General features: G+C 42.7%; 1 long non-coding RNA gene across 1 annotated transcript; it reads left to right on the top strand.

Annotated features, from left to right (window-relative positions):
• The first annotated feature begins 33,850 nt into the window (after positions 1-33,850).
• LOC117088751 lies at positions 33,851-56,850 on the top strand. The gene is made up of 5 exons (XR_004439298.1): positions 33,851-34,205; positions 35,402-35,467; positions 41,055-41,245; positions 44,184-44,265; positions 56,759-56,850. It is a non-coding gene; the product is annotated as an uncharacterized LOC117088751 (long non-coding RNA).
• Positions 56,851-72,089: the final 15,239 nt, after the last annotated feature.

Genomic DNA, 72,089 nt, shown 5'->3' with positions numbered 1-72,089 from the left:
AGTGACATGGTGCAAGCTAAGGAGAGCACTGGACAGGGTGTCTGGAGCCTGCATCCTACTCCTGGCTTATCCATTTGTGATCTCATATAAGCCCTTTACTTTTCCAGGCTTCCACTCTCCTTATCTGATTCAGAAGGGCCACCAAGCCCCAGTTTTCCTACCTCCTCAGAATGAAATACAATGAGACAATGGAGGTGGAGCAAAAGCCACTCAGGGTGTGATAGCACCCTGCCAAGTGTGTGTTACTAGTCTGCAGGAGGATGATTGCAGAAAGTAAGAGTAAGTGTTTAGAAACTTCTGTAGCAATTTAATATTGTGGTGACATCTAAGCGTGTGATCCAGGGACATGCTTCATTCAATAGATCATGAGGCAGTTTGGGTATTGCCAAATTAACAGGATACATCATACCTGGCCTGAGCTGCATGCCAGTGGTCCATGATGGGTGAGAAATAAAACCAACAAAATAACAACAGAAACTTGCTCTCCTTCACAAATACTTTGAGAAACACTAATGAAGATTCCTGCTTTCAGAAGTCCCCAAACATCGGGAATTGAGTGAGGTGTGTTGTGATGTAGCTGATAAAGGAAAAGAAATGACAGAAGGGAGTGCTGGTCCTGGCCGTGCTGCTTCCTTGCTGTGTGACTTTGGGAAAGTCACTCTCCTCTCTAGGCCCATTCGTGATCTCCTTTTGAGGGTTTCTCTTTTTACCAAAAATGTCAGTATAAGATCAAGGAGAACAGAATTCCTGTTAAATGGAAGGGAATCCCAAATTGGCTGATGAATTAGCCGTGGGATTGGGAGATGTGGTTGATTGCAAAAATAGCCTCCATCCCTCATTACTCCCCATATCCACATCCTTTGCAATATGACTTTATCTAGCTCGTTCTATCAAGAGGTGTATTATTTTTTAGATAGAGTCTCCTGCTGTCACCCAGGCTACAGTATAGAGGCACAGTCATAGCTCACTGCAGCCTCAAATTTTTGGACTCAAACAATCCTTCCACCTCAGCCTCCTGAGGAGCTGGGACTACAGGCACTTGTTACGACACCCAGCTAATCTATTTTTATTTTTGTGTAGACAGAGTCTTGTTTTGTTGCCCAGGCTGGTTTTGAACTCCTGATCTTAAGTGATCCTCCTGCCATGGCCTCCCAAATTGCTGGGATTGAATCAATTCCTCTTTCCCTTGAATACGGAATAGCCTGTGACAGTGCCACAGAAGTGATGGTGTGCCATTTCTGAGCCTAGGCCCCAGAAGCTTTCTCCTGCTATCGTAGATTCCTGCCCAGCTATCCAGTGAACAAGCAATGAGCTACCCCACTTGAGGCCAGCCCAGATCAATCAGCCCACAGACAACTTGGCAGTTAACTGTAGATTCACTAGTGAGCCCAGCTGGGACCAAAGAATCACTCAGTGTAGTCTAGTCCAAATTGCTGACCCATAGAATCATACAGTAAATAAATGCTATTGTTTAATCCATTAGGTTCTGGGATGTTTTGTTATGCAGCAGGAGCAAATTAATCCAGGGATAAAATACAAAGCTGGTCGTACTAGGTGTATTGGTTGAGTAGTTGGGCACCAGGCAAAATGATGGCAGATTCAGTTTGATTTGATCATCCTTCCAGCTCTTCTGCACCCCTCCCTCCAAACTAACCCCAAAGTTGCTCCTGGCTTCCTGATCCCATGCAGGGAGTTATGCTCTTGCATGACTCCCACCACCACAGGTCAATGCCTCATCAGCATCCTAAACAATGGAACTACTTGAGAAACTGAGGAAAGCAAAGACTTTGTCCCTCAGGGAAAATGCACAACTCTACATTTATGTATGCTTTGTGTACAATTTTAAGACTCTGGGATCCAGTTGTGAACTCCTTTGCCCAGGTTGAGTGTTCTAGGTACAGAACTCATAGCCTCTTTCCAACTCCTCTTGAATCTCTCTTCTCATGGTCCCCTGTTGAAACTTCCCAGTCCTCCACCTTACCTCCTAAGGGACTTGTAACCTTATCAATTAATTCACATGAGACAATGTTAGAACAATAATTCATTAAAATGTAGAACCCTTGGAAATGATTTCAAAACACCCTCATCCATAGTATCCCAGTTAATCCTTTCGACAGCTCTGTAAAGGATGTGGGCAGGACCCATCCTCTTTATTTTTCCAGTGAGGAGAATGAGTCTTAGTCCAAGGATGTCAGGATGTCATTGTCTGAGACCACTCAATCAGTAATGGAAAGCATCAGGATTCCTAGTGTCCTTAGCTTTTCAGAGACATTGCATGTTGGTGGTAGCAAGTACAGATGGGGAAGGTGTATCCTGTGTGAGGAGCATCTGTAAGGCCTCTGTGGCTGTATGAAGAGCAGAAAAAGAGTGGTAGGAGCTGACATCAAGTTAGAATGTCTAACAAATGTAGGATTTTCCCTTTGGAAGCCTACACACCTTGAGTATGAGCAGGGGAGGTTGTCTGTAATAAGTTTACCCTCGCTTTGGAAAATTCCATCATTAATTGTGTCTGTCTATATATATCCTCCCCTTCTTCTTCTTCTTCTTCTGAAAAAAGAAGGAATCTCAAGAGTCTTTAACACAGTCCAAACTTAGAATGATTTACACTTCAACTTAAACATGCCAGTCTATACCTTTCACAGCAAAGCACAACTTGTTGAATTTTATTTTTAAAACAAGCAAGTCTGACTTTGAGACTTCATGTCCTTTGAGCCAGTTTAAGAAACATTGCACCTACTGTGTGCAATGTCCTCTCCCAGGACCTGATATTGGTGAGCATGAAAGAGAATTCAAAGTTGACTTGAATGTTTAAAATCTTCATGAAGTATCTGGGGAAATAAGAAGCATCTCACTCACCTTGTAGACTTTTTCAACCTTCAGGGATGGATTTAGTGTTCTATTCTTCCATGCCCTTTCCTACTCCAGAAGGAAACATTCTATCATTTGGATCTGTTCTCCATTGCCATAGGACTGGAAAATATATCAGTGGGAACCCACAGGATATTATTATTTGGCTATTAGTGTTTCTTTTCTTCTTTTGTTTTTGATCTTTTCCATTCAGCTGTGAGCTCCCTGAGGGCAGGCACATGTCTAATTACTCTTCTGTGCCATTCCCCAATTTTAGTTTCCCAAAATCCACACAACACCACAGCTAGTAAAGAGATGATTGATTGAGCCAGAAAACCACAAAACCCACAGAACATGCTACATGTCCAAAAAGAAGTGCAAACAAGGGCCTTTAAAAGTGTATCTATGGGAGAATCTAGTTATAGTACATGACTATTGTTCTTCTCAAGGGCATAAATGACCAATGCATTAACAGAAATGACTAATCTTAATCACTTAATCTTAAGCATTTAATACAGAGCTAGAAATGTAGAAACTACTTGAAGCAGTTGAGCTCTTGTTAGTACTCATGTTGCTACTGTTATATTAATATTACACTTTCAAGTAGGAACATTTCTAAGGAAAAAGACTTGGAAGTTTTTACACACACCCTACCCAATTTATGTGGTTCAGGCTGCTGCCCCAACCCATTCCCTCACTTAAACAGAGAATTTCCTTTTCTTTCTTAATCCAGGGAAAATGGACTGCAGAATATCCTTGCTCTAAAATTATCTTTGACTGGCTCTGCAGCACTGGGATTCAGTGAGTATATCTCTCTGTAGGATTCAAGGTAACGGAGCACACATCTGCACGGTTACCATGGCTCCATGGGCTCGTTTGGCTTGCTACGAGAGCATTTCCAATCTTAGACTCCTTGTTGTATTTAAAAATTATTCTATTATCCACTCAGGAACTGGAGAAGAGGGCGTGGATTGACATAAAGAGTCTCTGTGAATGGAAATGAACCGACTAGAGACACTGAACTAAGGCCAACACACACAGCTCACTTGGTGCACACCAACTCTAATCTTACAGGTTACTAATTTCTTATGGGCTACCCAATTGACACTTGGGTCTGTTTCAAGGGAGGGCCAAGGTTGAGGTTAATTTCTTGTAGAAATGGATGAGTGGAGTCTTGGTTAATAAATGTTTGATTGAAAGTACCATAAACCAACTTGTGTCAGCTTAAACAGAAAAAGGAATTTGCTGGAAGGAGAGTGGGGCCTCTCATGGAATCCCAGAAAGACAGAAAAATCACATCTCTAGGAAAGGCTGGAGCAGGACATCTTTGAGTACTGTTATTTTAGGCTACCCAACATTGATTCCTCTTTTTAACATCATCCCAAACGTCCTTTTGAAAAAGTATTATTTCCCTTTCGAACACAGCCTGGTGGAATTATAAAAAGAGGCCCTGGTTAAGAAAAAGCCATATCACACAAGAGAGTCTAATTGGCTGCTTAATCCCGAAAGTTGAACCCTAATCAGAAATTTAAGAGACTCAAAACAGTTGGGATTTATCTCTTTTGGCTGTAGTGCCTGGAACAGCTTGTTCTTACCGTGAAACTATTCCCAAAGTTACCACTTATTAAAGGATCACCTGGGTTCTGTGCCTTATCAAATTTTTTAGCTTTTCCAACAATTATATGAGATACCTATATTATCATAAATACCCATTGCAATAAACAACCAAAGTCAGTCTCTTCTGCTGGCAACAAAGGAACCCTGATCAATACATAGGCCATCCCTCTAGAAAGTTGCCACTGACTTGAGTCTGCTTACCACCCTTATTCTATATCTCGCAATCAGAATGTTTCAGGAGAGAGAATTTGGCACATTTGGCATCCACTTGATCCTAATATCTGTACCTCATGGGGGCGAGGTCATATAATTAGGAACATACCTGCCAGATGCTAATCCCTGGCAGGGGTAGGGTGGGCAGTTCTCAGAGAGGAGGATGGGTCTAGCAGACTGGACCAACACCTTTTACAAGGACAATGGACACAGAGAGAAAAGCTCTGCTGACCAAGCAGCATGTTGTTTTGCAGAAGCAAACCTCTTACTGGGAACCAGGTGTGAGCAAGTAACATCAGAAGCCAGATATTGATGAGATCTAAAGAAGGACAGTTGATCACAAACCCCACATATTCTTACGACAATAAAACTACATTTATTCCAGGTGAACTATTACAAAGAACTTAGCTAAACACTGGATATAATGATGTGAATAAACTTTTTATTGAATTTACAATCCATTTTTCAATACATTTCCAAACCAGTGGAGGAACTTACACTCTATTGGGTACGATTAACTCATTATCAAATGTTATTACTAAACTCCTACGTAGGGTGCACTATTAAATTGAAAAGAGAATTCCATAAAATCAAGATGTTTACAATCTTCTTAGGACCACATAATAAAAAATGACATAATTAATCTTGGAGAATTAAAAACTATTTAATCTAATATTACGGTTCGATAGATGATTACATCCTTTAGCAACCTCTTTTTAGAACTTACTGGGTTCCCCTAAAATGGCCTTTCCTCTTCTGAGTCTTCCCCATGGGGTTTTCTATTTAGTGTGCTTCTAAATCACCTTTCATCGAATTTCTATCTATCCTCCATTTCTCGTTCATGACTAATCATTTCATAAAGTTTTCTCCTACTTCTCAGTTTGAAATAGTACTTTTCTCATACATTCACACCACTCTGCTCATGCTTTGTTTACAGGTGTTTATGTATTCTACATTATATAGCATTCGTATGTAGATTTCACTTATCTCTACCCCTTTATTAAGGGCTACCTGGGAACAACATCTGCTTTGTTCATCTATCTATTCTCAACAGTATTTCGCAGAGTTTGCAATAACAAATAGATGTGCATTAAATGATTGTTGAATCGAACTCTGCATTTTGAGTGACAATCGAGGCTTGGATTAAAGCAGACCAGACACTCTAGTTTGAGCTGTAGTTTTCAGTGGAAAGCACATCTATATGCTGTTTATCAATAGTAGCTCTAGCCTGTGAGAGTCTAGTGCATAAACATTTGTCAGATAAAAGACATGATTTTCCAGTATTAGATTTCATAACTTTGGTGTCTTTGTCCCTAAAGCTATGTTTCTTTCCCACTCTCATCTACCAATCCAGTCCTGTGATAGCAGATATGAATTATCTATTTGGTGTAATTCTCTACTTCACTTAGACCAAAATAGTCACTGGTTATTTTCTTCCAGTGGCACTTATTTTTTCCATCATTGATTAGATCATTAGAGGAAGGAGTCTTGCAAAAATTCAAAATCCCAAATATGTTTGCCTTCTTTGGTCTGTTTTACCCAAATATTTGTTCTCACTGTCTAACGAGCGAACTTTCCCTGTATGCTTGACGTATACACACTTCTTTAAGAAGCGGAGCCTCTGATGCCTTTGGAATCAAAGGCCACAGAATAAGCTAATCGTAAGTAGAAGCAACATTTGTCCTTGAAGGAAATGTCCTGGGCATCCATTTTCAGCTTGGTTGGACTGCAATTTCCAACTTCTCCTGTTTTGTCAGCAAAACACAGACAATATGCAAATATACAATCTTGAGGTCATTTTTGACTCTTCTCACTTTTTCCAAACGATGCTAAGTCAACTTGAGCTCACATGATGGGCTGGTGGCTATAGGTTGTCTATATCATAGGAACCCAAAATCCCTGTACTCCTAGTATTCATGGATAAAAACCAGTGCTTCTTTCCTTTTTGTGCATGACCTGCATGGTAACATGTACAAAATCTTTAAAATCAACATTTCTCAGTTAAAAATCTCTGTGTTTAAAAAAATGAATAAAGAAACTGATGTTGGACGGTAATCCGAAGATGGCCGAATAGGAACAGCTCCAGTCTCCAACTCCCAGTGCGAGCGACACAGAAGACCGGTGATTTCTGCATTTTCAACTGAGGTACTGGGGTCATCTCTCTAGGGAGTGCCGGACAATCGGTGCTGGTCAGCTGCTGCAGCCTGACCAGCGTGAGCTGAAGCAGGGCGAGGCATCGCCTCACCTGGAAGCGCAAGGGGCAAGGAAATCCCTTTTCCTAGCCAGGGGAACTGAGACACACAACACCTGGAAAATCGGGTAACTCCCACCCCAATACTGCGCTTTAAGGAAACAGGCACACCAGGAGAATATATCCCACACCTGGCCGGAGGGTCCCACGCCCACGGAGCCTCCCTCACTGCTAACACAGCCGTCTGCGGCGATCTATCCGCAAGGCAGCAGCGAGGCTGGGGGAGGGGTGCCCGCCATTGCTGAGGCTTAAGTAGGTAAACAAAGCCTCTGGGAAGCTCGAACTGGGTGGAGCTCACAGCAGCTCAAGGAAGCCTGCCTGTCTCTGTAGACTCTACCGCTGCGGACAGCGCACAGCTGCAGTCCATTAGGGGAAAGAGCGGGGCCGCTGCAGACCCGAACGACTCTGTCTGACAGCTTTGGGGAGAGCCCTGGATCTCCTAACGCGGAGGTTGAGATCTGAGAACGGACAGACTGCCTGCTCAGGTGGGTCCCTGACCCCTGAGTAGCCTAGCTGGGAGACATCCCCCACTAGGGGCAGTCTGATACCCCACACCTCACAGGGTGGCGTCACCCCTGAGAGGAAACTTCCAAAGAAAGAATCAGACAGGTACACTCGCTGTTCAGCAATATTCTATCTTCGGCAACCTCTGCTGCTGATACCCAGGCAAACAGGGTCTGGAGTGGACCTCAAGCAATCTCTAAGAGACCAACAGACAGTCCTTCTGACTGTCAGACGGAAAACTATCAAACAGGAAGGACACCTATACCAAAACCCCATCAGTACGTCACCATCATCAAAGTCCAGAGACAGATAAAACCACAAAGATGGGGAAGAAGCAGGGCAGAAAAGCTGGAAATTCAAAAAATAAGAGCGCATCTCCCCCTGCAAAGGAGCGCAGCCCATCGCCAGCAACGGATCAAAGCTGGTCAGAGAATGACTTTGACGAGATGAGAGAAGAAGGCTTCAGTCCATCAAACCTCTCAGAGCTAAAGGAGGAATTACGTACCCAGCGCAAAGAAACTAAAAATCTTGAAAAAAAGTGGAAGAATTGACAGCTAGACTAATTAATGCAGAGAAGATCATAAACGAAATGACAGAGATGAAAACCATGACACGAGAAATACGTGACAAATGCACAAGCTTCGGTAACCGACTCGATCAACTGGAGGAAAGAGTATCAGCGATTGAGGATCAAATGAATGAAATGAAGCGAGAAGAGAAACCAAAAGAAAAAAGAAGAAAAAGGAATGAACAAAGCCTGCAAGAAGTATGGGATTATGTCAAAAGACCAAATCTACGTCTGATTGGGGTGCCTGAAAGTGAGGGGGAAAATGGAACCAAGTTGGAAAACACTCTTCAGGATATCATCCAGGAGAACTTCCCCAACCTAGTAGGGCAGGCCAACATTCAAATTCAGGAAATACAGAGAACGCCACAAAGATACTCCTCCAGAAGAGCAACTCCAAGACACATAATTGCCAGATTCACCAAAGTTGAAATGAAGGAAAAAATCTTAAGGGCAGCCAGAGAGAAAGGTCGGGTTACCCACAAAGGGAAGCCCATCAGAATAACAGCAGACCTCTCGGCAGAAACTCTACAAGCCAGAAGAGAGTGGGGGCCAATATTCAACGTTCTTAAAGAAAAGAATTTTCAACCGAGAATTTCATATCCAGCCAAACTAAGCTTCATCAGTGAAGGAGAAATAAAATCCTTTACAGATAAGCAAATGCTTAGAGATTTTGTCACCACCAGGCCTGCCTTACAAGGGACCCTCAAGGAAGCCCTAAACATGGAAAGGAACAACCGGTACCAGCCATTGCAAAAACATGCCAAAATGTAAAGACCATCGAGGCTAGGAAGAAACTGCATCAACTAACGAGCAAAATAACCAGTTAATATCATAATGGCAGGATCAAGTTCACACATAACAATATTAACCTTAAATGTAAATGGACTAAATGCTCCAATTAAAAGACACAGACTGGCAAACTGGATAAAGAGTCAAGACCCATCAGTCTGCTGTATTCAGGAGACCCATCTCACATGCAGAGACATACATAGGCTCAAAATAAAGGGATGGAGGAAGATCTACCAAGCAAATGGAGAACAAAAAAAAGCAGGGGTTGCAATCCTAGTCTCTGATAAAACAGACTTTAAACCATCAAAGATCAAAAGAGACAAAGAAGGCCATTACATAATGGTAAAGGGATCAATTCAACAGGAAGAGCTAACTCTCCTAAATATCTATGCACCCAATACAGGAGCACCCAGATTCATAAAGCAAGTCCTTAGAGACCTACAAAGAGACTTAGACTCCCATACAATAATAATGGGAGATTTCAACACTCCACTGTCAACATTAGACAGATCAACGAGACAGAAAGTTAACAAGGATATCCAGGAATTGAACTCATCTCTGCACCAAGCGGACCTAATAGACATCTATAGAACTCTCCACCCCAAATCAACAGAATATACATTCTTCTCAGCACCACATCGCACTTATTCCAAAATTGACCACATAATTGGAAGTAAAGCACTCCTCAGCAAATGTAAAAGAACTGAAATTATAACAAACTGTCTCTCAGACCACAGTGCAATCAAACTAGAACTCAGGACTCAGAAACTCAATCAAAACCGCTCAACTACATGGAAACTGAACAACCTGCTCCTGAATGACTACTGGGTACATAATGAAATGAAAGCAGAAATAAAGATGTTCTTTGAAACCAATGAGAACAAAGATACAACATACCAGAATCTCTGGGACACATTTAAAGCAGTGTGTAGAGGGAAATTTATAGCACTAAATGCCCACAAGAGAAAGCAGGAGAGATCTAAAATTGACACTCTAACATCACAATTAAAAGAACTAGAGAGGCAAGAGCAAACACATTCAAAAGCTAGCAGAAGGCAAGAAATAACTAAGATCAGAGCAGAACTGAAGGAGATAGAGACACAAAAACCCTCCAAAAAATCAATGAATCCAAGAGTTGGTTTTTTGAAAAGATCAACAAAATTGACAGACCGCTAGCTAGACTAATAAGAAGAAAAGAGAGAAGAATCAAATAGACGCAATAAAAAATGATAAAGGGGATATCACCACTGACCCCACAGAAATACAAACAACCATCAGAGAATACTATAAATGCCTCTACGCAAATCAACTAGAAAATCTAGAAGAAATGGATAATTTCCTGGACACTTACACTCTCCCAAGACTAAACCAGGAAGAAGTTGAATCCCTGAATAGACCAATAGCAGGCTCTGAAATTGAGGCAACAATTAATAGCCTACCCACCAAAAAAAGTCCAGGACCAGATGGATTCACAGCTGAATTCTACCAGAGGTACAAGGAGGAGCTGGTACCATTCCTTCTGAAACTATTTCAATCAATAGAAAAAGAGGGAATCCTCCCTAACTCTTTTTATGAGGCCAACATCATCCTGATACCAAAGCCTGGCAGAGACACAACAAAAAAGAGAATTTTAGACCAATATCCCTGATGAACATCGATGCAAAAATCCTCAATAAAATACTGGCAAACCGGATTCAGCAGCACATCAAAAAGCTTATCCACCATGATCAAGTGGGCTTCATCCCTGGGATGCAAGGCTGGTTCAACATTCGCAAATCAATAAACGTAATCCAGCATATAAACAGAACCAAAGACAAGAACCACATAATTATCTCAATAGATGCAGAAAAGGCTTTTGACAAAATTCAACAGCCCTTTATGCTAAAAACGCTCAATAAATTTGGTATTGATGGAACGTACCTCAAAATAATAAGAGCTATTTATGACAAACCCACAGCTAATATCATACTGAATGGGCAAAAACTGGAAAAATTCCCTTTGAAAACTGGCACAAGACAGGGATGCCCTCTCTCACCACTCCTATTCAACATAGTGTTGGAAGTTCTGGCCAGGGCAATCAGGCAAGAGAAAGAAATCAAGGGTATCCAGTTAGGAAAAGAAGAAGTCAAATTGTCCCTGTTTGCAGATGACATGATTGTATATTTAGAAAACCCCATCGTCTCAGCCCAAAATCTCCTTAAGCTGATAAGCAACTTCAGCAAAGTCTCAGGATACAAAATTAATGTGCAAAAATCACAAGCATTCTTATACACCAGTAACAGACAAGCAGAGAGCCAAATCAGGAATGAACTTCCATTCACAATTGCTTCAAAGAGAATAAAATACCTAGGAATCCAGCTTACAAGGGATGTAAAGGACCTCTTCAAGGAGAACTACAAACCACTGCTCAGTGAAATCAAAGAGGACACAAACAAATGGAAGAACATACCATGCTCATGGATAGGAAGAATCAATATCGTGAAAATGGCCATACTGCCCAAGGTGATTTATAGATTCAATGCCATCCCCATCAAGCTACCAATGAGTTTCTTCACAGAATTGGAAAAAACTGCTTTAAAGTTCATATGGAACCAAAAAAGAGCCCGCATTGCCAAGACAATCCTAAGTCAAAAGGACAAAGCTGGAGGCGTCACGCTACCTGACTTCAAACTATACTACAAGGCTACAGTAACCAAAACAGCATGGTACTGGTACCACAACAGAGATATAGACCAATGGAACAGAACAGAGTCCTCAGAAATAATACCACACATCTACAGCCATCTGATCTTTGACAAACCTGAGAGAAACAAGAAATGGGGAAAGGATTCCCTATTTAATAAATGGTGCTGGGAAAATTGGCTAGCCATAAGTAGAAAGCTGAAACTGGATCCTTTCCTTACCCCTTATACGAAAATTAATTCAAGATGGATTAGAGACTTAAATGTTAGACCTAATACCATAAAAACCCTAGAAGAAAATCTAGGTAGTACCATTCAGGACATAGGCATGGGCAAGGACTTCATGTCTAAAACACCAAAAGCAACGGCAGCAAAAGCAAAATTGACACATGGGATCTAATTAAACTAAAGAGCTTTTGCACAGCTAAAGAAACTACCATCAGAGTGAACAGGCAACCTACAGAATGGGAAAAAATTTTTGCAACCTACTCATCTGACAAAGGGCTAATATCCAGAATCTACAAAGAACTCAAACAAATTTACAAGAAAAAAACAAACAACCCCATCAAAAAGTGGGCAAGGATATGAACAGACATTTCTCAAAAGAAGACATCCATACAGCCAACAGACACATGAAAAAATGCTCATCATCACTCGCCATCAGAGAAATGCAAATCAAAACCACAATGAGATACCATCTCACACCAGTTAGAATGGCAATCATTAAGAAGTCAGGAAACAACAGGTGTTGGAGAGGATGTGGAGAAATAGGAACACTTTTACACTGTTGGTGGGATTGTAAACTAGTTCAACCATTATGGAAAAGAGTATGGCGATTCCTCAAGGATCTAGAACTAGATGTACCATATGACCCAGCCATCCCACTACTGGGTATATACCCAAAGGATTATAAATTACTCTACTACAAAGACACATGCACACGTATGTTTATTGCGGCACTATTCACAATAGCAAAGACTTGGAATCAACCCAAATGTCCATCTGTGACAGACTGGATTAAGAAAATGTGGCACATATACACCATGGAATACTATGCAGCCATCAAAAAGGATGAGTTTGCATCCTTTGTAGGGACATGGATGCAGCTGGAAACCATCATTCTTAGCAAACTATCACAAGAAGAGAAACCAAACACCGCATGTTCTCACTCATAGGTGGTAACTGAACAATGAGATCACTTGGACTGGGGAAGGGGAACATCACACACTGGGGCCTATCATGGGGAGGGGGGAGGAGGGAGGGATTGCATTGGGGAGTTATACATGATATAAACGTCATGCACATGTACCCTAGAACTTAAAGTATAATAAAAAAAAAATAAATAAATAAAAAAAAAATAAAAAAGAAACTGATGTTACCTTTTGCCTAGTCATGTGCATTGTGGGGGAGATGAAGGAGATTCAGTTCTTGGACTCAAAGAGCAACAATTTGGGCAGCATTTTCTATAGTCAGGCCCGGTGCTTCAACTTTTATGCCAGCACTGTGGCTAGACACTACAATGATCCCCATTTTATTGGTGAGGTAACTGAGGCTTAGATACATCCATGTGACTACTGAGTAATAGAGCTGGGATTAATAGATGAAGAGAGCTCAAACCCAGGACTGTCTGAAGGCAAACTCCATGCTTCTCAGTAAGCACATGAACAACCTGATCAAGACAGGATGTTGTGGGTAACTAGGGCGGGTCAGACACAGAGCACTGGGGTGGGAGGGAGGATGGGAAGGATAAGGAAGAGAGAAAGACAGTGTGGGATAAAGGAAAAGAAGATGACTTTCTGGAGGAGGCAGAGGATTTCTGGATCTTTTGTGTGTGTTTTGAAAAAGAAATAACTCAATCAACATTTATGAAAAGGCTTTACCAAGAAAAATGGATTTATGGTCTTTGTCTTAGTCCGTTCAGGCAGTTACAACAAAATACTTTACACTGGGTAACTTACAAGCAACAGAAGTTTATTTTTCACAGTTCTGGGTGCTGGGAAGCCCAAGACCAAGGCACTGGTGCTGCCTAGTGGGCATTTGCTTCCTGACACTGTTCTTCTAACTTTGTCCTCACATGATGGAAGGTTACAAGACAGCTCTCTGGGATCCCTTTTATAAGGCACTAATCTTATTCATGAGGGATCTGCCTCTGTGGCCTAAGCACCTCTCAAAGGACCACCTCCTAATACCATCACTTAGAATTTTGACATAAAATGTTAGGAAGAAGCAGACATTCTGATCATAGCAGTCTTTTTTTAATCACATCTGGGAACCCAGAACCCCACTTCTGCACCATGAGAAGTGGTTGCACTGAGTTGGGGTTCCTTCCTTTAAATGGGGTACACACTTTCCAGTTTGCCACTCAGTATCTATGCACTGGGGCTGCTTCATACATTGGCAATTCCTACCTGGTCCCTTTAGGTTTTAGAATTTGAGATCCTCTAAAGCCTATGGTGGTTCTCAGGGTTTTCTTTATATTGTCTCCTCCCCACCCCTCAGTTTCATGCCAGAAAAGAGAGTTAATTAATTATGGCTCAAGGCTGAAGGACAACATTTGATCAGAGCATCTGGATGTGTATGGTTTGTGTCCTTTTAAAATTCATATGTTGGAACTTCAACCCCAAGATCATGGTATTAAGAGCTAGGGCCGAGGCGGAGCAAGATGGCCGAATAGGAACAGCTCCAGTCTCCAACTCCTGGCCCGAGCGACACAGAACACCGGTGATTTCTGCATTTTCAACTGAGGTACTGGGGTCATCTCACTGGGGAGTGCCAGACAATTGGTGCTGGTCAGTTCCTGCAGCCCGAACAGCGAGAGCTGAAGCAGGGCAAGGCATTGCCTCACCTGGGAAGCACAAGGGGGAAGGGAATCCCTTTTCCTAGACAGGCGAACTGAGACACACAACACCTGGAAAATCGGGTGATTCCCACCCCAATACTGTGCTTTAAGCACACGGGCACACCAGGAGATTATACCCACACCTGGCCAGGAGGGTCCCACGGCCACAGAGCCTCCCTCATTGCTAGCATAGCAGTCTGCGATCTAACCACAAGGCAGCAGCAAGCCTGTGGGAGGGGCGCCCGCCATTGCTGAGGCTTAAGTAGGTAAACAAAGCCGCTGGGAAGCTCGAACTGGGTGGAGCTCACAGCAGCTCAAGGAAACCTGCCTGTCTCTGTAGACTCCACCTCTGGGGACAGGGAACAGCTAAAAAACAACAGGGGAAGCAGCAGAGGCCTGTGCAGACCCGAATGACTCTGTCTGACAGCTTTGAAGAGAGCAGTGGATCACCCAACACGGAGGTTGAGATCTGAGAACGGACAGACTGCCTGCTCAAGTGGGTCCCTGACCCCTGAGTAGCCTAACTGGGAGACATCCCCCACTAGGGGCAGTCTGACACCCCACACCTCACAGGGTGGAGTACACCCCTGAGAGGAAGCTTCCAAAGTAAGAATCAGACAGGTACACTCGCTGTTCAGCAATATTCTATCTTCTGCAACCTCTGCTGCTGATACCCAGGCAAACAGGGTCTGGAGTGGACCTCAAGCAATCTCCAACAGACCTACAGCTGAGGGTCCTGATTATTAGAAGGAAAACTATCAAACAGGAAGAACACCTATACCAAAACCTCATCAGTACGTCACCATCATCAAAGACCAGAGGCAGATAAAACCACGAAGATGGGGAAGAAGCAGGGCAGAAAAGCTGGAAATTCAAAAAATAAGAGCGCATCTCCCCCTCCAAAGGAGCACAGCTCATCGCCAGCAACGGATCAAAGCTGGTCAGAGAATGACTTTGTCAAGATGAGAGAAGAAGGCTTCAGTCCATCAAACTTCTCAGAGCTAAAGGAGGAAATACGTATCCAGCACAAAGAAACTAAAAATCTTGAAAAAAGAGTGGAAGAATTGATAGCTAGAATAATTAATGCAGAGAAGGTCATAAATGAAATGACAGAGATGAAAACCATGACACGAGAAATACGTGACAAATGCACAAGCTTCAGTAACCGACTCAATCAACTGGAAGAAAGAGTATCAGCGATTGAGGATCAAAAGAATGAAATGAAGCAAGAAGAGAAACCAAAAGAAAAAAGAAGGAAAAGAAATGAACAAAGCCTGCAAGAAGTATGGGATTATGTAAAAAGACCAAATCTATGTCTGATTGGGGTGCCTGAAAGTGAGGGGGAAAATGGAACCAAGTTGGAAAACACTCTTCAGGATATCATCCAGGAGAACTTCCCCAACCTAGTAGGGCAGGCCAACATTCAAATTCAGGAAATACAGAGAACGCCACAAAGATACTCCTCCAGAAGAGCAACTCCAAGACACATAATTGCCAGATTCACCAAAGTTGAAATGAAGGAAAAAATCTTAAGGGCAGCCAGAGAGAAAGGTCAGGTTACCCACAAAGGGAAGCCCATCAGACTAACAGCAGACCTCTCGGCAGAAACTCTACAAGCCAGGAGAGAGTGGGGGCCAATATTCAACATTCTTAAAGAAAAGAATTTTCAATCCAGAATTTCATATCCAGCCAAACTAAGCTTCATCAGTGAAGGAGAAATAAAATTCTTTACAGATAAGCAGATGCTTAGAGATTTTGTCACCACCAGGCCTGTCTTACAAGAGACCCTGAAGGAAGCCCTAAACATGGAAAGGAACAACCGGTACCAGCCATTGCAAAAACATGCCAAAATGTAAAGACCATCGAGGCTAGGAAGAAACTGCATCAACTAATGAGCAAAAAAACCAGCTAATATCATAATGGCAGGATCAAGTTCACACATAACAATATTAACCTTAAATGTTAATGGACTAAATGCTCCAATTGAAAGACACAGACTGGCAAACTGGATAAAGAGTCAAGACCCATCAGTCTGCTGTATTCAGGAGACCCATCTCACATGCAGAGACATACATAGGCTCATAATAAAGGGATGGAGGAAGATCTACCAAGCAAATGGAGAACAAAAAAAAACAGGGGTTGCAATCCTAGTCTCTGATAAAATAGACTTTAAACCATCAAAGATCAAAAGAGACAAAGAAGGCCATTACATAATGGTAAAGGGATCAGTTCAACAGGAAGAGCTAACTATCCTAAATATATATGCACCCAATACAGGAGCACCCAAATTCATAAAGCAAGTCCTTAGAGACTTACAAAGAGACTTAGACTCCCATACAATAATAATGGGAGACTTCAACACTCCACTGTCAATATTAGACAGATCAACAAGACAGAAAGTTAACAAGGATATCCAGGAATTGAACTCATCTCTGCACCAAGCAGACCTAATAGACATCTATAGAACTCTCCACCCAAATCAACAGAATATACATTCTTCTCAGCACCACATTGCACATATTCCAAAATTGACCACATAATTGGAAGTAAAGCACTCCTCGGCAAATGTAAAAGAAAAGAAATTATAACAAACTGTCTCTCAGACAACAGTGCAATCAAACTAGAACTCAGGACTAAGAAACTCAATCAAAACCGCTCAACTACATGGAAACTGAACAACCTGCTCCTAAATGACTACTGGGTACATAACGAAATGAAGGCAGAAATAAAGATGTTCTTTGAAACCAATGAGAACAAAGATACAACATACCAGAATCTCTGGGACACATTTAAAGCAGTGTGTAGAGGGAAATTTATAGCACTAAATGCCCACAAGAGAAAGCAGGAGAGATCTAAAATTGACACTCTAACATCACAATTAAAAGAACTGGAGAAGCAAGAGCAAACACATTCAAAAGCTAGCAGAAGGCAAGAAATAACTAAGATCAGAGCAGAACTGAAGGAGATAGAGACACAAAAAACCCTCCAAAAAATCAATGAATCCAGGAGCTGGTTTTTTGAAAAGATCAACAAAATTGACAGACCGCTAGCAAGACTAATAAAGATGAAAAGAGAGAGGAATCAAACAGATGCAATAAAAAATGATAAAGGGGATATCACCACCGACCCCACAGAAATACAAACTACCATCAGGGAATACTATAAACACCTCTATGCAAATCAACTAGAAAATCTAGAAGAAATGGATAATTTCCTGGACACTTACAGTCTTCCAAGACTAAACCAGGAAGAAGTGGAATCCCTGAACAGACCAATAGCAGGCTCTGAAATTGAGGCAATAATTAATAGCCTACCAACCAAAAAAAGTCCAGGACCAGATGGATTCACAGCTGAATTCTACCAGAGGTACAAAGAGGAGCTGGTACCATTCCTTCTGAAACTATTCCAATCAATAGAAAAAGAGGGAATCCTCCCTAACTCATTTGATGAGGCCAACATCATCCTGATACCAAAGCCTGGCAGAGACACAACAAAAAAAGAAAATTTTAGACCAATATCCCTGATGAACATTGATGCAAAAATCCTCAATAAAATACAAAGCTGGAGGCATCACACTACCTGACTTCAAACTATACTACAAGACTACAGTAACCAAAACAGCATGGTACTGGTACCAAAACAGAGATATAGACCAATGGAACAGAACAGAGTCCTCAGAAATAATACCACACATCTACAGCCATCTGATCTTTGACAAACCTGAGAGAAACAAGAAATGGGGAAAGGATTCCCTATTTAATAAATGGTGCTGGGACAATTGGCTAGCCATAAGTAGAAAGCTGAAACTGGATCCTTTCCTTACTCCTTATACGAAAATTAATTCAAGATGGATTAGAGACTTAAATGTTAGACCTAATACCATAAAAACCCTAGAAGAAAACCTAGGTAGTACCATTCAGGACATAGGCATGGGCAAGGACTTCATGTCTAAAACACCAAAAGCAACAGCAGCAAAAGCCAAAATTGACAAATGGGATATGACTAAACTAAAGAGCTTCTGCACAGCAAAAGAAACTACCATCAGAGTGAACCGGCAACCTACAGAATGGGAGAAAATTTTTGCAATCTACTCATCTGACAAAGGGCTAATATCCAGAACCTACAAAGAACTCAAACAAATTTACAAGAAAAAAACAAACAACCCCATCAAAAAGTGGGCAAAGGATATGAACAGACATTTCTCAAAAGAGGACATTCATACAGCCAACAGACACATGAAAAAATGCTCATCATCACTCGCCATCAGAGAAATGCAAATCAAAACCATAATGAGATACCATCTCACACCAGTTAGAATGGCAATCATTAAAAAGTCAGGAAACAACAGGTGCTGGAGAGGATGTGGAGAAATAGGAACACTTTTACACTGTTGGTGGGATTGTAAACTAGTTCAACCATTATGGAAAACAGTATGGTGATTCCTCAAGGATCTAGAACTAGATGTACCATATGACCCAGCCATCCCACTACTGGGTATATACCCAAAGGATTATAAATCATGCTGCTATAAAGACACATGCACACGTATGTTTATTGCGGCACTATTCACAATAGCAAAGACTTGGAATCAACCCAAATGTCCATCTGTGACAGACTGGATTCAGAAAATGTGGCACATATACACCATGGAATATTATGCAGCCATAAAAAAAGGATGAGTTTGCATCCTTTGTAGGGACATGGATGCAGCTGGAAACCATCATTCTTAGCAAACTATCACAAGAAGAGAAACCAAACACCGCATGTTCTCACTCATAGGTGGGAACTGAACAATGAGATCACTTGGACTCGGGAAGGGGAACATCACACATCGGGGCCTATCATGGGGAGGGGGGAGTGGGGAGGGATTGCATTGGGAGTTATACCTGATATAAATGACGAATTGATGGGTGCTGACGAGTTGATGGGTGCAGCACACCAACATGGCACAAGTATACATATGTAACAAACTTGTATGTTATGCACATGTACCCTAGAACTTAAAGTATAATTAAAAAAAAAAAAAAAGAGCTAGGGCCATTGGGAGGTAACTAAGGCATAAAGGCTTGGCCCTTGTGAATGGGATTAATGATCTTACAAAAGAGGCTAGCCTGGCCCTCCCATCTTTTCTGCCATGTGAGAACATGATGTTCATCATTTTTGCCTTTCTACTTTTCCCCCATGTGAAGAGGGTGCAGCAAGAAGGCATCATCTTGGAAGCAGAGAACAGCCCTCACCAGGCACCAAATCTGCTGACACTTTGATCTTGGACTTCCCAGCCTCTGTGGGAAAACAATCTTCTGTTCTTTATAAATACCCAGACTCAGGTATTTATAAATCTCTGTTATGACCACACAAATGGACTAATGCAGAGGGTGAGTAGGCACAACTGCTGATGAAAGTGGTGAAGAGCTTTTACCTTTGGCTGGTGGAATTCCTTACCTTAAACCAGAATGTGTGGCCACTTTCAGGAACAACTAGTAATGAGGTTACAAAGATAAAAGTGAATGATCTTAAAGTATTACACATGAAATTTAAACATCAGTAAGCACTCTTTTTGTTGATAAAAATGAATATGGGCTGCTGTGGAATTATTGTTCTTGGAGTAAATCTTCATACTAATTCTCCTAGCTGAACTGTTCACTACAGAAGCCCCTCCGATATTATAATTATGACAATAATGATAATAGCATCAACTACTATTTACTGACTGTTTATAACATGCTAGATCTGACTAAGTGCTTTACACACATTAGCTCATTTAATTTCCTCAACACTGTAAGGCAGGTATGGTCATCCCTATCCGACAACATGAAGAAACTGAGGTTCGGAAAGATTCAGCAACCAGGCTAGGGCACATAGCTGGAAGGCAACAGAAGTAGACCCAGCTTTCTGAGTCCAAAGCTCGTGTCTTTAACAGTAATACCAGTTTCACTCAGTGTGTGTTGGCCACAGGTTCCCAGCATCTGAATTACCTGCAGTAGCCAAACTGTAAAAATGCAGATTTTTAGACTCCACCCTGGGTCAGAATCTCTGCAGATTCATTGGGCATTCCTTGATGTTCACTAAAGTTTGAGCACTCCCAGCCTCCTGGGCTTCCTTTCTCCAAGGTACTACTTCTGCCCAGACAGCATCTTCTCGTACTTGAAAGGATCAGCCTGGCTCTCTGCTCCACTCCAGTCCAGTTCTGCAAGCTGATGAATTACTGAAGTCATTTCATGGGAGCAAAAGGAATCTTCAAAAACATCACCTTCACCTGCTTATATTTTAGATGAGGAAACTGAGGCTCGGGGAAGATGATTGACTTGATCTAGATCACAGAACAGCCCAAGTACTTTGCTTCTCCATCCAATGTGGTCTCCCTTATGCTGAGGGTCCCTTCGCTTCCTCTGGCCCTTCTTTTCCCTCCTTTTCAGGCAGATGCGTCTTTTCTCATTCAAGCAAGATGGACTGAGCCTAAGTTTTTCTTTGGGGCTGGCATTTACAGAGACAGAAAAGAGTACCCACAACTGGATCACATCAGTAGAGTTCAGGAAGGCACGAGGCCTTTCTTGCACTTACAGCAAAAAGTTCTCACCTTGTGAGCATGCAGCCACAACATTTGCATTTGGGCTGCGGAACACAAACAGACTCCTCCTCCATCTGAAAATTTAGAACTTCACCCAACTTGTCTCCTACCATGTCCCCGTGTGAGCCTTGTCGAGTGCCCTTTGCTCTCAGCAGCCCCTACCTTAGACTTTTAAACACTAAGAAAAACCTTTAAGTGCCACAGTCTCCTGGCTTTGTGGTTGTTTTTTCCTCCTCCCCCTCTCTCGCTTTTTCAGCTGCCTTCAAAACAGAGAGGAGAAGCCTCTATTTGGTTCTGACAACAAGATCTCCCGGTGCATATTTCGCCTCGTGTTTTCCTTCTGTCATTGATCAATAGACTCAAATGCCAGGCCTCCATCACAGCTGCAGACTTTGATAGCCCAAACTGTCTTGGCCCAGCGGAGCTTGTCTGCTTGAGTTCTGATGCTGAGAAATGTCACAGCAGGGAGAGGCCAGGAGTCCCTGTCAGCATGCAAGGGAGGAGGGTGGTGACAGCTCATTCAGGTATCCCCTGTGGGCTGGAACTCATTCCTGTCTGGGGCTGTTTGCAGCCACAGGTAGAGTCTGTCACTGTGCAAGCACTAGGTGAGTAAGGCATCCCCAGGGCTCATGGTAACCAAGCCTTGTTAATTATTTTGCCATGAAATCCTCAAGGAAAAAGGACGTCCACAAGGAGTTTCTTGAATCCAGGTCTCTGCTGGGATGCTTACCATCAGTGTGCTCTTTGGGCTCCCACTGAGCTTATCTGGGCCTCAGTTTCCCCAGCTCTGTAAAAGCTCCCCATCCTTGCCAGCTGTCTGAGAAATAAACAAAGCAGATGTGAAAATGATTTGGAAGATGCAAGCGCTCTATGAATGAGGAGTGGGCCATGATAGAAACTAGCTAAGCAAGTGCTTTTTCAAATCTCTGTTTCTTCATTGTCTGTCTCTACAAAAATGAATCTGGAGCTGTGCTGTTTGCAGAGCAATTCTCACTTACAAATGTACTGCGAAAGTTAAAATTATAGGTAGATGTGGAAGAAAGGGGAACTAGGCAGTTGCTAAATTATTCACAAATGCTCCTGTTCAACAATTACCTTTTACTAATCTTCACCTCCCTCTGCCTCAGGTCCTAAACTCCCCTCCCCACAAAAAACCCACTCTCAGGAAGATGTAGGACTAGAAGGGAAGGCAAGAGATGGGTGGTGGGAGCCACCTACCTCCTTTGCCTGGTTGGGATATGAGTGTGCTCTTGTCAGTTTTCTCTGCCAAGCAGGGGGCATCACTTCTTGGCCAGTTGGAAGTGAAATTTCTGCTCAAATTTCATTAGAAGAAAACTTCACAACCAAGAACACTGATGTCTTCTTCAGGAAATGGCCCGGTATTTTATTGGGGGCAGACTTCAAAGCAGATATATCCAGAACAACTTTTTTTTCCCCCACATGCTCACTAACTTTCTGCCATCAAGATTGCTGGTAGTGTCCCCTTCACCTGGCCATCAGAGACAGGCTGATAATGAAAACAAGTCTATCTGGATGGGTGGGATTTTCTCTAAATCAGAGTGATCTCCCTACTTCCCCAGGCCATCTCTCTGATTGCAGCAGAAACTACTCACACTCCTTCTTACAGCAGGACCCTTGACTAGAATATCTGTGCCTAGCAGTTGCCCCCTACACTGTCACTGGATACAGGCACAGCCCCCACCATGAATGTTAAATGCAACACAGAAACTCACATTATAAATCATGCTGGTGGTTGCGGGAAGTGGTATTGCCGTAATTTTCAGCAGCTTCCCAGCCATTTATACCCAGTTCAGTGGAGCTGCATTCCACATGCATCCCCTCTATGGTAAGGAAACTATCTACACTTTATATAGAAAAAATTACTAAAGAAGAAAAGAGCAATTTGAATGGTTTCTGTGATTTTGCTCAGGAGTGAATGAGCATGAAACGAGGGGCATGCCTGGGGTGCTCCTCAGCCGCCAGCATTTCAAAATGCCCCTTGCCACTAGGAGTGGGATTCCACCTCCAAACTACAGGTTGTCTGAAACACCAACTGAGAAGTGCCACTCTCTATTTTGTGCCTATTCCCATATGACGTTGAACCTTGGGCTTAATGGATGATTTAAACTGTATTCGAGAGTTATTTGGACTTAACTTGATTTTTACCTTAGTCTCTAGAACCCAACATCTGGTGAGAGAACCCAATCCTGTCTAAGCTCAATAGAAGGTAAGTTTAGATTTAGAGCTGATGCAAACATACCTGTAGCACCCCTGCATCTTGCATCCCTTGTGACAGCAAAGACATGCTTGAGTCAGAATGGAGGGAACAGAGGTTCCATTAGGACACTGGGAGCTGATAATTCATTTACCAGGCCATGAGGTTGGCTGTGGGATTACAGAGTTGTGCTTCAGTTTTCTATTTTGTCAGGGTTTACCAAAATCAGGGGTGTGGAAATTACCCATCAAGTGTCTCAGGGAGAGAATAAAATGCGAAGTTCAGGGTCACGTCACCTCTCTGACCCTTTTACTTGTTATCTTCTGTCTCCTGGGAAATAAATTGGCATAGATGCAACCAAGGGCCCTTTCCTTTGCTGCCTTCCTACCAGTGTCCCCTTCCTCTCCAGAGGCACTTTTTGGTGACGTTGTTCTGTGCTTCTCCCTTGCATAGTTTTATACTTCACTCATTAATGCTGACATAGATTACTGTTTTATGTATGCTTGGGTTTGTATAATGATACCAGACATCACATGCTTCTTTGTGGCTGGCTTTATTGCTACTTTTCTTTGCTCTACTGTAAAGAAATCTGTCCCAATTTCTCTGAGCCCGTTTGGAGTCTGCAGTCTTTCAGGAGGTCCCATGGGTGCCCCAGCTCTTACCGACTCCCCTCTTGTCTGGACCTACTCAGTACTGGCTGTCCTGCCTTGCCCACCACTGGGCTCATTTGTCTTTGAGGGCAGCCACTGAGACTCATCTGTCTTTGCAACTCCTCTCTCCTACCCCACCTCACAGCACAATACCGGATTTGAGTGGGAGTTGCTAAGTAATCTCATTCAGTGGGTTGTGGGCAGTGAAGGCATGAGGGGGTAAAATGTCTCCCTCACCCAGTCTTGGGTAATTTGTACTGTAAGTTCTAGGCCTTAGGAGGGCCCAAGGGGAAGCAAAAGACACCGACTTGCAACAGCCAGCAACAAACATGCGCGAAGAGGACTGTGGACTCACTGGTGCATTCTCTCCCCTAACTTAGGGCTTACTCACACACTTGGAGGAATTTTAGGAACATGACTAGCCAGAGTTGGGCTGAGATTTTCTCTCTTGGGGCAGATGTTTCCAAAACTGATGATTCTCACAACTTCCTGTACTTCATAGCCATGCAAGGAGTTTGTTCAACCTGAGGTTCCTGGTGCCACACCTGAGTCCGATCTGTATGTAAAGTTGTTCCCACTGTCAGCATTCACCGAGTTGTATTTCTTCCTTCCATCCAACATCAGTTTCTCTGGGGGCAATTTAATGTAACCCAGTGTTTCCAGATCTTCGTCATCTTCGGATTCCATGGGGAAGGCTCAGTAAAAACGCATATAGCCTGCCCCAGCTCTACTGAACCTGAGTCTGCAAGGAGAGGTGCTAGAATTTGTATTTTTAAAAAGCAAATATTGCAGGAGATTCTAATCGGCAAAGCTTGGGAAGTACTCATCTAATAAATGTAATATTTTCTCTCAATATCTTATTATGAAAAATTTCAAACATACAGAAAAAGGCAAAACGTTTAAAGTGAACTTGAGTATTTCCACAGCCTAGATTCTACCACTGACATTTGAAGGTACTTGTTCATTACATATCTATCCATCTATCCATTTCTCTCTGTATCCACCGGGCTGTCTTTGTTTTGGGGCATTTTAGTGTAAATTGTAGGCATCTGTACACTTTCCCCTAAATACTACAGCATGCCTATTATTAACTAGAGTTCAGTCTTTGGGTTCACAGTTATTTTTCTTTTCAGATTAAATTTATATAGAGTAAAATGCATCAATTTTAAGTGTACCATTGTACCATTGAACTAATTTTGACAAATGCATATACCCAAACCCTCTTAAGCTTTAGCGCATTTATTCACTCCCGAAGGTTCTCTCATACCCCTTCCTGGAATATCTCTGCCTCTACTCCTCAGATACAATTGTCTCATGTATTCTACCATAGTTGAGTTTTGCCTTAATAAAAACAACCCTTAAAAAGCAGTAAAACAAAAAGTGGTTTTCTAGCAAACTCATATCCAGATTATCAGTATTTCCAATGACTAATGTGGAGATGCTACAGTTACAGCTGTGTGTGAATTCAGAGTCCTGGGCCCTGGGTTTCCATGTTGTTCCCCAAATCCCTCGAGCTGTCTGTTTTATCCTATAGTGCTCCAAGGAACTCCACGTGAAACTGCGGCCCTGGGGGCTACTGCAGCAAAGATGGTCTTATATTCTTTGGTCCTTAGAGTGTTGCTTTATTCTTGGGAAACTTGCTTTCTCTCTCTCTTTTATTTTTTATTTTTATTTTTATTTTTATTTTTTGAGGCAGAGTCTCACTCTCTCTGCCATACTGGAGTGCTGTGGTGCGATCTCTGCTCACTGCAACCTCCGCCTCCCAGGTTCAAGCAATTCTCCTGCCTCAGCCTCCCATGTAGCTGGGCACCCGCCACCACACCCAGCTACTTTTTGGATTTTTAGTAGAGATGGGATTTCACCATTTTAGCCAGGATGGTCTCGATCTCCTGAACTCGTGATCCACCTGCCTTGGCCTCCCAAAGTGCTGGGATTACAGGCATGAGCCACCGTGCCCAGCTGCTTTCTCTTTAAGTGGGAAAAAGATCTTGGGCTCCTGGCTATAGCTTGCTACAATAATTCTACAAAGAAGAAGAAGAAAAAAAACATAGCTTCAGTTATTGTTTTTGTTTGTTTGTTTGTTTTTTGTGGGATGGGGAGTTTTCTCGTTCAAATTTGGGCACATGGGTAATGTAGTTTCATTTCACAATCTCAGTAAAGCTACCTGAACTCTGATTGTTTCAGGAACCTCTGGCTACTTCCTTATCATACACCCTGTAATATCAGCCTATAATTTTCACTGTGGAGCAGGGGCAGGCTTTATGGGCTCGGGGACGCAGCAGAGTTTCATCTTGCTGCCTGGTTGCCACAGGCTAGCAGTGTGGAACAGAGCTCATGCTCAAAACGTCAGAGAGAACGTGAGAACAGCCCCCACTCCTGCCCAACTGGAGCTTAGGATGAGGAAAGCGAGGGGTCTCCAAGCCCTTCTTTCCATGAGCCAACAACCAGGTTCTCCTGGCTGGGCTGCTCAGCAATCCTTTCAACCACCCAGGCTCCCTGGACAAATAATTGCTCACCCACAGTATCCTGGGGAGTGTTACTGACCTCAGCCCTGCTTCTTAGTCACATTTTTCTGCTTCAAAGTTGTTTCTCCAAAGCAAACTGTTAAGTCACAAAAGACAACCAAAGAGCAGGGGTTAGCTCCAACGAGGAGTCCTGTCCCAATCTGGGTCCAAGTTAGGATGACCATAGAATTCAGAGTACAAACAAAAACAGCTTTCAGAATGCGAAGGGACACTATATTATGCTGATGTAACATGCAAAATTGGGAAGGAGTGTCACCCTAACTGGGAGCCCAAAGATGTGGTCAGATTTGTCCTGAGTTAGACCAGGCTCCAGAACCTGTTTTCATCTTGTTGGCTCTTCCCTTTATTTAATTGGCCAGCCAGTCTCCAACTTTTGGCTCTGGTAATATGAGCAGCTTTGTCTGCCAAGAGGCAGGCTGCCACAGTTTTGCCTAAACCTACATACTTTGGCTTAGCACGGTTCCCAGTCACTTAGGAAGCTGAGGTGGAAGGATTTGAGGTCCAGAGTTCAAGACCAGCCTTGGCAATGTAGCAAGACCCTGTCTCTAATTTTTGTTTTTTTAATTAGCTGGGCATGGTAGCACGCGCCTGTATTCTCAGCTACTCAGGAGGCTGAGGTGGGAGGACTGCTTGAGCCCAGGAGCTCTAGGCTGCAGTAAGCTATGATCATGCCACTGCTCTCCACCCTGGGTGACACAGCAAGACCTTGTCTCTAAAAAAAAAAAAAAAAAAAAAAAAAAGTCGGGGGGGAATGCTTTGAAGTAAAAAAAAACCTTGGATTCCAGTCCCAGTTTTGTCTTTTATTAACCACAACACCCTAGGAAAGTCACTTTTGCCTCTCTGACTCTCAGTTTCCTCACTTCTAATGTAGAGATAATTATATGCTTATTCCACAGAATTGTAATGAGGACTAAATGAGATAATATGTGGCAGTGCCTGACAGAGTGTTCAATAAATGTTGAATACTGCCTTGTGAGGCTAACCCCTAGTGCCTATCTCTGTGTCTCTCCCTGTCATTCTGTCTCTGTCTCTTGTCCTCCTGAGCTGTGTGTTTCTATTATTAATGCACAAAGCATATTTGCAATGATTCTTTGCTGAATTATTACAGAAGAAATTGGATACATGGCACTTGCATCTACATATAGTCTCCATTCTGTGGCCCTATGCCAGATCACTTTCATTCATTTTAGGCAGTCAATTACTGCTTTTAGAGCTGAAGCAGGGACTCTCTTGACCCTAAAGAGTGTGGTTTTAATCAGTTCAAAAGGAGACGACTATCCCAAGCCTCTTGCCTGTTCATTTTTGGACCTTGGTGCTACCAGTAAACAAAGACACATGGGAAGAACAATGAATAGAACAAGACTCATTCTTCTGCTATGAAGAATGACCTTTTGTTAGCTTATAGCACAGGCTGCACTTGATTATAATTATTCATTTGTGGAGTGTTGACTAAGCCTGAATCCCTGGTATGAAATTCAAATGCATTTGTTACAATTCAGACATTTAGCAGGGGTAAACCTCAGTCCACAGAAGCCTGAAACCAGAAATTATGTTTATCCTTTATTTGCTTTGAACTCTGAGCTCCTGTCTTACCAGGTCAGTGGGGAATTCAGTCTTGGTCAGGATAGGAGATATCCCCACATTCCAGAGTTGGCTGATCTGCTGGTGCTTTACTCATTGAGATAGTTGTCAGTACTGATTGTCAACTATTCTGCTCCCTTTTCTCTTTCTGGACTATGGCATGACTTCACTTTCTGAGTCCATTGTGCTTGGGTGTGGCTTGATGGCTCATTCAGACCAATGAGCTGTAAGTGGAAGTGATGAAACTGGGGTAAGGATACTGAGAAACTGATCCTTTATGAGCCTTGGCCCAATGAGACAAAACTGGCAACCTGTTTGTATCCACACTCTTCAGATGGTGCAGGAAACTGACATGATGTGGAAGCTGGGGCTTGAAGCAAATCCTGGCTCTAACTAACCTGTTGTGGGGCATTGGACAAGTCACTTAACATCCCAGAGTTACCATTTTTATGGCTACAAAAAGATACCCAGGATTAAGTTGGATATTCTAAATAAAGCTCCTACTAGAGCACCTGGAATGTAGTAGCGGCTTAACAAGTACAAGTTACCCTTTGCTAGCCAGTTGTAACCTCACTGCTGTCTCTCAGATGTCTTGATGAAGTGTGGGTGGCACTTAGCTCTAGATAACAAATGTTTTTCCCTCTAAGTCTGCCAGATTCTGTGGCAGAGTTATGTCAGACACAGAACCAAGACATTTACTGGAAAGGAAGCAGGCAGCTGCCAAAAATGCACTGGTTCTCTACATCAGGTTTGCTATTTCAATGAACTGTTAAATGTCAAGTGAATGTTTTCCTCCTGCTTTCAGACCTCACCAAGATCATCTCTCTGTGACCCTAGAGAGAAGGGCTTGGCAGTCTTGATTCACTTGCAGACTGCATGCTAGGAGTTGGAGGAGGGGAGTTTAATCAGGTTCATGTGTTAACACAAACTCACATTTTCAGCTTGGAGATTTGTATAGCTTATTTTATTTAAAGTATGTATGCATGTATATTATACATTCATTCAAAAATATTTATCAAGACCTTACAATTCATCAAACACTATTCAAGAATCTAAGGATACAAGGAAAAACAAAAGATAAACATTCCAGTTCTCAGGAAGCTTACATGAGCTTACATTCTATGAGGTATATAGACAACAAGCAAGATATGTAAAATAAATAGGAAGGTAGATATCAATAAATGCTAAGGAGAAAGACTAAAGCAGGGAAGAAGAATAAGAAATAAAGTGAAGGTGCAATTTTAGATAGGGTGATTTGGGAAGTCCCTATGAAAATAGAACTTTTGAACATATCCAGGTATCAGCATCTCCAGACTTTGAAAATGCCCCTGCCCTGGCCCATCTCATGCCATCCTTTCTGATAAACTCAAAACAATGGCCAGGATGTGCACATGACTGATACCAAGAATAGCAATAGAAAGGGTGAGCAGAGAAAAAACCCACTGAAGAATGGAGTGGTAGGAGTGCGGGGTGCAGGGATGACCCTGAAAACGTGGAGCTGTTTTATTCATTCATCAATCCAATTTTCAACAAATATCCATTTCTACCAATAATATACATTTATCTTATAGTTAGATTTTAAAAATGTTCTTAGAAATATGACTAAGAGGGAATTAACAAAAAGAATGAAGACCTTTATGAGGTGTTGGCCCTGTCCATGGTCCTGAAGTCCTCAAAGCATGGAGTCCCTGCCATGAGTGAGCTTACTACCTAGTGGAGGAAAGAGGTCCAGATGTACATTATTAATAGCAAACACTCACAATAAAGTGTGCTTTCTGCCAAGTTCTAGTGTAAGACTTTAACTATATTGTCATGTAATTCTTACTACAACTCTATGAGGTAAGAACTATTATTACCCTAGTTTGCAGATAAGGAAACAGAGGAACAGAGAGGCTAACTGCTTGGCTCAAGTCACACACCTAACACGTGGCAGAGCCAGAAATTTGAGCTCATGCAATCTTGCTCCAAAACCTATACCCTTAGTCACTACACTGCCTTTCTACAAACAAATAAAATGAATGATTATAATATAGGATGATACGTACTGAGATAAAACTTGTACTTTTTATGCCACTGATATTGAAAGACACTAGAGTAATCAAACTGTGACAAAGGTCCAAGGATTCAGATGTGGGAAGAGGCACCTCCCTTGTGCTCAGCTTTCTGGGTCTGGGGCAGACCTGACTTGCCCGTGGAGAAAGGACTTTGAAATTCATAGCCTAGCAGAAGCAGGAGGGTCCTTGTTCACACATCAATTCTGTCACCCTGTGGGAACCTGAAGTGTGTCTAGGAGGAGCTGTTAACAGTATTTGTTTCTGGTAAGCACCTTTGTTCCTTGTGTTGACTATTTTTAAAGTTTTCAAGCTGAGCTAACTTCAGGTGTGACATTTCAAAGCAGCTGCCCAGTTTTCTATTAGATGAGAGAGGGGGAAGGGATAAATGAGTGAAGAAAAGAACCTGAGAAAATATATTTACATTGCACAAAATGGCAAAATAGAATGTAGGAGTGATGTTTCAGCCATCTGGTATACCTCTGGAGACATTTTGGTGTGGCAGAGCAGGAGGTGAGAAAGGTGGAAAGGAGCATCTTTGATACCTTCTTTCCCCAATTTAACAAAGGTTGATATGATACTCTTCACTCAGGTTTGTGGTGGCTTCCTCCCTCCAAGATGCTTATGGTTACACTACCAGATTGTAGTTTTTGATGTGTATTCATTACCCGAACATCTTATTTTCCTAGTCAGTTTTGAATCTCAAAGTTGACTTTTTAAGACCACAGTTAGGTTGAGTTCCAAGAGCTGCTTTATTTATAAATCAATAACCAGGTCTAGCTACTTTGGACCCTACAGCTTCATTAGTAGCCACAGGTAGAGAAAATTCAGCAGCTAAAATAAAGAGTGTTCATCAGGAAGGAAGAGAAAGAGATCTTCTTGGGAGAAAAAAATGGTGGAAGGAAGGCAAGAGATCACAAGTTGGGGTTCTGGATACCCCCTTGAGGGGAGGAGTTGTGGAGACCTAGACAAAGTTAGAAAAGCTCCCATAGGTTTGAAGAACTTCTGGATTAGAGAATTTGCTTCTTACTTCATGGGGGTCAAACTGAAAAATATCGCAAGCCTCTGAGAAAAATCCTCATGTTTAACATGGAGCTGGAATAGTGTGATCTCACACAGGCTATAGTTGGGACCAGCTGCAGTGATGATGTAGGAAGTGAGAGGGTTGACACTGGTGTCTCTCAATCACCCCGACTCTATTGAACCATGAAAGAAGCACCAAGATCTCATAGCCTTTCAAAGGGAGTGATGCTGACAGTTGAGTTGCACTGCAGGGATCCCTACAGCTTTGGAGGGACTGTGTCAGCTGGGACCAAGGAAGGCTTGGTTCTTCAGGGCACTATACATTTTACTACCATGACTTTAGTGGTATGTGTCAGAACATGGCCACCCCAGAAACAAATGGTTCAGAGTTCCCTCCCCACAAACAAAACAGCAGCACTTGGTTCTGCAGCTACTACCTCATCATCACTACGTTGCCACACAAAACTCCCTGGAATTTAGCTTCATTAAAACACAAAGCCAGAAAAGATGTAGCAGAGACAGCCCTGACTAAACCTGAATTTCCTAAATGTTTACTCAACAATGTTAGCAACCATTTGATACTGAGATGTTGATTGGAAAGCCTAAATTCTGTATGCTCCATTACCAGTCAGTAGTAAGGGATTCATAGGAAATTTAACTCAGCTACAGAATGTAAAAAATGCCACATGTTTGAACATCTGAGGATAGCGTTTGAATTGTTGTTCTCACACTTTAACCTAATTGAGGGGATCAGACAAGCAAGGCAGAGAAGGGGTGGTGGGTGTGAAAGGAATGGGGCAGACAACGGCGAGTGTGATGGGGTCTAGGTGAATTGAGGGGAGAGCGCGCTGCTGGGTAGGTGGGAGAGTGGGCAAGTCACCTCTGGCCTCTGGGCCTTGTGACTGCAAGCTGGTCTGTTTCTCTCTATCCCAGCTGGCCCATAGTTTATTGTGAGAATCAAATGATATTACAAATACCAAAAAGCCAGAAAGACTGTAAATAATGTTGATGTTTGTGCTTCTTCATTCATACTTTGGTTTTCTATTCTCACTTTGCTGTTTTTATATACTTTCCACAGAACTGCTTACCAAAAATATTGTTTAAGACATGTAATAGGTGGACTCTGACTAGATTTTTGGGAGAGAATAAGTGTAAAGACGAAAAGACATGTTCTCCATCCTCAAAAATTAAAAATAAATACAAATAAAATCTTAAAAATCTAAAAGAGCTTCCGGTGCCCTCTAAGTGGCTGGCACACCTCCTGGTGAGTTTTCTGCTTGCACGAAGTTGGTAGATCACCCTTCCTGGCTGGTTTCTGTGCTTGGCATGAAACAGACCTGGACACAAGCTGCTCCACTGCTCTCTTATGAGGTCACCATGGGGCTCCTTCTTCCCATGGAAGCTGGTAAACACTTCATAGGCACTTGGTGCCGTTGGAGAAGAAGATGGCAGAGGTGGGAGCTCTGGGGAACAATGAGGAGGTTGCTGTACAAGGAAACTGAACAGGCTATGGAGAACCCTCACTCCTCCTACTGGGATAGGGGCAGGCTCCATCCTGTGGTTTTTATGCTTCTATCTCAGAGGCTTCCAGGGTCATGTCCTGAGGACCCTGGGCAGGGCCGTTAGTGCTGAGAGCCTTTTTCCTGAAGCATGCACATTCTCATCTCTCGAGGCCCTCCCACCTACCCTAAGAGGTCGAATGATTCAATCCCATCACTCCCCAGAGTATCAGAAAAGCCAGGGAGACCCAGGGTTTCCTTGATGATCCCTGGCCTCTTTTCTCCATTGTCCAAATCATGGAAAATGTCAGAAACAGAGAAGAATACAGAGTATTCTACGTAACACATATGCAATCGCCTCCAGATGGAACAAGTACTGATGGCTTGCTATACATGCCCCAGCTTAAAAAATGCATGATAGACACAGCAAAGTTTACCCTTTGAAATCTTCACAATTCCATCTTTCTTTTCTTCCTCAGAAGGAACTATTGTGAAAGTCGTGTTTATCCTTCCTGTCCAAGTATCTATCATTTATGAATTAATAGAAAAATGTAGGATATAAACTTATATGTTTTCAAACTGTTTCGTAAATGATAGTGTAGAGAATATCATTCATCAACTTGCTTTTTTTTTCTGTCTACAATTCTTTGGAGATCTTTCCATGTTAATTCTTGTACTTGGACTCCATTTCAGGCTGAATTGTGTCACACACTCAAATTCATGTGTTGAAATCCTACCTCCAGTACTGCAGATTGTGACTGTAGTTGGAGATAAGATCTTAAAGGAGGCAATTAAGTTTAAATAAAGTCACAAAGGCAGGCCCTAATCCATTATGACTGATGTCCTTATAAGAAGAGGAGACTTAGACACAGACCCCTACAGAGGGAAGGCCGTGTGAAAATACAGAGAGAAGATGGTAGCATCTATATATAATCCAAGGAGAGAGGCCTGGCACAGATCCTTCTCTCACAGCCTTCAGAAGGAAGGAGCCAACCCTATCAACACCTTGATCTCAAACTTCCAGCCCGAAGAACTGTGAGAAATAAATTTCTGTTGTTCTTCATCCAGTCCGATGCTTTGTAATGGCAGTCCAAGCAAACGAATACTGACTCCCTCTCACAAGGGAATCCTAGGGGAGGGCCAGGGGCTGGTCATGGATTAGTACGTTGCTTCTCCTGAGATTTGTGGATTTTATCAGAGGAATTTATGAAAGCCTTCATATCTATCACCTTGATATCTTGTTAAGGCAGAGCTTGAGGCACTGTCACAGGTTGTTGGAGAATAAGTTTTGGGGCAAGGGATTGTTCCCAGTGCCCCATAATTATCTCCAGGACACCAGCCTCTTATGACTACACAAAAGGTGTGGAATTAGAGACTGCAACATCACTGGCCACATCCCAAGAACATTGGCCACTGCTTCTAAGTTCTTTCTAGTCTGGGGAGTCTGACTGATGCTCCCAGGGGCTGCTCTCAGTTCAGAAGCTTCCTATATAACACAAAGCCTGCCCTGCAGGTCCTGAAAAGGCAGAGGATGGGAAAACACATCACAGAGCCAGCTTGTGATATCATGCATCATCTTTAAGAAAGCATTTGTGGAGCTTTACATAATGCCCCTGTACCTGTAACATGGGCCCACACCTGAAGAAAACATGTGGATAGATTTCATCTGGCAAAAGGCCAAGGAAGCCAGCCATGCTGAGACCTGCTCCTCAGACTCACTCATTGTAGCTCTGCAAGGGCTGACCTCATGGACATGCTGCAAGAATAGGTTCATGTAAAAACAGGTGAGAAATCTCCTTGCTGGAGGAGGCAGCTTGAAGAAACCAGACTGTTTGCTTGAAAACTCAACATCTTATTGTAGCCCAAAGGACTTAAAGTGCTCAGAGGAAAAGGTGGTATTTGGTCCCATTCAGAAGCATTTTGAAGCCATTGTTTATAATGGTGGAAAATTGGAACCATCCTAAATATTTCCAATTTTTTAAAAAGTAGAATTTATTAAATAAAATAAAGAAGTGAAGCTCTTAAAATGATATGTAATGTCATGGAAAGATGATGAAGAAATGGTGTTATTTGGATAAAAAGTTACTTTTTAAAAGAGTATGTATGCTATAATTTCATCTTTATTTAAAAATATTTATAAGAAACACTAAATGGTTATGTAGAAAATGATAACTTATTTATCTCTAAGTGGTAAGTTCATAAATGCTTATATGTTTTCTTCTTGTTTCTTTTTGCTGTGATATATACAGTCATGTGTTGCTTAATAAAGGAAATATGTTCTGAGTAATCCACCATTAAGTAATTTCATCATTTGTGTGAACCTCATGGAGTGTACTTATACAAACCTAGACGGTATAGCTGACTACATACCTAGGCTACGTGTTATAGTCTATTGTTCCCAAGCTATAAACCTGGACAGCATGTTGCTATGATGAATACCGTAGGCAATTGCAACACATTGTGTCCTTAAACACATTTAAACATAGAAAAGAACAATAAAAATGTGATATTATAATCTTACAGGACCACCGTTATATATGCAGTCCGTCATTGACTGAAATGCCATGTGAGGCATGACTATATGTATGGATATCTCTCTCTCCATATATATACGTATGTACAGAAGAAGAATTTACCCTGTGTTTTTGGCCCTCTTTATGTAGTGAGAGAGAACTAAACCAGACAATCTTTAAGCTCTCTATCAGCTGTAACATTCCAAGACTGATTCTGAAGCATTGGAAATTAGCTGGACTTAGTGACATACAAAGTAATTATGAAAAGAATGTTTGCTTGATTAAAAACAAAGTTGTTGGAGGATGTGGAGCTGGCTGCTACATCCACACAACCCATGGGCTTTCATGATGGTTTGGCTGTTCTGATTGTAAAGGAAAAATGAGGATAGCTCACAGCTACTAAATGCATTACGTAGTTGGAATTGGGCCAGCTGTTTTACATGTATCATTTTACTTAATCCTCACAGTAACCCTACGAGGTAGATGCTCCCATTGCAAGCTGTAACTCTGGAGAGATCAAGTCAATGCCCAAGGTCAGTAGCCAAGAGAGCAGGGTGTGCGTTTGAAGTTCAAACCCTGAGATTTGAGCCCACAGCCTTCATCTTACTTTCTGCTGTCCCCTGGTGGAGCACTTCCCTTAGCCTTGCCATGGCGAGAAAACGTGGTGTCCTGGAAGAGACCAATGGGGCAAGTGTAAGCCTTTTGGGTCGTGAGCGTTAGTAGAGAAGAACCCACTGAAGTCTCCTTAGGGCAAATGAAGTGACTCCACAAACCAAGAGCTGAGCTTGGTGGGAAATGAGTCACGAGCCTCAGCCCAGGGAAAGGTCACAGTGGTTCTCCTTGGCATCAGGCTCAAGGCAGCTAGAGCAAAGTGAAGAACTCCTAGGAATGGAGGGTGAATGAGGGAAATAAGCTACGCTGAAGGGTTTGCATTTCCTTAAAAGTGTTATGTAAGGTTTCATGCTGGAGATGAGTTAATGAAACACGCTGTTACTTTCATGAAGTGTTCTAGTTTTAGAAACATGAGGTATTGCATGTGAGCTGTGCAGTTCCCCACTCCTGCCCTGCCCTGCTCTATATCATGGAGCCAGGAGCCTCAGGTTCCCACGCCAGCTCACCCCCATCTAGGTTCAGCCACAGGCAGCTCTTGGGGTGAATCAGATGGTGGAAAGAGGAGAGAAGCAGGGCATCTCCCTCCATGGCCTCCAGCAATATCTCTGCTAGAGGTCACGTCTCCTCTGAGGCTCTAGCCCTCACTGAATGACCTACCACATTTCCAACTTCTGCTGGATGACCTGAAACCAGGGCTCTGGTAACCCCACTTCCTGCTTGCCCACCAGTCTTGTAGTGGTAGCAGCCTCTTGCCATCACCAATCTTTGGCTAACTTGCATCGTTTGCTTGATTTTTCTGTTTTTCCATTACTTATGTAACCAATTACATTCCCTCTGTTTGACATATCAGAGTGGTTTATTTTTTAATCAATACATAATGATTGTACATATTTGGGAGGCTGAGGTGAGATGATTGCTTGAGCCCAGAAGTTTGAGACCAGCCTGGGAAACATAATGAGACCCCTTTCTCTACAGAAAATTTTAAAATTAGCTGTCCATGGTGGCACACACCTGCAGTCCCAGCTATTCAGGAGGCTGAGACAGGAGGATTACTTGAGCCTGGGAGTTTGAGGTTATGGCGAGGTCACGCCACTGCACTCCAGCCTGAGCCACAGAGTGAAACACAGTCTCAAGAAAGAAAGAAAGAAGAAAGAAGAAAGAAAGAAAGAAAGAAAGAAAGAAAGAAAGAAAGGAAAAGGAAGAAAGAAGAAAGAAAGAAAGAAAGAAAGAAAGAAAGAAAGAAAGAAGAAAGAAAATTACTGCAAGCAATCATGAGCCTGAGAAACATAAGGAGGACTCAGATATCTTAGATATCAAAAAATTAGAATTGCAGATCTCAGATGTAGGTGACACAAGAGCACCTCTGAGACCCAACACCCAAGAGACTGGGTGGACAGAAACGCCAGCATGAGTATATTCATGTTGATCAAGCAGGGGCCCAAGAAGGGCAGGAGTGGAGAAGATGAGGGAGACGTGTGTTTAGTGGTGACAATTATTTAATAACCACCCTTGGATCTCCTGGCCTTTTCTCTCCTGTTATTGTAAAGACATTCATTTTTCTTTAAACCCAATAAATTATTCTCTGCCAGCAAGCTGGGGGGAGGGGATGAAGAAAAGACCTCGGTTTGCTCTTGGCTTTCCCTCTGTCTAGTCCAAACACTGGAAATGTCAAGTTTGCCCACTAATTAAACATGTCTGTCTTGGACTGCACTTGTATCTTTCACTGAGAAGGTGTAGATTTCCAGGGAGACATTACACATTCATGTTTCCAAATACAGCATTTTACAATCTCCCTGTGTGACACAAATACCAACTTTGTGACAGCGTCTCCCAGTAGGAAAGACACCTGAATCAGGCAGCCTGGGTCTGGTGGAGAGCAGGGTGTGCCCAAAGCCTTCCCTTTGATTTGTTTTCTCGGGGAGCTGCTCTGGACCTTGCCAGATTTCCATGAATTCTGCTACACAGCTGATGTCTCCCAGGACTGGATCATGGGAAATCTTGTTCCCTGGTCATGCTGATACTCCTTGCTACAGTCCTTGGTGTCTGGGTGGTAGGGAACTGACAGTTTGTAAGGTATCTGTGGCCATAATTATCATAATATTGCAAAGCTTTCCTAGAAACATAAGAGAAAGGTATCATTATCACATCCATTCCACAGATGCGGGCTTATAGTCTTGAAACCTTTATAGAATGAGGTTTTTTTAAAGTGTATTTTCTAGGTGCTAGTTATAAGCCTGGCCCTGTGTTAGGTGCTACAGACACATCTGTAAACAAGATTGGCACAGTCCCTGCCCACCTGGAGTTTTAGTGGAGTAGAGAGTAAATAAATGATCAGGCATTGGGGAATCAGAGAGGTTAGGAAACTCACCGAAGACAAGTTTCTGCTGGTTAAGTGGCCAGGCCAGGCCTGCTTAACTTCAAATCTCTGGTCCATCTTCTTGGGCAGTAAAGCATGAACCTTAAAGATGTGAGCTGAAGATGTGGATGCCATCTGAATCCCGTGAAAGTCAAGGAAGAAGAGAGCGGGAGGGGCCACAGCCTGATTCTAATGTGGGTGAAGGCATTTCTGTTATGCTGCTCCTGGAGTGCCAGGCAGGGGTGACTCACTTGGAGGAGACATGCCCCAGCAGAGGTCTGGGGGAGCTCCCAGGCTCCCTGCCTCCTCTCCCCACTGTTAAGTCACCACAACATTGTGGGGCCTGGGGAAAAGCAGCAACACTGTGGGATGACAGTTTCCCACCTGCCTTCCTGGACCTGTTTTAAGTCTCAGAATCTCATCTTCCCCATCTGAACATGGGCATCTTGACACATTGTTAGACCATGAGTGGCCAGTGCTTGGGATTTCATGGACCACTCATATTTCTTAATGTGCATGTGTGTGGTGCGGGGGATGGAGCTCAAGTTAGGAAACTACATTTTTAAAAACCCTGACTGTCTACTTTTAAAATCTCTTGTTAAACAAAAGACAGTTTCACATCAGGCAAAGAAAGAAGGAATAATACAATGTATAAGAACACAAAATTTTAAAAAGCTCGTTAAATGGAATTACATTAGTGGTGGTTTTTTTGTTGGGTTTTTTGTTTTGTTTTGTTCTTTCTTTTTTTTTTTTTGAGACAGAGTTTTGCTCTTGTTGCTCAGACTAGAGTGCAGTGGTACCGTCTCGGCTCACTGCAACCTCCATTTCCTGGGTTCAAGCAATTCTCCTGCGTCAGCCTCCCAAATAGCTGAGATTACAGGTGTGTACCACCATGCCCAGCTAATTTCTTTAGAAAAGACGGGGTTTCACCATGTTGGTCAGGCTGGTCTTGAACTCCTGACCTCAAGTCATCCACCCACCTCGGCTTCCCAAAGTGCTGGGATTACAGGCATGAGCCACTTTGCCTGGACAAATTTTACATTAGGTTTAAAGAGCTGACTTTGTTGTCATTTTTCTCACTTCTTTTTGGACTGTGGTGAAAACTGCACCATGGATCCGGCCCCATCTTTGGCCCTGGGCCAGCAGCTGGAAAGATGGTCCATAAGCCCCTTTCAGCTGTGTTAATTCTGGGCTTGCGGTGTCCACAGGGCAGTCTGGGGTCTGCAGCTATTCTCCTTGGAAGCAGACAGTCTTGGCTTCATTTCACTCCAGAGTTGCGTCTGGAGGCTTCTATTTGGTCTGTGATCACTGAAATGGCAGCGTCCTGCCAGGGCAGCTCCCTCCAAGTCTCTCCATATGGAGACTGCATTTCCACTGGGCCTGGCAGCTCTTCTGCTCATAACATCAGTCCCTACTGATAGATTCGTCCCTGTCACACTATTTACTGAAACTAGGCCACTTAATTAAAAGCAAGAGATTTTGCATAAACTCCAGCAGTGGCTTTATAAATTCCAAGCATTGTAAAGGGACCAGATGGAAGAATGTGCCAATTATCACAGAGCCCAATGTTCCCACCCTTTCCAACATGCGCCTTAATCATGGAGGCACCTGCTCTCATCAGGGAGTAAGGATGCTACTTTCATTGTCAGCTTACCATGAACACGAAAAGGGTCAATCCCAGCACAAATACGATTTGCTTTCTTGGGATATTTACATCACAAAGTCAATGGTTCAGAGATGCACTTTTTAGACAGCTATGGAGCCATGTTAACCGTATGGGAGAAGGACTGCAGATGGGGCAGATGTCCTGTCAGCAGGGATTTGGGTACCAGGCTGGGAGGAGGCACTAGAGAACCAAGCAGGCTTCCAGCTCAGAGTCTTACACTGTGGAATCTATTGGCTTGTCCAGATTCCTTCTCTACTCTTCTCCACTCTGCTGCAGCTCAGGGGCTGACCTATGTGAACTGATCTGACTCTCTTGCCTTCTGGCTTCTGCTTGCATTTGGCCAATGAAAGCTGCCAATGAAGATAGGAAGATGGGAGGAGCAAGAGGCGAGGGTTTTATTCCTTGTTCTCTCCTGCCAGGTCACTGTGGCTTGGCCCTGCAGGCCACATCTCCCATCAGGTGGCTCTTCCTTTACATTCTTCTCTCCAGTTAGGGAAACTGTCAGCTCCCTTTGCTCCTCCAGGCCTCAAATGGTGGGGTGCAGGTGGGGGTATCGGCTCCCTGCTTTAGCGAGTCCTGGACACCATACTATCCTTTATTAGTTTCTCTAAACTCTGTAAACAAGTCCCTTTATCAATACTCCTCAAATAACCCCACCTGGGTGAACCATTTCTTGACCACCAGGACTCCAACTGTGGCAGGGGTCTTTAGGAACATCAGAAGTAAGTACAACACAGTCCTTGCCCCCAGGAGCTTACAGTGGAGTTGGAGACATGAGACGCAGATAGAAATGGGACCAGATTTCCTGCTATGAGGCGTCCTTGATTCAGAAAAACCATCATTGTGGGCTGCAACATCAGGGGAGGCTACTAAGAGGAGGTGGTGGCTTGGGTTGGCTCTGAGTATAGTCCATGTTTAGGAAAGTAGGGAAGAGGTGGTGGCATGCTGGGTAGGAGAATAGCTTAAGCAAAGAGCAGGGGTCAGGAACACCCTGGGGCATGTGGTGTCAACTATAAACTCCAGTGGCCTGATGGGAAAGGAAAGTGAAGGAGGAAGAAGGGAAGCATTTGAAGAGGTGGAGGAGGCATGATGAGTCTGGACTTGGTGAGGACGAAGAGAACTACAGTCTGTGCAAATATCTCCTTCCCTCTGTCCAAGGTGCTTCTTTCAGGCTCATTGTCGGAAAGAGCCAGCTGCCCTGGAAGAGCTGACTGGACTGTTCTCATCATTGAGCTCTCAGATCAAATATTTCATCTTTTGAGAAGCCTTCTGTGGCAGCCAGCCTCCGAGGTGGCCCCAGTGACACCCACCTCTTGTATTCACAATCTTGTGCAGTAACTTCCTGTTGAGTGAGGGCTGGACTCAGTGACTTGAGTCTAAACAACAAAATAAGGTGTGTGTGTGTGTGTGTCTATGTGTGTGTGCGCGTGTGTGTGTGTGTTTCAGAGACTTATAAAAGGCAGTGTGGCATCTTCCTCTCCTGCAGATCATTTGTACTGGGGGAAGCTATTCCAGCTGTCCTGTGCAGAGACGTGCTTGGCAAGGAGCAGAAGCTGCAGGCCAACAGCTACATGTGGGGGGAAATCCACCAGCTTCAGTCAAGCCTCAGATGACTGAACTCCCAGCTGACAACTTGATTGCAGCCTTGTGAGAGACCCTTAGCCTGACCCACTCCAGGTAAGCCACTTCCAGATTCCTGACCCTTAAAAACTGAGAAAACAAACATTTGTGGTTTTGAATTGCTAATGTGTTGTACAAAAATAGCTAACCAATACACACACCTTCTCTGACCACAAAAATTAAATCAGCACCTCCCTCTCCACCCTGCACCTCCTGTTACCATCACGCCATGCCCAGCCTCACATGACCTGGCTGTTGCTCTCTCTGAGGGGCCTTCTCCTTCCTGCTTTAGACTTTACTACTTTCTTTGCTGCTCCTTGAACCTGTGGGGCATGCCCCCACCTCAGCACTTTTGCACCTACTCTTCTTTCTTTCTAGAAAGTTCTTTCCCAGTTACATGCATGGCGTGCTCTCTCTTTTCCTTCAATTTCTCAGTGAGTCTTTCCCTGACCACTCTATTTCAAAGTATAACCACATTCCCAATGCCTCCCCAGACTTGTCTCAATATATCTTTCTCCACAGCATGTATCAATGCCAGACACAGCATATATTTCTACCTATTTATCTTGTTTTTTGGTGTCTTTTTCTCACTAAAAGGTAAGCTCCAGGACGCTAGGCATTTCTGTCTGTTTTGTTCATTGTTGTATAACCAGCACTTAGAAAAGTGCCTGGTGTATAATAGGTGCTCAATAAGTATTCGTTGAATGATGATCACATTATTTTTTTCTGTGTTTTTGGGCCTCTTTGCCCTTGGTATACCTATGAAGGTATAATTTTATGGGGAAAAGAGACTCAGCAGATGTAATAAAGGTTACTTGTCAGTTGACCTTAAGATAGGGAGGTATTAATAATTTTGGATTATCCAAGTAGATGTAATACAAGCATAAGAGCCCTTAAATGCAGAGAGTAAGGGCATAAAAGGAAACCAGCAAGATTCCAGCATGCGTAGTAGCTGATGAGAAGAGGCGTAGGGTCCATGAGATGAGAAGGAAGGCGGGCAGCCTCCAGAGGCTGAGAGAGTAGCCCCAGGCTGATGGCCAGCAAGGAAGCAGGGACCTCCGTTCTGCAGCCACAGGGAACTGTGTTCTGCCAGCAATCGGAATGAGCCTGGAAGATTCTTTCCAGAATCTCCTGAGAGGAGCCCAGTTGGCTGAACCGTTGATGTTGGCCTAGTGAGACTTGCAGCAGAGAGCTCATGTGCACCTACCTGGACTTCTGACCTACAGTACTGTGAGATAATACATGGTTGTTGTTTTAAGCTGTTAGATTCATGGTAGTGTGCTGTGGCAGCAGTAGAAAACTAAGGCAGAACCCTCTTAATTATAGTCTGTTATATTGCTAGTTTGTTTAGTGTGAGCTCAGAGCTATTGTCTGTCTTGTAACCCCAGTGCTTACAACAGTGCCTGGCACAGAGTTTAATAAATATTTGCTGTATGAATGAGTGAATGGATGGATGGATGGGTCTCTACTTTGCAGTGGGGTAGGGATATCTGTTGGCTTGTCTAGGGGTCCACTAGATTGTGAGACTCTCAGGCACCAGGGTCAGATGCATTCAACCGCACAACCTCAGTGCCCTGCCCTGACTTGCCTCAGAGCGGGCTGCAGTACACCTTTGGCAAACTCATGGGCAGCCTAGGACCAAGCTACAAGGGAAGAGCGCACAACACCGGCAAAATAATCTGACTCTGTATGCAAAGTCCTTATCCCTGTACCCTCTAGAGTCAGATTCTGGCTATATTGGTCAGAGATTCTGAGGCAGGCTTTGGTGACAGATTCAAACGCAGCTGAGCTTTGTACTAACTTCATTTCCTCTGAGCTTCAGTTTCAAGCTCTCAAGTGGAGATGGTGATGATAATACCTACCTCCTAGGGCATCTTTATGAAGATTAGTGAAACTGTACAAGTAGAAGACTTTGCACACAGTAGGTGCCTAATAAATAGTAGTTCGTATTAGTTTGCCTTTTGTTGAATACTGCACCTTGGTGTTTTCTGGGGGAAAGTTTTTAGAGAATTTCACTTGAAATGGATGAGAAGTCTGGTCAGTGACATCTGCTTTGACTTCCACAATGAACTCCCCCAACCCAACTCAGTGTCTGCGTTGACATTCACACCAAAGGTGATCAGCTTGCTCTGGCTGCAGCCATCCAGGGACCAGCAAATACAATTGATGTTAATGGAAAGACAATGATTATAAAACATATGGCAAAAATGACAATGTTGAATTGATCCATTTAGAAATGATGGAATGAAATATATGGTGTTATCAAACATACACACACAGACACACACAGATACTTACACACAAACACATATATTTATACTCATACACACACCCCTCACTGAAAAGGTTAAAGACAGTTAAACTATCACGGGAATGGATACAAAATATTGCATGGGGATTTAGAGGCAAGAAATACAAGGAAACATAATGCACTGTAAATTAAAGTCATTTATAAAGTGCAACTGGCACCCAGATAGAAAGGAAAAATGATTTGTCAGCAAAAGTGGGATGTCCTGTTATTTATTTACAGACTATTTTTATGGGACAGGAGAGAACGTATTTATTAAGGGCTTGCTGGTGTACAAATACAAACATATTAATGCGGGGCACTGAGGACACCTACCTAATTATTTGTCTCAAACTGACTTTCTTCATTTGTTAGTTTTAAGCCCATGAGGCCCCTCTGGCATTCCTTGGAATGTCTGTTTTCCCATCAGTGTGACTCTCTTTAGCTCCAGGGCTGGCCTTGCGCTGCTCTGTGGACACATGGCATGGAAAATGTTACTCCCAGAGGTTACCACAGTCTCCTCTGCCTTACACAGCACTGCCACCCTCATTCAGCAACATTGACAGGGTCTGTGTGTTGGATTTTCTGCCCTGCCTCTGCAAGTGAGCATGGCTTTTGGTTTGAGGGAAGCCACTTCTGGCCTAAGGAGCTGTGGGTTTGATGCCTCTTCTCTGCCTCCTGCATTCAAAAGGAGTCTAGGTTACCTAGGTATCACCTGGCCACTTGTGACCCTAACAGAAGCAATGAATAAATCTGGAAGCAAAAACAAACAGAGAAACCAGAGAAGAAGGTGAGTTATATATTAGAAAACACTGGTTACAAAGAATAGAATGATGTAGATGGTGAAAAGGGAAAGGAGAAAACACAAGAACCTCTAATACTCAGACTGGAGAGAGGGCTTGGGACCTTTTTGAGAGGATAAAGTGAGATTGTGTATGTAAAATATTTTGTATGGTTCTTGGCACCTAGGAGTGTTCAATAAATGATAAATAATAATAATTATTATGTAATATTAACAGTGAGAATTCGTACCTTTTAATAACCCTTCTGTTATCTAAGCAGTTTATCTGAATTTTAGAAGGACACAAAATGTTTACTGTCAGAAAGATCCTGCTTTCTAAAACAATATTACCAGTTCAAAAATTGGAACCCAACTGAGACCTTATGGGGACAGCTACACAGAAGAAATTTAAAACCAACACCAGTGGCTGATATCTAAGAAGGAGGCATCTCCTGAGATCAAGGAGAAATGTAACATGTCACTGATGTGTTACTTGATGTGAAGTAATTTGAAAAACTGATTAGACGATTTTTCTACCATACAATAAAAATATAAACATTCGTTGCGCCTCAATGCAAACACAAGTCAGTTCTGAACACTGCAATGGATACTAGAGTGAGTACCCTGGGAAGTATCTAAGTAAAAGTACAGAAAATTAGGATTCAAGAGACAAATCTCCACAACAAAGAAACAGCAGCAAAGAAAAAGATTACTTGCTTGAGTCCCTAGAAATGATGAAAGCTAAGGCCAGGTACCAGACTCCATGCTGCTAAAATCCTAGATGTACTAGCATCTATTTCGTTCTGCCTGACCTGTTTCCTTTTTCCCTGTGGTAGCAACATCACCTCCTAACTTTCCTTATAGAATCACACTTCTTCTATTTTCAGTCCATGTATTTCAAATGCAGTTGACTCCCCCCAGCTCCAGAGGGAAGCAGGTGAAGTAGGAGTCCCAGGCCTAGCCAGCCAGAGCACCATGACGGTGATAGGCTCAGGAAGAAGCACACAGTCCAAGTGGAGTTGGCAAGATTTGGTTCTGGGACTTTTGTTGAAATTGTTGAAAACAGAAAATCTCCCATTCTAAAGGGATTGTTTGGAAGCCACCAAAAAAATTCTATTTGAGAATGGACATAAGACAAAGAAAACTGGAACTGAGACACAGCGTGAGGTCAGGTCTTGATACAATTATTTAAGCTTCTGGATCCAGCAGAGCTTGAAACCAGTCATACTACTAGAAAGAGGGAGGAATAGATAGATAGATAGATAGATAGATAGATAGATAATAGGTAGATAGGTGATAGATAGTAGATAGGTAGATAGATGACAACTAGATAGACAGACAGATAGATAGATGATAGGTAGGTAGATGGAGAGATGATAGATAGATAGACAGGTAGATAGAGATGGATAGACAGATAGATGATAGAAAGATAGATAATAGGTTGATAGATGATAGATAGGTAGAGATGGATAGATGGATAAATAGGTGATAGATAGGTAGAAAGATAGAGGTAGAAAGATAAAGAGAAAGAGGTAGAAAGATAGGTAGAAAGATAAAGGTAGAAAGATGGCTAAATAGATAGATAGATAATATATAGATCAATAGATAGATCACAGGTAGAGATGGCTAGATGGATAAATATATAGATGATAGAAAGATAGATAGTATATAGATCGATAGATGATAGAGATGGATAGATGGATAGATAGGTAGATAGAGCAATAGATAGAAATAGCTTATGCTGTCTTGGGTTGATGTCATTTATTTGTACCTGAGTGAATCCTAACTAATATAAAATATAAATCCTTTCCTCTTCTGATACACCACCCTACCTCTTAAATGTTGCCCTTGGAGAAAATGCTATGGTACAGTAACCACTAAATACTTGAGTGTGTCTCCCTAGGGAGAGTCCTCCCATGTAAGTCTAGCACCTGTGCTTGCAGGAGATTCTAATGAGATGCCCTGGCCCCCCATGCAGACCTTGCTGTTGGAAGGAGGAAGGATGATGGAGAGCAGAGGCCAGAGAGTGCCTGCAGGCAGGAAGGAGCAGACTTTCCTGCATGCCTGGCAATGACACGGCACCTTAGCAGTGAGATTTGTCAGCTTAGGCATCAGCTGTGCCACAGCAGCCTTCATCAGAAAAGGCATCTTAAGAGGAAACAGTGAAACCATGTCTGAGGTGGTTGTGAGTGTCATGACTGAGGCATAGAGGGAAAGTGGCCATCGTGTATGGAAAAACAGGGAATCAGGAGTTGCAAGATCCAAAGTCCAGAGTGGGCTACTGATGCTGATAAGGGCCTTGAAAAAGTCTACAGCTCCAAGTTCCCAGCCTGTAAAATAGGAATAAAGATACCTTCCTACCTCTTGGGATTTCCTGAGGCTCAAAGGTGGCCAGTAATAGTAGCAAAGAATGACATTTTGTGTTCATTGATGTGTCAGCCACAGTGTTCAGCATCTTGCCTACCTTTCCTCATTGAAACTTCACAAGATCCCTATGAGGTAGGCCATGTTGCTATGCACATTGTGCAAATGAGAAAACTCAGGCTTGCAGAAATTCAATGATTTTCCCAAGGTCGTACAACAAATGAGCGGCAGAGCCAGGATCTGAACTCACAGTGCAAGTCCAGGCTGTACCCTACTGTTTCCTAATGTGGTCAGAGAATATGGACCTTGAATAAGGACCTTGTAGATGCAGACAATGGGAGCTAAATGTTTAGAGTGCGCTGTGTTTGGATTAACTCTTTCTATTGTCGATTAGGTTTTCTGTTATTAGTACAATGACTCTTTTCTAAAATGCTTTGGCATCTGGGATGAATTACTGTCTTTGCCCAGACAGATGAGTTGTAATAAACAGCCTTAAAATCTCAGTGGCCTAGCACAATGGAATTTTATTTCTTGCTCATATAATGCACTGTAGGTGTTTGGTTGTTGACCTTCACGTGCTGATCCAGGGACACGGAGTTCTTCTATCTTACAACGTTAGCATCCTTTGTGGCCCTAGAGTGGCCTGCTGCATCCTTTAAATTCAGCTGGAAGACAGGAGAAGAGAGAAAAAATTGCATATGGAAAGGTTTTTATGGGCCACTGGGACAGACAGATTCACTTTACACACATTTCCTTGGCCAGAATTCAGTCATGACTACATAACTATGAAAGAGATGGGGGATGCAATCTAGATGTGTGCTCAGGAGGAAATGGGCTTTGTTGAACAGATAGAAGTCATTGCCACATTTATAGAATAACCGTTGTTCTAGCTTACAAAATTTTTGATGATTTTATTGATTTCATGTTCCCTGTCTGGACTGCCCAGGAACCAGGGCAATCGATGGTTTTGGCTCAGCCTCCACATGGATACCTTGAAGAAGACATAATTCGTGAAAAAGAAGAAAACAAGACTTCATCCCAGTGAAGCCTCTGATAATCCCCTCTCTAGTGGATGCTGGGATGCACCACCCGGGTTCCTATCGAATAAAGGTGCTCATCCTCCAGTTGCTGGACTGTCGTCAGCTGACAGATGTCAGCTGAGATGCTCTCCAGAAGTTGTCCTCAAATGAAGAGAGCTGTCTCACCCAAGGTTATGACCTCTTCACAGGAACAACTTCCAGACAATGACTCCATTATTATGTGGGATATAAAGACCCAACCCCCTTGCCTCAAAGTGGGACAAAGAGGGTGCTCCCAGCCCCAGAGCTCCTGTGGGGTTAACTGAAGCTAATTGATGCTAACTGTGGCTGCATCATAGCCCAACCCATCCTTTTGAACAATCCTACTTCTTCCCCTCCCCAACAGATGTGGTCCTGAAGATCCTCCTCAATCAGCTTCCTCTGAGGAAACTCTATTTCAGAGTCAGTTTCCTTAGAAACCGAGCCTAAGACAATTGGTGTCAAGAGCAGTTTAAAGAAGCAGACTCCGAAATGGAGTTTTGGAGCTGGATCCCCTGTTAAGCACCTGACAGTGAGAACACCGCCACTGGCTGTAAGTGAAGCAGGGATGATGCTGGAGCAGTGCAGTTATTAAAACTCCCCAGTGCTGAACAAGGTGGGATAGTAGTGGAAGAGAATATCCTGGGAGGGGCATTGTCTCAGGCTTTTGAGAAGTGTAAGGGAAGTCATGATTATAAGGACTGTGGAATTAGATGTGTGTGTGTGTGTGTGTGTGTGTGTGTGTGTATCTGTGTAGACAGAGTCTTACTCCATCTCCCAGGCTGAAGTGGCAGTGGCCCAATATCGACTCACCACAACATCCGCCTCCCAGGTTCAAGCGATTCTTGTGCCTCAGCCTCCTGAGTAGCTGGGACTATAGGCATGCACCACCACACTCTGCTAATTTGGGGTATTTTTAGTAGAGATGGGGTTTCACCATATTGCCCAGGCTGGTCTTGAACTCCTGTGCTCAGGCGCTCTTCCAGCCTTGGCATCCCAAAGTGTTGAGATTACAGGCGTGAACCGCCATGCCCTGTCTAGAATTAGATGGTTTTTGTGACAGTCCATGCATTAAGAAAAGACAATGAATATCTGGTGGAGTTTGTAAAGGCAAAGTTGAAAGTCATATGGCATCTTTGGCTGCATGTAAAAGAGCCTTCCATCTTTTGTGACCTAATAACATAAAACGCTAAGCATCAAGCCCCATATTTAATTAATAGAGCATCAAGGACTAGTGGTGGTTGAATTCTCAACCTTGGCAAATCTGCCCTACAAGGGTCAAGTTTAGGAAGGAATGGGACACTAAGATGAGGGATGTGGGAGCATCTGGTTGAGGCATTCAAAAGTCTTGAATCCACAGATCCCTCTTAATACCCTGAGCTGAAAGAAGGGATCCACTCCTCCCCATTAAAGAAGGGATCCACTCCACTCCTCCCCACACCTCCTTGGTACCAAAATCTGTCTTAGTCAGCTTGGACTTCCATAACAAAATATCATAGGTTGGGTGGTTTAAACAACAGAAATTTCTTTTCTTACAGTTTTGGAGGCTTGCAGCCTGAGATCAGGGTGCCAACAAAGTCAGGTTCCGGGGAGGACTCTCTTTCTGGCTTGCAGACAGCTGCCTTCACACTGTGTCCTCATGTGATGGAGAAAAAGAAAGAGAGAGAGAGAGAGAGAGAAAGAGAGAGAGAGAGAGAGGAGATTATCTTCCTCTTTTTATAAGGCTGCCAATGTTATCAGATTAGGGTCCTACTCTAATGACATCATTTAACCTTAATTACTGCCTAAGAGCTGTATCTTCAAATATGGTTACATTCAGGGTTAAGGCTTCAACACATGAATTTGGAAGGGTGGGGCGGGTACACAATTCAGTCCATAGCAGTCTCCTCACTTGATGATTATGCAGAAGCCCCTACTTTGCATGAAAACATACACTGCCTCCCCCACCTCAGGATCTACCCTCACCTCATCTCGTTGTCACCAGACAAATTACTAGGGTTAAATTACAAATGAAAAAAGTCAGCAGAGGAAGCCCTGGTCCTGCTAAGAGAGGACAGGCATATATCTTGAAGGAGCCATAGGACCTGGCAAACGTATCCCAGCAGGAGATAGAATAGTATGAATAAAACTGGATACTGAGGGTCCCGGGTCAAAGGGACAGTTGAATAAGGGATAACTTATCAATATGGGAACACAAAAGATTGTAACACATGCATGCACTGCTCTTGGAAGAATGGACAAAATCTTGGTCCAAGTTAAGTAAAAATGATAGAACTTCTAGGATAATTCTGAATGAAGGGATTGAAAAGCTTAAGGAAGTTGGCAAGCTCGAATTGATATATTACTGAAAGCCCAAAATCCATCAGCCAACTATGCTCTGCAGGTGGTACCAGAAGGCACTCTATTTACAAAATGAAAAGGAATGCACTGGTGAGAGGGGCATGAACATTGTTCAGAGGTCCAGTGATGGCTGATCTCTATAGTCCAGGGTAATGGTAAGAAATGCTGTCATTAGCCTATCATATTTCCTTGATAGCAGTAGGGTTGATGCTGGCAGAATCTCCAGTTAGCCGAGGTGAGATTGCAGTACTCAGCCATCAGAAGCAAGGAAGATGCAATTATTGTAGTAAGTGACAAGGTCAGAGTGGTAGTCAAGGGGCCTTGACCCTCTGAGAGATATGAAGATTGTTAATAGAACCCAGTATTCCTATTGATGAGACCCATGGACAGCCAACAACTACGTTGCTCAACCTATACAATCAAAATAAATGAAGAATGAATGATCAGGAGATTGGGAGCAACTGACACAACAAAAATCTATAGCCCACAGAGATTTGCATCTGACTAGTTTTTAGACCTATAACTGACTTAAGGAGAGGCCAGGGTTCCAGGAAGAAGTATTCTGTAATACAACGTCAGGGATATATGGAAATGATTCACACAGCTCTTCTAAAAAGGGACCTATGACCATTTAACAGTCATGCTAAAAAAAGAGAACGTCCAAACATTGGAGTTAGACACAGGGTTGGAGTTGATATTGCACCAGGAACTAAAGCAACATTATAATCCTTCTATTAAGTGAGAGTAGCTAGGAACCACGTATTAAATGCAGTCTTAACCCAACTGTAGATCATGTTGGGTTAACTGGGTCCACAGTTTCACCCAGGGGTCATTTCCCCACTTCCCAAATATATAATGCCAACTGACATATTTGGTAAATAATAGAGCCACCATACTGGTTCCCATGCTTGTGGAAAAGCCAAGTGGAGGCCACTGAAACTGTCCCCCAATATAGTAAATCAAACAATATCACAAACCAGGTAATTGGCATAAATGAGTACTACCTTTAAAATCTAAATGATGCAGGTGTGGTGGCCCCCATAATATTCTGGTTCAAAGGTCTGGCTCCTAAAAAAGCCAGACAGATCTTGGAAAAAGAAAATATACTGTGGAAACTCAACCAGATAGTAATCCCAATTGCAGCTGTTATGCCAGATGTGGTATATCTGCCAAAGTAGATTAACCTAGTCTCTGATATGTAGCATGGTCCCACGTATTTGGTGAATGAGTGTACTCTTCTTCATTCCTGTAAGTAAGAAGGGTCAGAAAGTTTTCACTCAGTTGGGGCAAGAAACAGCATTCATTTGCAGTCATGCCCCAGGGCTATGTTAACTCTCCCACCTTCTGTTATAATTGAGTGTCCAAAGGGATATAGATCATTCTGACATTAACAGAACATCATGTTGGTTCACCATATTGATGACATCATATTGATCACACTAGGTGAGCAAGAACTGGCAAATCCATTGGAGGCACAGGCACTCAAAAGGGTGGAAAATAAACCCCTCAAAGTTTCAGGTCCTACAATATTAGTGAAAATTTTAGGGGTCCAGAGGTTTGAAATATGCTAGGACATCTCATCCAACTATAAAAAGAAATATTGCACCTTCCTCTTCTTACAATGAAGAAAGCACAAATCCTGGTTGGCCACTTTGGGCCCTGGAGGCAGCATATTCCATACTTAAACGCTGGTAAATGCTACCGCCCATTTATCAGGTAACATGAAAGGCTGCTAACTCTGGGTAGAGCCAAGAGCAGAAAAGGGCTCTTGGTACAGGCTGTAGTGTAAGCAGCTCTGCCACTTGGGCCATATGGCCCAGCAGACTCTACAGTATTAGAGGTAGTGGTAGTGGCTCTCAGGATTTCACTTGGAGTTTGTGTCAAGTTTATCGGCCCTTAGAGTTTTAGAGAAAAACCATGACATCTGCAGCAAAGAATTATACACCATCCATATATATATATATATATATGTACACACACACACACACACACACACACATATATACTTCCGGTGTGCTGCAGACCTCTGGCAGGAATGAAGCTCCTGAACATGGGATACAAAGTGAGCCTATGACCAGGACTGGTTATTGTGAACTGGATTGTCAGACCCACCTAGCTATAAGGTGGAGCAGACCCAGGAGCAGTCCAATGTATAATTGAAGTGGCACTTTCAGGCATTATCAGAGACAGAGGTACAAGTAGACTGCGTAAGTGTGACCCAGACCCCCACATTATTAAAACTGTTGCACTGACACATCTCCCTCTGTTTATACGCATGGCCCCATGGGAAGGTTTTTATAACCAGGGACAGAGGAGGAAAAGGCTGAGCTTGGTTCATGGATGTACTCACTCATCAGGTCACTGGGAATCAAAAATGGATTGCCACTTCACTACAGCTCCATGTAAAGGTGTCTTTGTAATACAGAAATTCTCCCAATTGGTGGAATGTTGAACATTGCACTAGGTTTGAATGGAAAGAGAAGTGACCTGAAGTAAGAGTGTGTGTATATATGGACTCATGCATGGTGGCAAATGTCTGAGTTAGGGATCTAGAGGGAGAAAAATGGGAAGATCAGAGTCAAAAGGGTTGAAGAAAGAGGCATGTTGCTATAAATAAATAAATATGAAGTTTGAAGGTCTTTGTGCATCATGTGAATGCTCATGAGAGAGCATCCACCATGAACAGGCTACTAAATAACCAAATACATAGAAGGGTTATCCCTGATGGCTGAAATCACCCAGTGCCTCCCATCAGCTGCCAAAGTACTGGCACACTAATGGAGGAACCACATGGCAGGGACTGAGGCTATGTATGGGCCCAACAGGACTGAGGCTATGCATGGGCTCTCACTGACCAAAGCTGATCTTGCTACTGCCACCGCCAAATGTCAACTTGCAGCAACAAAGACCAATACTGAGCCCCCAGTGTGGCACTATCCCTTGAGGAGACCAATCATCTGCCATAGGCAAGTTGATTACCTTGGACCTCTTCTCCCCAGAAGGATCAGTGGTTTGTCCTGACTGGACATGACACATCTGGGTAGCAGTTTGTCGTTCCTCCTCTCAAGGTCTCAGCCAATATCAGGATCTGAGGCTTATGAGTGCTTGATCCTTTGACGTGGACTCTACATACTACTACCTCTAAACAAGGCTCCACTTTATAGCAAAGAAGTGTGGGAATGGATCCATGACCATGGGATTCACTGGTCCTATCAAAACTGGACCTTTCAGAAGTTTCCACCAGGAAGTCATACAAAGGTTTCTCGAAAGCACAATTGAGGCACCAGCTTGGTGATGACTCCCTGAGAAGATGGGGTATTATCCTCTAGGTCACAGTAGAAACCCCAAATTAATGGCCATTATGTATTGCTCTGTCTCTAGTAAGTGGAACCCATGGATCTGAGAACCAAAGGCTGGAAGCAGAGGTGGTCCTACTTGCCATGGTCCTCAGTGGCCCTACTGGGGAATTTGTGCTTCCTGCCCCATGACTCTGGTGTCTGTGGGGAAAGGTTCTTGTTCTGAGAATGAGATGAATGTTTCCACTAGGTGACATAGCATGCGGTCCAGGCCCATCCAACTCTAAAGCTGCAACTTAGTCACTTTGAGCTCCTCAAGCTGAGAGACAAGCAGCAAAGCAAAGGAGACCATTCTGGCAGGGATGTTGACCCAGATCATCAGGTGGAGGTCATGCTGATGTCAATAGGAAGGCAGAAAATAATATGTTTGGTGTCCAGGTGTTTTATGTTTCTTGGTACTTCCTTTCCCAATTTTTGACAGTAAGTGAACAACTACAGCATTCTAATTTGGTTAGGGTATTGGACTTCTCAGGGACAAGGGTCTGGGTCCCTGACCAGGTAAGTCACCTAGACCAGCAGAAGTGCTCATCCAAGGATAAGGGGAATCTAGAATGGGTAGAGAAGGGAGATAATGAGTATCAGGTGTGAGCAAACAGACCAACTGGAATCTTGGAGAAGCTGTTCCTAGAACTTATTATGTAAAGAGAGTAAATCTGAATGGTGCAAGAAATGGTCTTTGTGGTCCTGTGGTATATGGCTCAGATTTCCCCTTCACGATGAAGGCATGCATTCTCTACTGCTGGAAGTTTTGGAGGCTAATGGAAGAAGGGCGCCTTACCCTAGATCACATACCACCTGGAAAAGGAGGGCTGCAGTATGCATTCAGTGACATGTTAATAGAGATATAGCAGCCCCAATCTTACTATCTTTATTCTTCTACAGATGCTGATCCCTAGGTCACTCCCTGATCAACTTCCTGCATGCATATCTCTGTCTTATAGCCTACTAGCCAGGGAACCAGACCCAAGACAGTCTCTTCCATTATTCAGTTCTGTGAAATCCATTTTGTAAGCCAGGGAGTGGGAGTCACATTATCAGGGAAGACTTGAGAACTGCCCCTCATGACATTTTTCCTACACCCTTGTGAATGGCCCCTTCTGTTGTCTTCTTATGGGCCTACAAGAAGTCACAAGACTACACTCACAAGCCTAGAAAATGCAGACATTCCTAAAAATCTTGGGACCAAGAGTATCTCTTGGCTTCTTTCCCTCAGGTCTAATATTAGTTGAATAGAATAATAGAAAAATCCATAAATCTAACATATTGGCTGGGGAAAAGTGAAAGGCAAATTTTCTAAGTGCAAAAATGAATGTATATTAGTATTATTATTCAGAAGCTCTGGCAAAAGTTAGTAAATTCTGAAATCCATGGTGGTACTAGAGAAGAATTGGTGACCACATCAATGCTTTGATTCATCGTAGGCCAGAATCCTTCTCCAACACAGTTCTGATGCAAGATACACAGTATCTTGAAACATTCTAATTTGAGCTTCATAGCTCAGATAACGATTTTGTTTTCTTAAGCCAGCATTTCCTCTGTGAGGAAGCAGGGGATTCTTCTATGAATTAAATTAAATTAAATTAAATTAAACTTTTATAAAATTGGCAAACATGTAGGAGAATAAAACTGGATCCTCATCTCTCACCTTATACAAAAATCAACTCAAGATGGATCAAGGACTTAAATCTAAGACCTGAAACTTTAAAAACTTCAGAAGATAACATCAGAAAAACCTTTTTAGACATTGGCTTAGGCAAAGACTTCATGATCAAGAACCCAAAAGCAAATGCAACAAAAATGAAGATAAATAGGTGGGACTTAATTAAACTGAAGAGCTTCTGCACAGCAAAAAGAACAGTCAGCAGACTAAACAGACAACTCACAGAGTGGGATACAGTCTTCAAAATCTATACATCTGACAAATAACTAATATCCAGAATCTACAATGAACTCAAACAAATTAGCAAGAAAAAAAAATCTCATCAGAAAGTGGGTTAAGGACATGAATAGACAATTCTCAAAAAAAAGACATACAAATGGCCAACAAACATATGAAAAAAATTCTCAACATCACTAATGATCAGGGAAATGCAAATCAAAACCATAATGCAATACAACCTCACTTCTGCAAAAATGGCCATAATCAAAAAATAAAAAAATGATAGATGTTGGTGTGGATGCAGTGAAATGGGAACACTTCTACACTGCTGGTGGGCATGTAAACTGGTACAACCACTATGGAAAACAGTGTGGAGATTCCTTAAAGAACTAAAAGTAGAGCTACCATTTTATCCAGCAATCCCACTACTGGGTATCTACCCAGAGGAAAAGAAGCCATTGCACAAAAAAAGATACTTGCACACGCATGTTTTAGCAGCAAAATTTGCAATTGCAAAAATATGGAACCAGCCCAAATGCCCATTAATCAACAAGTGGGTAGAGAAATTGTGGTGTGTGTGTGTGTGTGTGCGTGTGCGCGTGTGTGTGTGTCTATATATATATATATGATGTCACTGGGAATTTCAATCCTTACCCTCCCCTCCTTCCCTCCCCCTATTTGGAATCGCCAGTGTTTATTGTTCCTGTCTTTGTGTCCCTGTGTACCCAATGTTTAGATCTTACTTATAAGTGAGAGCAAATGGTATTTGCTTTTCTGTTTCCGCATTAATTCGCTTAGGTTAATAGCCTTCAGCTGCTTCCATATTGCTGCAAAGGACATGATTTCAATCTTTTTACAGTTGTATAGTGTTCCATGGTGTATATGTACTGCATTTTCTTTATCCAGTTCATATTTGATGGGCCCCTGGGTTGATTCCATGTCTTTGATGTTGTGAATAGTGCAGTGAGAAACATACAAATGCAGGTGTCTGTTTGGTAGAAAGATTTATTTTCCTTTGGATATATACCCGGTAATGGGGTTTCTGGATTGAATGGTAATTGTATTTTTAGTTCTTTGAGAAATAGCCAAACTGGGAGCAGGATTTCTGACACAGATAAGCTCACTTAGAAGATATATATACTTGAACTCTGCCAGACCCTACACCAAACACAGAGATACCAAGGTGAACTGTGGCCTTGCTCTGGAAAGAATACTGCCAAGAGCTATGGCTTCAGAGCTAGGATTGCCCATCTCTGTGTCCTGAGAGGCTTAGGGACCTTTCTGTTCACAAGACATGGAAAGTACTTTCCACAATGACTCTTGGTGAATCTTTAAAGTTGTAAAGAGCTGAATAAACCCACTAATCTTCCAGCACAATAGTCACTTTAGGACATACCTCTCAGATTGGCCCTTGGATTTTATGTTGGTCTAGCCTGGGAAAGCAGAGGACCTTATGACAGTAGAGGTACAACACTCAAAGCTCTTCCTCTCCCTGTATAATCCAGGACCTTGGATATGAAGAGTCAGCCTGCCTTCCCAGCACGCAAGTTATTATTAGGTCCTGTGTGGTGCTCTCAGATCCTTTGTGGTGTAATCAGGCAGGCAAGTACTCATGTCTTTATTTCATTTATGTTTTGATTTAAAATTTTAATAAGAAAGAAAAAATACTATCTTATGTAACTGAAAAGTCTGGAGCACCAGCCTGCAGCCAAGACTGGATCCAGGTATTCAAGTGATGTCATTGGGAATTTGCCTCTATCTTTCTCTTGGCTCTGCTTGGCTCTGTGCTGCCTTTGTTCCCAGGCTTTACCCACATGGGGCAAAGATGCTCCCCAGCAGTCCCTGGCTTACATGGTCCATGTGTCTCCAGCTTCCCACTGTCTCCTGTTGCCTCATACACCTTCCTGATTCCTAGTCTTTGGCTCCTTTCGAATAACTATTTATTTCTCATGTCAGATCTCATCATTTATTTTGACCTCATGCTGTAACCCCAATGTCCTTCAGGCTAAGTCAGAGAGGTCTCTGGTTTTCTGTTTAATTTGATTCACATGTTTTAAGTTGGATAAATGGAATATTAACGATTATAATTCCTTCTTGCAGGAGAAATTCCACTTTGTTCTCTAACTATGTTTGCTCAATACAGGGTGAAATCCAAATGCTCATACGGCACTATTTGAAGTGAGAATGGAAGGCAGATGGGTGGATTTGAAGATTTGAAAGGGTGGATGGTCTGATACAGGTGCTGCCCTGGTCTTTGCTCTTGCAGTGGTGTGCCCTTTCCTATGCAAAGCCATCATTGTCTGCTGACTTGCAGAGCAGTGGGTCACATTGTGCAGCGATTGGTATTTGTTTAAGAGAAATCTCCCCGACTGACCCAATTCCTGTAATGCATAAAAAAATGACAGAAGTAATACTTTTGTTCTTGTTTCACTTTCATTCATCTTATTTGATCAGGGCTGAGCAAAACTGACATCTCATCAAACTCCAAAGTGTGTTTCAGCGCCAGGTTCATTGGAGGGTGGCATTTAAAACACAGACATTGCAGGAACAAATGTATTTGCCAATCCCGTCCAGCAATGTAAACCTGACCTTTCTCCTGTAGATTTATTGACACAGCCTGTTTTGTATCATATTTCATTATTGTGCATGGAAGGATTTAAAGTTCTTCTCTTGGAAAACAACTCAGTTGGGGCCAGGATGGCCAATATGCCTTCCCTTCATAGAGAGAAAAGAGGAATTCGTTAATCCTGGCAGGATTAGCACAATTCCTCAAAGAGTGTCTTTAATTAAAAAATACCTGCTACCAGCAGTATAGGCCAGGAAGAAATTGCCATTTGGCATGTGGCAGGAGCAGAGGAATTACATCTAAGGTGATTGTCATTTACTTGTTGTGAGGTATGTTACAGGTTCCTTCCATCTGGGAGCCCTGGGAAGTGCCCCACTCCTGCTCATTGCAGAAATCCATCTCTGAGAAATGCTCACTCAGTCTGAGCTATGATACACTCTATGTTAGAAGTCTATCACCTCACCCAGCCAAACAGCTATAGAAATTATCCATTTGTGCATTTCTGAGACAAAATATCTATGCGTCTAGAGACTCCCCAGGTACTGTGGATATCATAGTGAACAAGAGAAACAATATCACTGTTTTCAGGGAGCTTCAATCTTGTGATGGTTGATAGTCTGTAAGTTAATAATTAAACAATTTAAATATGACAATTTCAGAAAGTGAGGAGCATTGGTTATTGTGTCTAACAGGGAAAGGTAATAGAGAATGGCTGTGGGGTTGTGGAGGTGATGTGTGCACTGACTTCTGAGGTTGCCGGTGGGTATCGAGCTGAGATCTGATTAGGGAGATGGAGCTAGCCATGTAGAAGCTAGACCAGTGACTGTTTCAGGTAGAGCATACCACAAGTGCAAAGGTCTTGAGGTGGAAATGTGTTTGGCATTTTTGAGAAACAGAGGGAAAGCTAGTTAGCATGGTAGAAGCTTCAAGAATGAGTAGAGGCAAGCTGTGGAATGAACCCACGAGGTGAGCAGGGACAGATCAGATATGCCTGCCTTGGGAGATCTAAACTCTGCAATGGGAACTGTGAAGGTTGTTAAGCTGAAGAACCATAGAGGCTCATTTACGCTTGCAAATGGTTACTCTGGCTGCAGGGTGGGAATTGAATTGTAGGGGAACGAGTTGGTAATAGCAGAAACCAACTGTATGGCTTTTGGAGCCAGTTCTAGCACGCGATGATAGTGCCTTGACCCCCATCTGATCTATTGAGCCAAAATTTGTGTCTGTAGAAATCAGTTCTTCCCTCCCTGCCTCTGTCACCATCCATGAAGACAGAGTGAATCTAGCCTTTCCCAACACTTGGTGACAGTGTTTATGATTCCCCATTATCTCCTCTTCTTTGGGCAGAGCAGTTCCATTTCTTCTAACTCTTCTCCACATGACAAAATTTTAAATCTCCCTCATCACCCTTACCACCCGTTCCTGGCTCTGTTCTAGTTGCTCCATGTCTCATTAAACATAGAATCCAGCATGCAGCCACACACCATGTATGGGTGTTGCCATTTTGCTGCCAGTCTCTGCCCCAGGGAAAGTTTCCTTCATCCCACTATCAGCTCATGCGCATCAGGTAGAGTGGGCTCCATTCTTGGCTGAGAAACACAATGCAAGACCTGAGTCTAAGCCAGTCAGTGCCTTCCATCCCCCGCTATGACTGATCCAATCTGAATCAATGAGAGGGAAAAGGTATCTTGCTGGGAATGCTGGGTTCAGATTGTTATCCTCTGTCACTGAATTTAACTTGAAATATGGAGTCTTAGGAGCTTCAAGCTCTTAAGGACTGTGGAAAGAGAGCTTGTTCAAGAATAGACAACCATTCCAGTAAGTAGAGCTGAGAAATGAAGAAAGAGAGAATGAAGGCATGTCATTTGTACATTGGAATTAAGCAAAATCTAAAGTCCAGTTCTGAATAATTCAATGAATCAATACATTTTCTCTTTTTCTGCTTAAGCCAGTGGGTCAGGTTTTCTGACACTTCCTATCAAAAGAATTCTAGCTGACAGACCAATCAGAGAACAGTGGGGCTATCGCTTCCCTTGAATAGATCACGATACCCCAATCGATGCAGCTGCAAGTCCTCACTGTTGTCAGCAGCTGTGTTGTCTTGTCAGTGCCTATTGTTTGAGCTGATAGCCAATGAGAGCTCACACTTTCCTGTTCAGCAGTTTCCTTCTCAATTTCTCTCTGAGACATCCTTTGAGGGTTTAGGTAAAGCCCTTTTATGAATTTAGTATTTATTAGGCCTCCCTTTTGCACTTGACACGTATCCATTTTTGCCTGAGTTGCAAACTCCTGAGAACCCAATACTATGATCCATTTGGGGGTAAACAGCAAAGAGAACCAATAAAACCTAACAAAGCTAAGTCTAATCATTGCCAAAAACACCCATTTGGCTCCCTAATGGGCCAAAGGGGAGGGGGCCGTGATATCTCAGTGCTTTTGCCTTTCACAATCGTTCCTGATGCCTAGAAAGCCTTCCATTAAGCTACACAGCACAGCCATCTTTTAGGGGCCACTGAGACTCATGTCTGTGCTGTGGCTTTTGCAGCTTAAGTGGCTGAAGTCAGAGAGCAGCTCAGAAATGGGCCAACTGCCCTGAGGACAATGGAGCCTTCAAGTCCAGCTCTCAGCCCTGCTGACAAAGTGAGGCATCATGGAAGAAAAAAGGAAACTCTAACTTTTGACCTTCGATAGGGCTTAGGATATAGACAGGGATGGTGCTAGCAGCTGGCTAGCTGGCTTACAGTACCTTAAGATGAAGGGCCAGAAGGGTCTTTTAGGGGCTACTAGTCCTGTTACGGAAACTGAGGCCTAAAGAGGGCCAGACGTTTTCCTCGGGGTACTCAGCAAAGTTAGTTCGTGAATGACTCTGGGCAGAGTCAAGGTCTTCTGTTACTTCAGCCACTGTTCTTCCCAATGGACAGGGCAGGGTAGCGGAGTGGCTAAGAGCGGCACAAATGACTACTTGTTATATAGAACATTGGATCCTCTCTCTGGCTTCCTGGGGCAGGTGAGTTGGGCCCATTCTGTGGATGAGGAGGCTTCACATTCACATAAGGGACCCTGGAGACAAAAGCCCTAGAGATGAGATGGGGAGGGGCAAGTGGCTTCTGGCTCAGGAGATCAACATTCTAAACCTGACCCCGTCACTCACTGGGCAGTGCAGAGCAAATCACATCCATTTTGAGCCTCACTTTATTCATCTGCAAAGTTGCATAAATAATAGCTAGCTCTTACATGACAGATGCTGCCTTATTGCTTTATATTATAAACTTCATGAATCCTGATAATAATGTTGTGAGGTATTTGCTGTTATCTGCAAACTAAAGATGAGGAAAGTGAAGTGCAGGCAAATTAAGTAATTGGGTCAAAATGATCCAAATCAAACCCAAGCAGTCTGGCTCCAGAATCCACTCTTAACCTCTATGGTAACTGCCAAATAATAATAATTAATAGTAAAATAAGATTGGTAAATAATAAAATATAAATAATAACAATAAAGCAATGCATCTCCCACAAGCTTCTTTTGATGAGTCAATGAAAAGACCTGAGTGTATCATTATGGCTTTTACTTTCTGTATTCTGATGCTTTGACATCTGAGGCTGACCCTGAGACTACCCCTCCCAGGGTTAGCCAATTCCTAGAGACTGCAAGCAGTTCACCTGAGGGTGTGCTCTTTATATACAAACCAACCAACCCAGAATCCACACTTGCAATCACCTCCTTTATGGGGTTCTCACACTCTGAGTCAGTATCCTTCTGCCTTAATCATCCCACAGTCCTGTGCTCCAGCAGCCTGCTGAAATTATTTAAACTAGCCAATCATAAACCTGCCAACCCTGTTTTGCCACTTCCTTCCAGTGGAAACCACAATCAAGGCTGTTGCTGCCATTTCTTACTGCCTCTGCCTCTTGACCCACCCTGGTGTCTCCCTGTGTGGCCCCTGTGCTATGGCATGCCCTCTGCTCTTGGGAACAGTGAATAACAAGCTGTCTCTTTAGTGGCAGTCATCTCCCGATTTGCTTGCCTTGTTACCTTTTCGCACAAATAGTGCTACAAATGTAAGTTATTATCCGTTTACCCTACCCACAGGGGACAGAAAAGATCAAATGCTTACCAACTTTGTACTCAGTATTTTACATGTATAATTTAATTTAATCATCACTACTGCTACTATTAAAACTAGGAGGGTTTTTTAATTTAGATTCAGGGATACACATGCAGGTTTACTACGTGGGTATTTTGTGTGATGCTGAGGTTTGGTCTTATATTGATTCCGTCACCCAAATAGTGAACATAGTACCCTACAGGCAGTTTTCCAACTCTTGCCTCCCTTAATCCTTCCTTTCGGAGTCCCCAGTGTCTATCATTCTCATCTTTATGTCCATGTGCACCTAAAGTTTTGTCCCTACTTGTAAGCAAAAACATGCAGTATTTGGTTTTCTATTCCTGTGTTAATTTACTTAAAATTATGACTGCTAGCTGCATTCATGTTGCTGCAAAGGATATATTCTTTTGTATGGCTGTGTAGTATTCCAACGTGTGTATGTACACTACAGTGTACATGGTGTATATGTAATGAGGATGTACTATATTTCATTACCCAGTCCACTGTTGATAGGCATATAGGTTGATTGCATACCTTTACTATTGTGAATAGTACTGCAGTGAACATATGAGTGCAGGTGTCTTTTTGGTATCCAGTAAAGGGATTGCTGGGTCAAATGGTAGTTCTCTTTTTAGTCCTTTGAGAAATCTCCAAACTGCTTTCTACAGGGTCTGAACTAATTTGCATTCTCACCAACAGTGTATAAATGTTCCATTTTCTCCACAACCTCACCAATATGTTATTTTTTGACTTTCTAATAGAAGCCATTCCGACTGGTGTGAAATGGTGTCTCATGGTTTTGATTTGCATTTCTCTGATGATCAGTGATATTGAGCATTTTTTCATATGTTTGTTGGCTGTTTGTATGTCTTCTTTTGAGAAGTGTTTGTTCATGTACTTTGCCCACTGTTTAATAGAGTTATTTGTTTTTTATTTCTTGTCGAGTTGTGTAAGTTCCTTGTAGATTCTGGATATTAGTTCTTTGTTGGATGCATAGTTTTCAAATATTTTCTTAAAACGAGGAGTTATTATTCCTACTTTACAGACAGGAAAACTGAGATTCAAGAGATATAAGCAGTTTTGTTGAGTCACTAAGTTTGCAGAGGGCAGTTTTCAAGGGTGACTCTTGGTTTTTCTGATCTTAAAGCTTCTCTTCTCTGCTCCATCCAAGAGCAGAGGACATTGTGAAGTTTATTCTAGAAGGAATGAGAAAACAAATAGGTTTCAGTAGCAAAGTCTCTGCTCTTTTCCTGCCTGTTTGCCTCCCTTTCTGGTGTGTCTTAGGAAGATTTTCTCCCTAAAGAGTTTCTTTGCCTTACATGAATGAGCCTTTTCCTCTTCATTTATTAATTCCTTCTCCAGCTCATTCTCAAGATAGTGGGGAAAGTTGGGCTTTTAAATAACACATGCTTTAATTTCACCTTGACCTGGATCAATATTTCCACTTGTTCAAAACTGGCAACTTGTCCTCTACTGCCATCCCTAGGGCCATTTATCCTGCCTCTCGCTGCAATTCCCTTAGCTAAGACAGCTCCTTAGGCTCAGCTCATACTCCCAGGCCAGCGACTGGCAATTAGTGTGGCATTTCCACATTCCATCTCCCCATGGTATGTAACTCCAGCATGATAGACAATTCCTTTGGCGTGATCAAATATCCAAAGAGTGGGCATTCAGATGGAGGAAGGCAGTCTTGTTTCTATTTTCCTACAAGGTGGGTCTCAGACAATGCAGATAGCATCAAGGAGGCAGGCACTGACTCAGTATGAGAAAGAGCTAGCTAAGAGTTAAGCTGGGAATTTTGAAGTTGGATTCTGTATTTACTATATTATGTATTTATATTATGTAATGCTATTTTATGTATTTATCAAAGTTTCCATGAGAAAAGTTCAACCTCTTGTGTGGTCCTTTTACTCTATGTTCAAAGAATCAAAAACATAGATTCTTAGTTTCCTGGAATTGCAGGGTTAAGGATTATCATAGAAATCCAACTTCCTGTCCACCCCCTAGCCCCCATTGACATGACTCAAGAGTTGGTGTTCTGCTGGAGCAGTCCCTATGATGAGGAACTCCCATCTCCCAGTCTTTTCTGAAAGGCAGGTCCATTTCCATTCTTTTGTTACACTTTCCAAGTGGGGTGCCTTTGGGGTAATGCTTGAACTGTGTCTTTAGAGCCCTCTGTCTGGTCTCACATTTGATGGGAACCCTTAGGAGTTAACACATTTGAGGAGGCAGCATGTGCAACCACTTAGCAGAAGTGGGATGAAGGCTTATCCTGGAGTGGGGCAAGAAAGGGCTATTATTTAGAGGTGCCCAAATAATCTCCACCTGTACAGTAGAAGCATAATATGTAGCACACAGAAGGTGACTGTCATGGACATTGGTGTTTTTGCCTGCTCTCTATCCTCTCTATGGTCTTAGCAGCTGTCTCTTGCTCTTGGGAACCACTTTCAATGCTGTGATTTTAGTAGGGTTTATGCCACCCCTGACGCCCAAACCCCCAGTACGAGCACTGACAAATAGGACTATTGCAGATTCTTTGGGTGAGCACAGGACTGATTCAAGTCAATGAAGATCAGCCCTGGGATTTCGAAATAAATAATTGAGAAAGAGGTGCCCTTTCCTTTGGGGAAGTCCAGCTGGTAGGAAGTGGGCATGGGGTTGCTGGTGGCCCTATTTGTACCACATGGGCATAGCTTGCCTGAGAACAAAGCCAGTGAAGAGGAAGAGCAGAGAGGAGATGGAAGACAATCCTCTCGTTGGCCTAGTTTAGACACCCAGATCTAGTTGAGCCTCAAATTAGATGCTCTGCATGACTCTCAGTTGTGCGAGCCATCACTGTCTCTTTTAGTCATGAGCCAATTTGAATTGGGTTTTGTCCATTGGACCCAAAATAGTCTGTACTAATTCACTGCAAGTCCCCCTCTGAGCTGCACAAGGTGGACCCTCTGCTGCAGCCACACTGGCCCTGGTTTTCCTTTGTTAGTTGTCCCAGTCTTGTCTCTTGAAGCTACCTTTATTAGGAATGTTCTCCTCCACTCCCATGTTGCCTGGGTAACTTCTATTCACTCTCTGGATCTCAGCTCAGACATCATGTCCACCAGACCAAGGCAGGCAGGCCCTTCTGTGACACATTCTACACACCCTTAAGCTTTATTTACTTCAGAGCATTTAGCCATTTGTAATAATGTATTTATTTTGGTAATGTTCTAGTTGTCCTCTTTCCCCATTAGACTGGCAGTCCCACGAGGGAAGAGATTCTGTTTTGTTCCTCAGCAGATCCCCAATACCTAGCATAGTGCCGGACACACAGTGGTGGCTCAGTAAGTCTTTGATGAATAACTGTATATGGGAAATAAGTATTGTACCTCTCTGTGGACTCCCCACAGTAATGAGAGGCATGAGACACATTGGAGTGGGGCCAGGGGAGACAAGACAGTGATGCCTCATCTTGGGGGAGTGGGACTGCTGCCATCAAATACCCAAGTGGTGGGCCTTTGGATGGAGGGAGGCAGTCTCTCTGCGTGTGAATTTATGGGCTACATGTGCAATTTTGTTACATGCATAGATTGTGTAGTGGTGAAGTCAGGGCTTTTAGGTATCCATCACCCGAATAGCCTACATTGTACCCATTCAGTTATTTCTCATCCTCTAACTCCCTCCTACCCCCTTACCCTTTCAAGTCTTCACTGTCTAACATTTTATTCTCTACTTCCATGTGTACACATTATTTAGCTCCCACCTGTAAGTGAGAACATGCAATATTTATCTTTCTGTGTCTGACTGTTTCATTTAATAATTGTCTCCAGTTCCATCCATGTCACTGCAAAATAAATGATTTTATTCTTTTTATGGCTGAATAGTATTCCATGGTATATGTATACCACATTTTTAATCCAATCATTTGTTGATGGACACTTAGGTTGATTTTGTATCTTTGCTATTGTGAATAGTACTGAGATAAATAAATGAGTGCAGTTACCTTTTTTATACAATTAATTTCTTTTTCCTTTGGGTAGATATCTATAGTGGGATTGCCAAATCTGATAGTAGTTTTTTGTTGCTGCTTTTTTTAAGTTCTTTGAGAAATCTCCATACTGTTTTCCATAGAGATTGAACTAATTTGCATTTCCACCAGCAGTGTATGTATGTTCCCTCTTCTCCACATGTTTGCCAACATCTTATATTTTTTGTCTTTTTAATAATAGCTGTTCTGACTGGTGTAAATCTTGCTTCTCTTTGCTGCAGGGCGGGTCTCTGACAATGCAGAGAGCATGAAGAAGGCAGGAAGTGTCTCAGAAGGAGAACAGACTTAGAGCCAAGCTGTGAATTTTGAAAGTGGATTCTATAATATTTTATGTATTTATTAAAGTTTTCATAAGGAAATTTTGACTAGTTGTTTGGTCCTTTTGCTTTTTGTGTGAATCCTAGAATCACAAATGTAGATTCTTAGTTTCATAGAATTGCAGGACTAAGGATTGTCACAGAGACCCACCTTTCTGCCCTCTTTCTCCATATGCCATGACTCAAGAGGCAATGTTCTGCTGGAGCCGTCCCTGTGATGAGGAACTCCCACTTGCCAGCTTTGTCTAAAGTACAGATTTCATTCCACCCTTGCCTTATGCTTCTTGAATGGTTGCCTTTTCAGTAATGTTTGAACTCTGTGTCTTCAGAGCCCTGTGGCTGGTCTCTGCGTGGTCAACGAGCCACAGGGTTATAGCTTATATTGCTCTGAAATAGGATTTTTGATGAGAGATGTTGTTGCTAATAAAGACGGACCTGCTGGCAAAACCAGCTAATATCTTGGCTTCCACCGGGCCCTCACTACCTCCACACAGATGACTCCAATGAGATAAATTACTTTTCCACCAATAGAAACATGACCGCAATCAATATAGCTAGTAAATAACATGATTTTCAGAAGAAAAGAAAATACCAATTTTAAATACATTTATATCGACAAGAAGCCAGGTGTGTGTGAGTGCAGGCACCCATGCCTGTGGCCCTTGGGAAAGGGACTCGAGCTGAGCATTGGCCAATGCCCTGGCGTGGCCTAGGACTCACCCTCTCCTCCGCCCTAGACGTAGGCCCTGGGGAAGCAGAGTAAGGATCATGCCAAGAGGAATTTTGTTCTTCTAGAAAAATGTGCTTTGGGATCTCAGATCTCTTTTTTGCTGGAGATTTGAGTCCTCTGCTCTTACTTCCTTGGGCTGTGGAGTCTTTCTCCAAACATTTGGCCCCTCTAGGTTTCATTTGTGTCATTTGCTAAGCAGCAATAATTTTCCCCATGGAAGCACCCTCTAAGTACAGATCTGCTGACACATTGGAACAGCTTTGGAGATCTTCATGTACTTGACACATGCAGTGTGGTCCTTGCATCTTACTTGTCCCCTTGCCTCCTTCATTCTCATTTGATAACACTGCTGGGGCAAAGGGACTCCCCAGCTTAAACTTAACATCAGTTTCTGGGGATTAAGTTTGGCCAGAGCAGAGGCTGCAGGAGGAGGGTGGTTGGAAAAACAGAGAATAAAATAATAACAACATCAACACTATCAAATATTTATTAAGTACTCATCATGGGTTGGCCCTGTGTTAAGCAAGCATTTTACATCAATTATTTAATTCTTGCAACCGTTATGCTGTATTATGATCCTTATTACAGATGATCAAACATAGACTGGAGTGGGGATAAAAAAGTAAAAAGTTTTCTTTTAGGAAGGGTAGACAAGACAGGCCTCTCTGAGGGAACTCTATGTGAGCCATGAAGTGAACCAGAAGTGGGGCATGAACCCTGCAAGCAGACTCCTGAAAGGGGCATTCCAGGCAGAGGGGCGAGCACACGCAAAGGCCCAGTGTCAGGACCTGCTTGGTGTGTGTGACAAACACCAAAGAGCATGTGAGGGAAAGAGCTGTAGGGGGTACATCAGAGAGGTAGGCAGGGTGAGACTTTTGGGCTCCTGAGAACTGGGGCAAGAAGTTTAAATTTTGTTCTAGTGTGAATGTGGTGGCTGTGAGAATTAAATAATTAGCCCAAAGCCATTTATGAACTGTAAGACATTAAACTTACGTGGTCTGTTATTTTAGTCATTCATTCATTCATTCGATTATTCATTCATTTAACACTCCCCGTTTGCTGCTCTACGTCCAGGGGTGCTTTTTCAGGGAACTCAGATTCAAAGAACTCCTAGCTGTTTCCTGGATTCCAGATGGGCTGTTATTGGACCAACCCTGTCCTTCAAAGATTTGTGAGCTAGGAACTGATCAGGTAGCAGAAGCCCAGAATAAGGTAGTCCCCAGGAATTGCTCCTTCTGATTTCTTTCCAAACTAACAAGCTATTAAAATAAAGCCTGCTCCCTGGCATGTGGAAATGTGTAATGGGCCATTGCAAGACAGCCATAACCACTCTGAAGATGCACTTGGGTAGCTCCAGGAGGAAAGCCTCATTTCTAAGCACCCAGAGATTTCCTCTTGGTAGTTGGTGTAGCCTAGAAAGAAATTACATTATATACTCTCCCTCTACACCAAAGGGAAATGCAGAACTGTGAATTTACAAACTTGCAAAGCAGGGTCCTGAGGATTTGCGCAGCCTCACGTTGGTCTGCAGGCCCTAACTCTGGATTCATCCTATGAATATTTGCAAAGAGCAAAGCAATAAAGTGTAAAGGTGTGTCGGAGACTTGAAGTCATTCACAGATGCTGGCTGTAAGGAGTTCAAGCTGGGATGGAATTCCTGGGCAGTCACCCAAACCTGGAATCCTCTTTTCTTAAAAAGTAGAGTGTGAGTTTATTATTCTTGTCCTAAGTCTTTGTAATTTTGCCAATTTCATGGCTTTCCTCATTTCTCACATTAGTTTTCTCGATTACAAATAAGCATTTTTTTAAAGGAGGAAGGATATGTATTTGTAAATGATGTTAGGCACTGATTATAACAACATAAAGCCGATCTTTTTTTGGCCTGACATTTTCTCTTCTTTCTGGAGATAAATGAATGGAGGTAAGATATGTTATCAAAAGTAATACCACTTAGTCAAGAACATGTCTGATATGCCTATTATTTATCTCTTTTGCGCTATATCACTTCTGTAAGTCAAAGTAGTGAATGTTGACTTCTGCAACAGAAACCTCTCACATCTCTGTGGCTTATAACAGTAAGGATTATTTCTCACTTGTACAAATTCCTGTGAAGCTTAGGTGTCCCCCATGTATAGTTACGCTGCAGGTGGTGACACAGGGATCCAGGCCATTCCCATCTTGTAGCTATACTGTCAGAACAAGGAACTTCCAAGGCTGTGGTGGCAGGGAAGAGAGGAGTGGAAAATTGTATTGGATGATTTTAAGGAGTTAGCTTGGAAGTGACTTGCATCATTTTTACTCACGTTCTCTGGGCTTGAATTCAGTCACCTGACACTGCCTAGCTGCAAGGGAGTCTGAGAAATGTAGAAGAGCACATGGGCAGATGTAAGCATATGGGTAGATGATGTAAGCACATGGGTAGACGATGTAAGCACACGGAGCTGCAAGGGAGTCTGAGAAATGTAGAAGAGCACATGGGCAGAAGTAAGCATATAGGTAGATGATGTAAGCACATGGGTAGATGTAAACATTTGGCAGTCTCTGCTTTATACTCATGTGCTGGCACTGGTGCTTGCTGGTGAGAGAGATTTAAGGATATGAACACACCCACCAAGGAACTCACAGCCTAATTGGAAAAAAAAAGCCTTACAGAATTATGCCATATGGCAGAGTATGACTGATGCATTATGAGAATTATAGATCAGTTGCTATAAATCTCTCCACACCTTAGATGGTGCTACAGGTAGAGAGATCAGCAATAACAAGGTGTGCAGGCCAGAAAGCAAGAGGTGTGTCTGATAACTGTGACACACACTTCAGTTAGAGACAAGGACATATGAAGGGGACAAGTGGCAGAAAATAACTCTGAAAATGTAATTTGATACCAGATTGGGGACAGGCTAAGGAGTTTCAGAAGCCATTGACTGTTCTTGAGAAAGTAAGGAAAAGAATATTAAATAAAGCAACTAATTAAACAGCTCCACCAAGATAGGAAAGGTCTGCAATCACTTTGTGCCTTCCTTTCCTTATCTATAAAATGAGGGTGTTAATCTTTACTTTTTACGGCTGTTGTGAGGATTAAGTAAATAAATACATATAAAGTGTTTAGAATTACCCTTAATATAGTAAATGGTTCACACTAATATTAGCCAAAGAATATGTAGTCTTGATGTACTTATATCTCCAAGGGAGACAGACATAACTTGAAGGACAATCTTGACCAGGTCATTAAAGAGATGGCCCAAACTGGCTGACAATCAGGAGGAGAGAGACAAAACATACAAGGTGAGGACAGAAATGATTTTCTGGAAGGTTCAGTACTTCACAAAGGCCATATTCCCCTCCATGTACTCTCTTGCTTTGAGAGAAAGAGTATAAAAGCATATTCCAGACTACATGGGGGCCATCCAAGGATCCAAGGAGTCTTGGGGAAAAGCACATGTTTGTTAAAAGAGTGGGTGCTGGTCTCAGATTGTCTGGGAGTGAATTCTGACTCTGTCATTTATTAGCTGTGTGACCTTGCACAGTTTATTTAAAACCCTGTTTCCACTGCTGTAAAACGAAAGTCATATTTACCTCATGGAGTTGTTAGGAGATTCAATGAGAAAACATATGTAAGATGCTTAGCATGGTATTTAGTTTTTACTAAATGTTCACAAATGCTAGTTATTATATTTTATTCATTAGAACACATAATGCATCAATTAAAAACTAAATTCTGTAGACAAATCAAGGGTCGACACAAATCCAAATATCTGGACATTTGAAAACAATTTGTGGATTTCCTTCCATTTCTATTCACATGTTTAGAAATGTATAGGTACCATCCCAGAGAAGTGAGTATATCTGATCAGTTTCTTGCTTTTCCCAAAGGAGAAGCTTTAAACACATGTCAGACTTAGGGAGTAATTTAACCCTTACCTTAAACTAGATTAGTAAAAATCTTATAGTTCATTTTCATATCTAATTAGGTTCCAATATGATTTTATTTTTCTTTTTCCCAACAAAATCCTGGGTCCCGTGCCTTTGAAGGAAATCGAGCTAGCTCTGTCCATTTGGAAGGAACTTTGTCGAGCATTCAAAGGAAGGGCTGTGTGTGTTGATGGTGCTTCCTCTACCTCTCCAAAGCCACGCAGCCTCCAGGGCCTGAGCAAGGCTGGCTTCTGTACTCAGGCACAGACAATGGCCCTTTCCTGACCCTGTGTCTGCCCCAGCGCAGCTCCGCTAACTCTAGTGCCTCTCCTAAGATATAAATTATAGTCCAGGAGTTTGCCTGGTCAATACCCAAGGGGCCAGATGGCTTAAAAGACCACCATTGGCTGGGCATGGTGGCTCGTGCCTGTAATCCCAGCACTTTGGGAGGCTGAGGCGGGTGAATCACTAGGTCAGGAGTTCAAGACCAGCCTGTCCAAGACGGTGAAACCTCGTCTCTACTAAAAATACAAAAATTAGCCATGCACAGTGGCAGGCGCCTGTAATCTCAGCTACTCGGGAGGCTGAGGCAGGAGAATCGCTTGAATTTGGGGACAGAGGTTGCAGCGAGCCAAGATCACGCCACTGTACTCCAGCCTGGGTGACAGAGCAAGACTCCGTCTCAAAACAAAAACAAACAAACAAACAAACAAAAAAATCATTGTCCCTGCTGTATCCTGTTGAATCTTCCAGAATAAATCTCTCTACTTAAAGCATTTCCCTTCTCTGTTAGCCAAAATAAAAGAAGCCTCATTTCAGGTCAGGAAAATGGATGCCTATCATTCTGCAAACAGTCAAACTCTGAGTCTACATTGGGCTCAGAGGCTCCTGTCCCAACCCTACCTGTATGCAACCATACCCCTATGGTACGCAGGACAAATTCAGGCAGGATAAAGGAGGAAGAGCATGAAAAAGTTAGAATTGCTGTATTTGATTCAGTTCTGCAAACATGTATCGATGCCTGCTGCATGCCAGGCTCTGCTCTGGGCACTGGGAGTGAATAAAGACCTGTCAATGGCCTTAAAGGGCACAAGTAAAGTGGGAGAGACAAAAGATTAACCCAACAAAGATAAAGTCCATCTAGCAGGATAAGTACTATACTGAAAGTAATTATCACATGA

The sequence above is a fragment of the Trachypithecus francoisi genome, unplaced genomic scaffold (genome assembly GCF_009764315.1).
Source record: "Trachypithecus francoisi isolate TF-2019V2 unplaced genomic scaffold, Tfra_2.0 Lachesis_group10, whole genome shotgun sequence".
In the NCBI taxonomy this organism is placed as follows: Eukaryota; Metazoa; Chordata; class Mammalia; order Primates; family Cercopithecidae; genus Trachypithecus; species Trachypithecus francoisi.
Note: the sequence above shows the minus strand (reverse complement) of the source record. Positions and strands in the feature narration are given on the sequence as shown.